The sequence below is a fragment of the Tiliqua scincoides genome, chromosome 5 (assembly GCF_035046505.1).
Source record: "Tiliqua scincoides isolate rTilSci1 chromosome 5, rTilSci1.hap2, whole genome shotgun sequence".
Lineage (NCBI taxonomy): Eukaryota > Metazoa > Chordata > Lepidosauria > Squamata > Scincidae > Tiliqua > Tiliqua scincoides.
In genome coordinates this window covers 97,926,196-97,997,556 of record NC_089825.1, presented here as the reverse complement: position 1 = coordinate 97,997,556, position 71,361 = coordinate 97,926,196, and the positions used below count along the sequence as shown (strand labels likewise).

At 44.1% G+C, this 71,361-nt stretch overlaps 5 protein-coding genes and 2 pseudogenes across 5 annotated transcripts; 1 reads left to right on the top strand and 6 right to left on the bottom strand.

The window, feature by feature from the left end:
- The first annotated feature begins 287 nt into the window (after window positions 1-287).
- LOC136652506 (olfactory receptor 10A4-like) lies at window positions 288-1,271 on the top strand. The gene has a single exon (XM_066629447.1). It carries the CDS (start codon window positions 288-290, stop codon window positions 1,269-1,271), a length of 984 nt encoding a protein of 327 aa, XP_066485544.1.
- A 3,642-nt stretch (window positions 1,272-4,913) lies between these two features.
- LOC136652505 (olfactory receptor 6M1-like) lies at window positions 4,914-5,864 on the bottom strand. The gene has a single exon (XM_066629445.1). It carries the CDS (start codon window positions 5,862-5,864, stop codon window positions 4,914-4,916), a length of 951 nt encoding a protein of 316 aa, XP_066485542.1.
- A 3,821-nt stretch (window positions 5,865-9,685) lies between these two features.
- On the bottom strand, window positions 9,686-10,621 carry LOC136652504 (olfactory receptor 10C1-like). The gene has a single exon (XM_066629444.1). It carries the CDS (start codon window positions 10,619-10,621, stop codon window positions 9,686-9,688), a length of 936 nt encoding a protein of 311 aa, XP_066485541.1.
- A 3,226-nt stretch (window positions 10,622-13,847) lies between these two features.
- Window positions 13,848-23,204, bottom strand: LOC136652503 (vomeronasal type-2 receptor 26-like). Its single transcript, XM_066629443.1, has 4 exons — window positions 23,055-23,204; window positions 17,235-17,462; window positions 15,237-15,363; window positions 13,848-14,758 (listed from the first exon to the last, which is right to left on the bottom strand). Exons 1-4 carry the CDS (start codon window positions 23,202-23,204, stop codon window positions 13,848-13,850), a joined length of 1,416 nt encoding a protein of 471 aa, XP_066485540.1.
- Window positions 23,205-27,445: 4,241 nt separating this feature from the next.
- Window positions 27,446-35,188, bottom strand: LOC136652502 (vomeronasal type-2 receptor 26-like; annotated as a pseudogene).
- An 8,554-nt stretch (window positions 35,189-43,742) lies between these two features.
- On the bottom strand, window positions 43,743-68,769 carry LOC136652501 (vomeronasal type-2 receptor 26-like). The gene is made up of 7 exons (XM_066629442.1): window positions 68,656-68,769; window positions 64,608-64,734; window positions 62,761-62,997; window positions 58,050-58,297; window positions 47,804-48,031; window positions 45,690-45,816; window positions 43,743-44,653 (listed from the first exon to the last, which is right to left on the bottom strand). Exons 1-7 carry the CDS (start codon window positions 68,767-68,769, stop codon window positions 43,743-43,745), a joined length of 1,992 nt encoding a protein of 663 aa, XP_066485539.1.
- LOC136654868 (U2 spliceosomal RNA) lies at window positions 54,856-55,081 on the bottom strand (annotated as a pseudogene).
- Window positions 68,770-71,361: the final 2,592 nt, after the last annotated feature.

Below are 71,361 nucleotides of genomic sequence, written 5' to 3'. Positions count from 1 at the left end.
GGTAAGCGTGCATAGAATTGCAGCCTGAGAAATACACACACACAGAGAGGAGAGAGAGAGAGAGAGAGAGAGAGAGAGAGAGAGAGAGAGAGAGAGAGGTAAATATTCATGGGAAGAATAAAGGTCCTCTACCCAATTTTCTGTAGTTGAAATCATCACTTGTTGCTTCCTATAACATTTACTATCAGAAAGAGAGCAGTTCAATGGCTAGGGAGTAGTACAGTCACAGCCTCTGTTAAATTGCTTGACAAAGAAAGCACCTGCAGCTTGACAACCTGCCAGACACAATGAAACAGACTGAGAAAAAATTAATAACCAGTGAGAATCAGACCAGTGTCACAGAATTCATCCTTATTGGTTTCTCCAATCACCCTGAGCTTCAGATTCCCCTCTTTATCATCTTCCTCACTGTCTACACCATAACCGTGAGCGGAAATGTCCTCATCATTATTGTCACAACGATGGATCCTGCCCTTCAAAGTCCAATGTACTACTTTCTCCGGAACTTGTCTTCCTTGGAAATCTGTTTCAATCTGGTCATTGTTCCAAAGATGCTGTCCAACTTCCTGAAAGAGAACACAACTATCTCCTACGCTGGCTGTGCTACACAAATGTATTTTTTCTTCTTTTTTGGTGCGGCTGAGTGCTGCCTTCTCGCTGCCATGGCGTACGACCGTTACATCGCCATTTGTAACCCCTTGCGCTATCCAGACATCATGAACAAGACAGCTTGCTTCCAACTTGCTGGGGCATCCTGGTTCTCAGGGTTCCCTGTCTCCACTGTGCAGACCACTTGGATATTCAGTTTGCCGTTTTGTGGGCCTAACAGAGTCAACCATTTCTTCTGTGACAGTCCCCCAGTGCTAGAATTGGCCTGTGCGGACACCTACATGTTTGAAATTGAAGCCCTGACAGCCACTGTGCTCTTCATCATGTTCCCTTTCCTGTTAATTCTGCTCACGTATGTCCGCATCATCACTACTATTTTGAGAATGCCTTCAGCAGAGGGTAGACATAAAGCCTTCTCCACCTGTTCTTCCCATCTTGTGGTGGTGACTCTGTTTTATGGCACAGCCACATCTACCTACTTCAGACCCAAGTCCGGCTATTCACCTGATACAAAGAAGATCCTCTCTCTCTCTTACACTGTCATCACACCCATGTTAAACCCCATCATTTACAGCCTAAGAAACAAGGAGGTGAAAGGTGCATTGAAGAGAACATTAGGCAGGAGCATATTCTTGCAGAAAGCGAACATCATTCCTGGCTGACCCATTGTCATAGGGATAGTGGGCACCCATTCATCTCTAGAGGACAGCAGCATCAAGTGATGATTGTAGACTGGGCCATGAGAAATATAACATCACAGTCACATTTCCACCTTATCAGATCTCAAACCCAGTAGCTTGGCTCCAGTGATCATGTGTACTGTTTTTACGACAAGATCTTCTTCCTCTTCCTACTTGCTTTAGACCTGTGTGACTTTGAAAGCTTCTCTTGAGGGTTGGAAGAAGTTCTGAATGGTGTGGAATCATATATAACAATGGCCTTGGCCCCTTTATAGTATTTATACCTGGAGTAAGAGGAATCTTTCAAAAAAGTTGTTTGCTTATATTTGATAGAGGGAGATCGACGTTCTCTATTCACCCCAGCACATCATCTTTTCCTATGACCATTTGCTGGTGTCTTAATGTAGGTTGTGAGTCCTCTGGTACGGGCAAGCACTTCAAAATGTATTTTGCTGTGTAAGGGTGCAATTTTAACCAACTTTCCAGCACTGAACTAGCTGCAATGCAGCCCCAAGGTAAGGTAACAAACATGCCCTTACCTTGAGGAGGCCCCCTTGATTGACTGCCCTACCTTCACTGCCTCCCCATTGCAGAATGCAGTGCACACCACATTGGCACACTTACATCAGTGCTGGAAAGTTGGTTAGGATTGTGCCCTAAACCGCTTTTTGAACATTTTGCTGACAACCAGTCAGCAAAAAAAAAAAAAAGAAAAAGCCATCCATACATGTACCGTGTACATCCATACTTAAAAAAAAAGAAAAGCCATCCATACATGTACCGTGGATACCTTTGGCCTCTAATCTGCTAAACGAGGGATCAGGAAACAAAGATGTCCATTCATTCTTGATATTAATGGAATTCCGAACAAGAGTTGCCCATCCAAGTTCCATCTTTTGCCCAGGTTCCCACCACAAAAGACACGAGACCATGTGATCTGGATTAAAATAGGCCAAATTTATTGTTCTAGAATGACTGATGGATTTACAACTGCAATGGATCCTGTCTGCTCATACTTCTCATCCTTAAAGTGCAGGAACTACTTTTGCCAATGACAGCTAAACTGTCCTGCCCCCTCCCCCCAGGGGAAATGACCTTGACTTCAACCTTTGGTTGCTTTTTGGCAACCACAGCTTTTCAAAGCCAATTGGCCACTATTTTTTTTGTTTGTTACTGATTTATTGGGTGAGCTGTACTGTTGTATAAATAAATAAATGGGGGGGGGGGTCACACCAACCCTAGTGATTTCATTGCATTTAGGTTGTGTGCCTGATATTGGTCCATCATGGGGGTTGCACAATGAGTGCCCGCACTGGGTGACGCCCCTGCCTATGCTGTCAAAAAAGAACCCACTAGAGCATTACCATTCCAGAAATCCACTTCTGAATAGAGGTACAATCCCTGCATGCCTGTGACCTCAAAGATGGAGCACTCTGGCATAGATCATTCTGGTGAACTACATGGACCTGGGGAGGAAGATCTTGCTGAAGAGACTCCCAAACCATGAGTTACAGGTGGTGGGTGAGGTTACACTTCTGGTAGTCCTTCTGGCACTCCAGCTGACACTGGCCATGGCTCTAAGGATCAGCTCATAGTTGAAGCTGCAGGAGTTTGGCCTCTTGCAGGCCCAGAGAGACTGGGGCACTTAACTTGGGGGATGACTAACAAAGATAACATCCCTCTCAGTTTATCTACTCTAACTAGTGGGGTAGAAAAAGCCTAATGTTGTCAGTGAATGTATCAAAATTTGGAAAAAGGTTGGACAGACATGAGAAGGAATTTTTTTTTACTTACTTCCTGCAGGTGGAAGCGGTGTCCGATACCCTCCACCACCTTAGAATGCAATACTGGCACAACTTCATGCTATAGGGTGGAAGGGGATAGAATAACACTCCAATCCTAACCCACACTGGAACAGGAAGGCCAGTTGGCCTGCCCCAGATCCAGCACAATTCAGCCCGGGGAAGGGTAATTAATTCCCCTTACCCAAGATAATGTGGCAGCAGCCCCAATGGGTCTACTCAAATATGCGCCACATAAAGAGGTAGGGGAGCTGTGTTGCCAGAGCTGTGCTGTGTTGCTTGGGAGTGGGGTCAGGATCCAGCACAAGGACCGGATCTTGGCTCCACCTCCTGCTCAGTCCCAGGTCACCCATGAGTCCACCTGCTGCCTGCCCTCTCCCTGCCCCGAATTGCCCCGTCCTGCCATTCCCCCATCTTCTCCAAGCCAGCACATCAGCCTGACTCAGCTGGTGTAAACTTACTGGTGCGCACACTCTGTGGGGCCCACAGACATGTGCCAGCCTACCTCCTCTCCCAGTGGTGCGAAAATGCTTCACAGCACTTTCACAACAAATACAGACCACCACATGTGACTTGCACCAGCCTAAGGGCTGTTAGGATTGGGACATTAGGCTATTAGCCAATAATTTGCCAAAAATATAGCTTAAAAGATATTTGTTTGCTTGTTTGAAGAATTTCCATACTGCTTTCAGTCTAGATGTTCTCAACATTCCTGGAACTGTACACTGCAGGGTGTGGGGAAACTGGTAGTGGTGGACAAGCTGTTTTCAGGAAAGCTTGGCACCGCTTACTCTTCTTCATGCTGGGAAACATCAGGTAAAATTATGAGGAACCCCAATGTTCCTTGGAACCCACAAAATTGAAAATAGCAGGTGAATTGTTCTTTATGTTAACTCGGTCAGCAAGGTGATGTAAAAGGATGCAAGAAAGAAAACAGTCCCATTAGACCTTCACCCTCATTTTTCACACTTCTGTAGTCTTGGGGAAAAAAAATAAAATAAAATAAAAACATTGAAGGGAGTAAGTTACACTCAGGCTGCAATCCTAACCACACTTTCCTGAGAGTAAGTCCCATTGAACAAAATAAGACTTACATCTGAGTAGATCTGGTTAGGATTGTGCCCTTAGTGTTGTAACTCAAGGAAAGAGTTGAAAGAATGTAGATATGATGACCAACAGGTGCCTTTTTAAGGCCAAATCCAATTTTCCAGTGCTGGTGTAGCTGTGCCAATGGGGTGTGCACTGCATCCTGTGGTGGGGGAGCAGTCACAGAGACCTCTTCCAGGTATGGGAACATTTATTCCCTTACTTCGGGGCTGCATTGTGGCTGCACCAGTGCTGGAAAGTTGGATAGGATTGGGCCCTTAATCATCACTATTACACTGATGGGCCAATCCTCGGCCAGCCTGCAGGGTACAGCAGTGCTGATGCAGTGCCCGCTGTATCCAGTGGGGCAGTTGAGGACCAGGAAATGGAAGACAGGCAAGTAAAGGAAATCTTTATTTACCTACTCTGCCGCTCCCTGCTCCCTACTGGGCCTACTCAGATCTATGCCAGCTCTTTTGCTGGTGTAAATCCAGTAGGTCCAAGAAGGGGTGTCAGATATGGGCTGGGACAAAGGATCTCAGCATGCATGGCTGCTGCTGAGATCCTCCCCTGCTACGACAGAGGACTGTGAGATGCAGTGATGATTGTCATCACTGTGATGCAGTGAGATTCGCCATCACCTCCTGTCCATTGAATTGGGCCATGAATGAGAAAAAGACGCAAATCCGTCTACAAAGGGGCATGTTGCTCCTTCTTTCTCACAAAGATGGTTTCATCACAGATGAAATTCCTTGGACAGTTCAAATTCTTTTCTCCTCATTTTCATTTTGTGGATAACTTTGTTCAGCCCTCTTTTCATATCCTGGTTCCTGAGGGTATAGATCATTGGGTTGAGCATTGGAGTGACCACACTGTACACTACAGCTATCATTTTATTCAGGTCAAAGGATGAGCGGGTGGTTGGGCTCACATACATGAAAATCACAGTCCCATAGTACAGAGAGACAACAGTCAGGTGGGAGGCGCAAGTGGAGAAAGCCTTGCGACGCCCCTGAGAGGAAGGGATTCTCAATATGGTTACACTAATGTAGATGTAGGAGACCACAGTGGCCAGGAATGTACCCAGAATCACCATTGCTGAAAGCAGGAATACAACCTTCTGTGTGAGACTGGTGTCTACGCAAGCCAGCTTCAGTAGTGGTGGAATATCGCAAAAGAAATGGTTGATGATGTTGGGCCCACAGAAAGGTAAATTCACCACTATAATGGCTGCTACCATTGGGGCCAGGAAGCCCCCTGCCCAGCAACCCAGTACAAAAGAAACACAGACTCTTTTATTCATGATTGTTGAATATCTGAGAGGGTAGCATATGGCCACATACCGATCATAAGCCATGACTGCAAGGAGGAAGCACTCAGCTGTCCCAAGGAAGAAAAAGAAATAGGACTGTAGCAAGCAGCCAACAAAGCTAATGGTGTGAACCTCCATCAACAAGATGGACAACAGTTTGGGGACAGTTGAAGAGGTATAACCCATGTCTAAGAAGGAGAGGTTCCCTAAGAAGAAGTACATGGGGGTTTGAAGGTGACTATGCATCTTAATTGTTACGATGATGACAATGTTGCCAGTCATGGTCAGGAGATACATCGCAAGGAAGAGAAAGAAGAGTGAAAGTTCTATCTTCCTGGTATTTGGGAAGCCCAAAATGAAGAACGCTGTCACCATGGTGTGATTCAGAGGTTCTGTGAACCACCCTTCTGGCATCTATAAGACACAGAAAACAGAACAGTGTGGTTGTTCATTAGCCCAGTAAGTAAATGGAAAAAATGTAATTAAAACCTGGTACAAAACTTTATTGTTTGTTTCTTCATCCTCTGCTCTCACAGAATGGAAAATCAAAAAACTTGCAAACATGGAATTGTATTTAGAGAAACTCCTCTTTATCCAACACTCTGTATACATCTTTGTGGTATTGGCAGTGGCATTGCTAGGAAGGTGCAGGGGGGGTGCAGCCACCCACATTTTAAATCTTTTTTTAAAATCTTGGTATTTTTTAATAATACCATCATATTATATATAAAGTGGTGTGTAGTTTCATGCAGAATGCAATGAATCAAACCACACTGAAATATCTCTATTCTATCAAAAGTTATAGCCAAAAAACCAGAGGGGGCAGGGCAATGGTATATCACCATGCCCACAATCCAGGGTGTTGCCCTGCCCATTGCATGGGAGGATGACCATCATAGGGGTGATACACTGGCCTCCTGCACTGGGTGACGTAAACCCCAGTGACACCACTGGGTATCGAAATACTACTGCTGCCCATATTTAGCGATATGCCAAACAAAAATTGTTTTGGATTTTGTTTCATTTGGTGACTAGGGTTGCAATCTCATGTACACTTTCCTGGGATCAGGCCCAATTAAACTTAATTGTGAGCCAACGCACATAGGCTTGTGCTGTTGGGCTACACTTCTATGCACATTTACATGGGAGTAAGTCTGATATAATGCAATGGGGCTCACTTCAGGGTAGACATGGAAAAGATTGCACTTTGGATTCATTGCAGCAGTTCGTTTCAACTGTTTGTTGCCCAAGTTCGTGTCCAAATGAAGAGGGTTGCTTCAATTCCATTTGGATATTTTTTAAAAAAACATTTCCCACTTTATTTCAATTAGCAACATTCAATTCTTTCATATTTTTTTTCAAAATTGGATGGAACTTACAGAGATGGAAGCCACCCCAAAAGTGCACAAAGCTAGTCAAATTGCATCCAAATAGTGCTGGCATGTTCATTCTAGGGGTAATTGAAGATCAATAATGTTAAAAGTTATATCTATCTTGTTCCATGTTGTTGTGGGCAGTTTGGACCCGTTTGTGCCAAAGTCACAGGAAATGCTGAACTGATCTTAGGAGAGTTACCTGAAACAGTTCAGAAAAAAATAGATCGAACCCTTCTAATGAATTGTAATATTTATTTTTTGCAAGGAACTCAGAGTTTTTCAGAGATAACTCAAAGATATTCATGATTTCTTTCCCTTTTTTGTCCTCCCAACAACCCTGTGAGATAGGTGCGGCTCCGTGATAGACCCAAGGTAACACTGTAAAGCTTTGTATCTAAGCAGAAATTTGAACCTGAACCTTCCACTTCCAAGCCCAGCACTGGAAACACCCCGTCATCCTGGCCTGTAATACTTCTGCATAATTGTAATGTGGGGCGTCAAAACAAAACTCATATGGACAACAAAGGAGAAGGATCTTCACTTGGAATTAAAGCAGCAACAATGACAACAAAATGTCTTATTAACTGCTAAATAAGAACAAAAAACCCCAAATCTAATAGACTTACTTGGAGGCCCAAAACAAAAGGGAGACGTAGTTGCCTTGACTTTTATCTTTTGTGTATGCTGTAAAGCTCCAAATCCATAAGGAAAGCAGCCGACAAGCTTGAGTGATTATGGTCAAATAAACATATCTATTTATATTAAAACTATAGAAGATTGTCTTATATTATCTTACAAGACACAATGACTATAACAGGGTATTTTTTTCCTCACCTTGGACAATATCTGTTAATTTCCCAAAGAAAGCAAGCACTAGCTCTGATATTGTTTGCAATTGGCAGTAGAATCTCTGGGACTATTGCATGTCTCTTGAGTTTTGACTGATTTAAGCCCTAGTGGCTATGAGATATGCTAGGATAAAAAATGCTGAGAACTTAATAGTTTGGTAAGTAGATGAAGTAATCTCAGCTCTGATGATGTAGGGTTGGTTCCTGAGGGCGATAAGTTGGAGCATTTAATAAGGCCTCCTGAGTACTGAAGAGTCCATGGCCTCAACTATGCCATTTTTTACAATGCACCAAACATATAAGAAATTCAATTACAGCAGAAGATAATGTTCCATTTCTGTGATCTGCATCTTCCATCTTCAGGGCCCACCAGGTCTGGGGCCTTCCCAATATTCCCCAATATCTTGGCACTGAAACTTTTGTGCTGACATAGAACAGAAATATTCACTATGTGATCCCTGATTGAGGAGATCTAGGAAGGAGAAGGACGCTGATAAGAATGAAAAATGAAAAAAAAGAAGTCCAATAGCAACTAGGCAAAACAGAGGAATTGAACAGGATTTTAAAAGAGGAATATTTTCAAAAGAAATGTGGGGTTTGATTAGGGATTTCTCCACTACACTGAAATAGCTATTTTTGATTTGAAAATCAAAATTGGGGAAGACTGAATGCCGCTCTAGTCCATTGAAACCACAGCTTGCATTAAAACCAGATTGTAAGGCTGCAAACCTATACAAATGCACCTGGGAAAATGACCTACTGAATTGACTAGGGCTTACTTCTGAGATGACAGGTTTAGGATTGCCCAGCAACTCAATTAACAGTACAGTCCTATCCTCATCCAGCCCAGAGTACAGTCTTGTATGTAGCCTTGACTGCATGCTATGGGCCAGCTGGGGACCAGATAGCAAAGGAGAGGTGATTTATTTGTGTAGTGGTTTTGTGTTCTACCTTTCCAGCTGAAAACCATACAAGGTGGCATACAATAAAATCAACATAGTATCGTTGAAAAATCAAAACACAGAAAATAAAATAGGCAATAAAATAGCAGCAATTTTCAGAAGTATGGTGCCACCACAGTAAAGACATTTACCCGGATGAAACATTTTTACTTACCTGCTCTGCTACAACATGGTCCCAATGGGCCAACACAGATCTACACCAGCTTTTTGGGTAGTGCAAATCCCAGTCAGTCCAGGGGAGTTGTCAAAGCTAGACTGGGTACATAGAATATCAGTGATGCTGCTATTTGCTCCTAGGCTGCCTTGGATTTGCCTCCCTGGACCCGCTTGGATTTACAAGTTTCTGAAACATCTTCAAGGGCAGCCCCACATAAAGTGTGTTGCAGTAGTCTAATCTTGATGTTACCATGACATGGATTGCCATGTCCAGGTCCAAATGATCCAGGCATGGTTGCAGGTGGCGAACCAGCCAAAGCTGGACAAAGCCCTCCCCCCTCTAGTCACAGGTGCCTTTTTGTGGTGCCATAAGAGGACTGAATTACAGTGGATCATGGGATCCAGTGCCTAAGCCCTCCATAGGACCAGGTCATTCTTCCTTTGCAAATACATTTTATGCTATACTCATAAATGTAACATTAAAAGGACAAAGAAAGGAAGACGTTCAGAAACAAAAACACCACCTACACAATTTATACTTTTTATTTTAACAAATACATACAAAGAAAAACCAGTTTCTCCTCCAGCGGTGGGCAAAGAATGACATCTAACTCAGGGGGAGGGGCTGGGGAGTCCACCACTGCTTATGGGTAACAATGAAAAGAGCAAGAGGAAACTTTTCTCATTATTTTTATGCAATTGTTTCAAAATCCAAACAAATCTGAAATCCAGACCCATTCCTGTCCCAAGCAGTCCAGATAAGGGATACTCAACCTGTAAAACAAAAAAGTCTTTAATTTATAAGAACCATGACAGTATTTCACAGAGATCTCCAGATTTTAAAGCAACTGCTTTTAGCATTTTGAAGGAAGGAGCTTTAGCACTGTTTTTCTAAGAGCTCCCTTTACTTCCTTGTTCCTCAGACTGTAGATAATGGGGTTCAGGATTGGTGTTATTACAGAGTAGAAGAGAGAGAGGAGCTTGTCTACATTCAAAGAGTAGCTGGATTTGGGGCGGATGTATATAAAAATGGCTGTTCCATAGAATAAGGACACAACTACGAGGTGCGAAGAGCAGGTGGAGAAAGCCTTTTGCCGGCTCTTGGCTGACTGCATCCTTAAGATGGTTGAGATGATCTGAAAATAAGACAGGAGGATCAGCATGAAGGGCATCAAGATGACAAAGGCTGCAGCTCCAATAATTTGGATTTCGTTCCAGTAGGTATTCCCGCACACCAGCTTCAGCACCGGTTGGATCTCACAGAAGAAATGGTTGATGACATTGGAATCACAGAAGGGAAGGTGGAAAATGAAGGTGGTATGACCCATAGCCACCAGGCAGCCACAGACCCAAGAAACAGCCGCCAACTGAATACACACTCTCTTTCTCATGATGATTGGGTAGCGCAGTGGGTTGCATATGGCTACATAGCGATCATAGGCCATGAAGGCCAGGAGGCAACATTCTGTGGCACCAAACAGAAGAAAGAAATACATCTGAGCAGCACAGGCACCCAAAGAGATGCTTTTGTCCAGAGCCAGGATGTTCTCAAGCATCTTGGGGATGGTGACGGAGGTGTAGCAGATCTCCAGGAAAGACAGGTTCCTGAGGAAGAAGTACATAGGGGTGTGGAGGGCAGAGTCCACATTAATGATGACAAGAATGATGGAGTTGCCAAGTACTGTGGCAATGTAAATGGAGAGGAACAGTACGAAGAAAAGGAGTTGAAAACCCGGAGCATTAGAGAAGCCCAATAAAATGAATTTATTCACTGTGGTGACATTTCCCATTGTGCCTTCTTTGATGTATTTTGTCCATGTGAGTTGGAGGAGCAAGATAAAACAATCATGTGTGGACAGATAGGAAAATGAAATTATTTGCATTTTTTTAAAAAAGTAAAATACAGGAGCTGAACCTATTAAACAGGATTTTACATACCTCTGAAAGAAACAAGGGGTTCTTTTGCTCCTTCACAAATGAGCCTGCCAGGGCTAGAAGTACAATAACAACAGCTCAGCTACCGCAGGGGCTAAGTCCTTTGGGTACTCCATTGTCTTCTAGCTCTAAGGGACCTGGCTTACCTGCAAGTTACATCAGGGGCAAATCGAAGACTGTTTTTTAGCAAGTGATGTTTGTCTCACGGATGCTTCAGTTCAAACTATGGCGACATTATCTTTTTTAACCTTTCTGTCCGATGGGTATCACTCTTTACAGAACATGATCCATATGGTGCATTGCAATTTAATTCATGCTACTGTTTTATAACTGCAAGATTCAGAGCATCCACAAGCATGAAAAAATGCAAATACATAATTTTTTTGTGGGGGGTGGATGGGTGTGCACAAGAGACCATCGTGTAAGGAAGCATCCCTGGCACTAGTTACGGTATGAGGCATGTGAGTGTTGGATGCTCAAGGATCATTTCAAAGATTCACAGTGGAACAGCCATGGGTGGTTGGCCTGGCAGTCATGAGCAAACTCATGGTGGGTGGCAGGAATGGAAGAATCCAAGTATTCTGACCCAAGCTTAGGAGACTTTCCCCATTGTTATTTATTGAGTAACCTTTATGTCATATGTCATAAAACGCATGGTGATGTCATACATCTGGTCAAAGGAAATGAGCTCCAGTTCTTCCTACAATGAAAACAATAATGGTGAGCGGGTTGAGCGGATGGTGGCATCTCAACTCCAGAGGGTCTTGGATGAAGCGGATTATCTGGATCCTTTCCAATCTGGTTTCAGGCTGGGCTTTGGGACGGAAACCGCCTTGGTCGCCTTGGTGGATGACCTACGCTGGGGACTGGACAGGGGGAGTGCGTCCCTGTTGGTCCTGCTGGACCTCTCAGCAGCTTTCGATACCATCGACCATGGTATCCTTCTGGGCTGATTGGCCGAGTTGGGAGTTGGAGGCACTGTTTTGTGGTGGTTCTGCTCCTACTTGGAGTGTTGGTCCCAGATGGTGGTGCTGGGTGATGCCTGCTTCACACCCTGACCTTTGAGGTGCAGGGTGCCACAGGGTTCAATTCTGTCCCCCATGCTATTTAACATCTACATGAAACCGCTGGGAGAGGTCATCCTGGGGTTTGGAGTGAGGTGCCATCAATATGCTGATGACACCCAGCTCTATCCTTTCCTCCAGACTCCAGAGTGGCAGTTGAGGTCCTGGAGCGCTGTCTGGAGGCAGTGAGGATCTGGATGGGGGCTAACAAGCTGAAATTAAATCTGGATAAGACAGAGGCTCTCCTGGTTCGGAAACCCTCGATGCAGGTACTGGAGTATCGTCTTGCACTGAATGGGGATGCACTCCCCCTGAAGGAGCAGGTCTGCAGCTTGGGGGTTCACCTGGACTCGCAGCTGCTCCTGGATTCCCAGGTGGCAGCTGTGGCCGGGGGGGGGCCTTTGCTCAACTTCGGCTGGTGTGCCAGCTGCGGCCGTACTTGGATCGTGCAGACCTGGCCATGGTGATCCATGCCATGGTGACATCAAGGCTAGATTATTGTAATGCAATCTATGTGGGGCTGCCCTTGAAGATGGTTCGCAAACTGCAACTAGTGCAGAATGTGGAGGACTGCGTAGTTACTGGAGGTAGGCGGTTTGACTCTGTCAGTCTGCTTCTCCAGCGACTGCACTGGCTGCCCATTCATTTCCAGGCCCAATTCAAGGTGCTGGTTTTGACCTTTAAAGCCCTATACTGCTCTGGACCAGGGTATCTTAGAGATCGCCTACTCCTGTACAAATTGGCTCATCCTCTTAGGTCATCAGAGAAGGCCTTTGTACAAGTGCCACTGCCTAGGGAGGTGCGCGGGGGGCGGCAAGAAACAGGGCCTTCTCAGTAGTGGCACCAACGCTATGGAATTCCCTTCCCCTTGACTTAAGAACTGCTTCCTCTCTTGTAACTTTCCGGCAAGGCCTGAAGACCCTTCTGTTTAGACAAGCCTTCTGAGTTCCTGGCCTTTTTAACATCTTTTAACATCTCTTAACATTTTTTAACATCTGTTCACAGGCCTGATCCTTTTCTAATTTGCTGCCCTATGCTCTTATCTGACTAGTTTTTATCTGACTACTGTTTTTATGATATGTTATGTTTTTATCTGCTTTTAAATTATGTTTTTAACTGTTTTAACCTTGTTTTGTAAGCCTCCTTGAGTCCCTTCGGGAAGAAAGGCAGGGTAAAAATAAAGTATATTAATAATAATAATAATAATAATAATAATAATAATAATAATAATAATAATAATAATAATAATAATAATAATACCCTTGCCCATATTCTGGTTGGTTGGCAACCTTCAGTCTCGAAGGACTATGGTATAAGCCTACAGCACCCGGTATTCCCAGGCAATCTCCCATCCAAGTACTAACCAGGCCTAACTCTGCTTAGCTTCCAAGATCAGATGAGATCTGGTATATGCAGGGTAACAGTTGCTACTGCCCATATTCTAGTTTTTATTTATTTCCTTACTCACAAGACCATCTTTTGAATAACTCTGCCACCTGCCCATTCCTTTTTTCCAATTTCCTGTCCAGGGGCATCACTAGGAGATGCAGGGGGGGGGTGCAGGCCACACGGGGTGACACATATGGGGGGTGACACCACTACTGCCAAAAAAATTTAAATTTTGGTATTTTTTAATAATACCATCATGATATACATCATTTGATGCATAATTTAATGCACAATGCAACAAAAGAAACCATGTTTAAATATTTCTATTCTATCAAATATTATAACACCAAAAAAAAAAAACACCCAACAGAGGTGGAGCGATAGTGCATCACCATGCCCACCACCGCCTGGGGCATTGCCCTGCCCGCTGTGTGGGAGGAGGTCCATCATGGGTGTGAAGCACTGTCCTCCCGTGCCGGGTGATGCAAACCATAGTGACATCACTGTTCGTGCCATTAAGCACCTCGGTGCCCCAACACTTTCCCTCCTGTTTATTTCTTTGAGTATTGATAACAAAGCAGAGGTCAAACAAGACACAGAATAAAGTTGTAATGTGTGTTACTGTGAACTATTTTCTAGATTTCCTTTTCTTAAAAAAGTGGTCTCTTGTGTTGACTTTTGGCTTCAGCAAAATAATATACATTTTAGGGGCAAAAATGCAGCTCAGCAATGCAGCACTGGAGACCAAAATGGAGAAGATCTCCACAGCCACCATGTACTTTCCCTTGGTGCTCAGATAGGTTGGAACAAAAGAGACCCAGACACTGCAAAATATCAACATGCTGAAGGTGATGAACTTGGCTTCATTGAAAGTGTCGGGCAGTTTCCTGGCTAGAAAAGCCACAATGAAACTGACAATGGCCTGAAAACCCATGTAACCCAGGACAATGTAAAACATGGTGCCTGAGCCTTCATTACATTCCAGTATGATCTGCTCAGGGTGGGGAAGCATGTTAAGATCTGGAAATGGGGGAGAAGTGCAAAGCCAGATAGTACAGGTGCCAAGTTGAACGATACAGCAAAGAAGAATGATGTAGTTGGCCAGTCGCTTGCCCACCCATTTCCTCATCTTGTTTCCTGGATTTGTGGCAGTGAATGCCAGGACCACAGTGATGGTTTTGGCCAACACACAAGCAAGAGCCAGAGAAAAGATGTTGCCAAAAGTGACTTGTCGAAGGAGGCAGGTGATCTTGCTGGGTTGTCCAATAAACATCAAGGAGCAAAGGAAACAGAGCAAGAGGGAGATAAGCAGGAGGTAGGTCAGATCTCGATTGTTGGCTCTGACGATGGGAGTGTCCCGATGCTTAACAAAGATTGCAAGCACAAAGGCTGTGAGGAGAGAAAGAGAAAGTGTAGCAGAAACCAAACCGGCCCCCAACACTTCCTCATAGGCTAAAAAAGTTATGCTTTTGGGGATACACTGGTTTTGATGCTTGCTTGGATGCTCTTCTTCTGGGCATATTTCACAGTGATTCATGTCTGAAAGAAGCAGAGAGGGTGTCTGTTTGACAGGTCTCTGAGACTTGGAGCACTCTGAGGATGCAATCCTATGCACCTTTCCCTGAGAGTAAGCTCTCTTCAACATATTGGAATTTACTTCTTAGTAGACATGCAAAGGCTTGTGCTGTGAATCAAATACAGCCCTTCAGGTTTATGTGGAAGATAGATACTGTTTGGACTGTGTGTTTTAATGGCAAAAGCAATTGAATTGAGGTTGCCAAATATGTAGCATATACAAATCATGAATAGAGTTAAGAAAATGTAGAGTCACTGAAAATATAGATATGTATAGAATGGTGTTTTAAATGAATGTCGGCTTCACTACTAAAAATAAATGAAAAGAACAAAATAAAAAATCAAATTAGAAAACAAAAATAAGAAGAGAATCTTTTTTTAAAAAAAAATCAAAAATGGAAGGTGTCAGGAAAAGAATAGATATGTGTCTGGGATCACCTACCGGACTGATTGGAAATTGTCCCTTCTGGGCACTGGAAACAGTCATAGCAGCAAAATGGTTCTCCCTCACGCATTTTTTTCTGATATCCAGGGAGGCATCCCTCAGTGCATATAGAACGGGGCAAAGTCTAAATATAATCACAAGGGAATCCAGTTTCATCTATTGAATTTAATGTATTGAATCATTTCACTTATTCTAGACCAGAGCTTGGTAATGTTATCGTAACTGGTGTAAAGAAGACACAAAATACATTAATTAAAGTATCCACTGCTTTATGCTTTTGGCATTGCATCCATAAAATGTTGATAACCTGCTCAGAAAACATGAGTAGTTAGATTGCTAAGATGTGTGTTTCATAGTTCTACAGAGACAGTACCTGACTCAATGCCCTTGCTGTCCAATGCACTGTGTATAAGGCATTGGTAATGGCATTTCTAATCCCATTCATTTTATTCCTACAGTATTCTTAGTCATTGGTTCTCAAACTTTTAGCACCAGGACCCACTTTTGAGAATGAGAATCTGTCAGGACCCACCAGAAGTGATGTCGTGACTGGAAGTGACATCATCAAGCACAGTTGCGTACCTCCCATAGACTTTCCTGGGGCAAATGTCCTAGGCACCGGCTGCTAGGGCCCTGCGGAAGCCTCTCTGAGGCTCCCGACAGGGGCGAAAACTGTTTATAGTATTTAAACAGTTTATAGCACAGTTTATAACTTTGGGGAAACCTAAGAGAGGTTTCCCCGACGTGGGAGAAGATTGCGCGAGGTTCCATGAGCCTCTGGTGAGTAGGGGGGAGCAATAGCCCATGGGGGGTGCCATCGTGGAGCTTTGCCCTGGGCGCGGGGCTGCAGAGATCTGATCAAACAGAAAATTTTTTAACAATCCTAGGCTGCAATCCTTCCCACACTGACCCAGGTGTAACTCCCACTTACTATCATTGTTAAAAGCATATATAGCCTGTTAAAAGTACAGATCTGTAACATTTCCCAAAATACAGTCACATACCAGGGAAGCATCAAGTCTAACATATTAAAAATAAAATATTGAAATGAACGGGGACGCACCTAAAATTGTCTTGTGACCCACCTAGTGGGTCCAGACCCACAGTTTGAGAAGCACTGTTCTTAGTAGTAGAGATCTAATGTTAGATCACCCATAGGCAACTCAGGCCCTGACCAAACACACAGTACTTATGCAGGAAATCATATCCATGATTCACAGTGATCACTGTCAACCCACAGTGATCACTGTGTGGATTTGGAATCACACTTCTACTAGACAAAGGGTATATCTATGGAAAAAGACACACTAATTCCTCATGTCAATCATCCTTTGGATGTATCTGCATGTATCCCATGCCCATCAAAACTGTTTCACCCAAATTTTTGAGCTACTGTAAAAGCATACAACATGAACAAGCCAAAATCTAGCTAAGTTTCCTGTTTCCCACAGTGTCCTACCCCTGGGAAGCCCACAAATAGGAGAGAAAGCCATATGTCTCTCCCACCATTATTAGTATGCAAATGGTAATTTTGTTAGGTTAATAAATTTAATGCCCCTATCCAATCATCCAAATGTCTTGACTGTTTATTCTGGGATTACAAGCCATGAAGTGTGTAAACATCAGCTTGATTTTAGAAGAAGGCTACCTCAGAATGCCAGATGCAAGGGCATGGCAACAGGATGCAGGTATCTTGTTGTGTTGTGGGATCTCTGAGGTTAGATAGAGGAAACTGAGCTAGATGGGCCTTAAGCTTGATCCAGCAGGGATCTTCTTGTGGAATGGGGAAGGGCAACATTTGCACATGACAAACTCAGCTAGATTATCATATCTACTCTACCTGAGATTGTGAGGTAACCAATTTTCAGGGGGATAGAAAAATAGCAATTGCACTCAGATCCCTCGTGTGCTAAAAATGATCAGTAATCTTTACTCTAAATTCATCGCTTCAATTGAGAGGATCATTGGCAAGGGAACAGCATCTGGAATACCCACCTGGTTGAATTTGCTGGGCCATGTTATGGCATCTTCCTTAATAGTAATCCTTTGGTTTGAGGAAATCTGGGGATCCATTGTTCCAATTCTCACTTGGGAGAAAGAGTAATTAGGGAAAATGACCCAGTTGACTATGTCATACCCACTGGACAACTCCATGTTTTCATTGAAAAAGACCTCATCCCCAGCACTGTTGTTGAAACGGACTGTTCTCAAAAATGGATGAATCTGTACAGGAATACAAATAATTTAGAAAACAGGGCCAAAGTTTGCAAGTCGTGTAAAGATTTTCACATGCCGTGAATCCCACTGCTTTTGCATTGGCGGTCTCTAAATGCAAGTAGGTTGAACTCTTCTTTCATAAAGGCCACTCTATTTTTAGTGTCACCAGTGCTTTTTTGTAAAATAAAAGGTGCAGGAACTCACAACTTGTTAATCTTTTATTTATTTATTTATTTATTTATTTATTTATTTATTGGAGAAATAAAATATTTTTTATGTGCTTCCCCCCTAAAGATGAACTTACTTCTGAATAGACATGCATAGGATTGGGCTGTCAATCTCCACATCCCCTTCCCCCTAGCTACTTTTTCTACACAAAGGGAAAAACACTGTACAGGTGCACTTGTAGCATGTAGCATGTAGTGTGGTACTACTTCGAGGAGAGGAAGCAGTGAATGGATTCTGAAAAATGGCTTACATGAGTTCCATGTAGTAAAATTACTCTAAGCAACTGTGGGAGTAAGACCAAAAAAGGAATTCTTAGACAAGAGGGGTCCCTAGGTGCACATAGAAACAGCTACATTTGCAAACAAGCGATTAAATATGGTTTAATTCAGGTATCAGAATACTCTGTGTCTTTGGGAAGGTGCTTGGCATGCAATTGTATGTTCTCTGCTGCCCTGAGCAGCTGCTATGCATTGCTGGAGAGGAGCTGCAAACTCTGGCTGGCGGAGGGCATGCTTGTGGGGGAAGGATGAGGAGGCTCTCGGGCAAGGCTGGACAGCATGTCGTACACACACAGAATCCCTTTTCACCTACCCTTAGCAGGTGAAAACAGGTGCAGATATATATCTCTGCCAGGATTAAGAGCCCAGTCCTAGGTATGTCTACTCTGAAGTAAGTCTCATTCTAGTCAATGGAGCTTACTCCCAGGAAAGTGCCTAAGAGCCCAATCCTATGCATGTCTACTCAGAAGTCCACTTTAGTGAATGGGGCTTACTGTGGATAGGATGGCAGCCTTAGAGTCCAATCCTGTGCCTGTCTACTCAGAAGTAAGTTCCATTATAGTGAATGGGGCTTACTGTGGATAGGATGGCAGCCTCAGGGCCCAATCCTGTGCCTGTCAACTCAGAAGTCAGTCCCAGTAGAGGCAGTGGGGCTCACTTCCAGGAAGGTGTGGAGGGGACTGCAGCCTCAGAGCCCTTCCTCTGCCTGTCTACTCAGGCTGCAACACTTTTCCGGGAGTAAGCCCCATTGAACACAATGGAACTTACTTCTGAGTAGACAAGCATAGGCTTGGGCTCTCAGGCTGCAAGGCTATGCACCCTTTCCCAGGAGCAAGCCCCATTGAGCACGCCTAGGCTTGTGCTGCAGATTGGCATGGGGCTGCACCAGCCAGCTTCCTTCCCCTCCTCCTCCACCAAGCCAGTACCTGGGCGTTCCGTGGGTGCCACAGCCCGTCTCCCTGGCTGGCTGTCCATCCTCCTCCTCGGCGTTGGCGCATGTCCCCCACGCCCTCCACTGGCTTGGAAGCTGTGCGGGGAAGCAGAGAGTGGGGGGAGGGGAGGCGGGCTGGGCTGGGTTCAGGCGAGAGCTTGGAGATGGGGGCAGGAGGGGGTTGTTGTGTGGTCAGGCAGGGGCCAGGCGCCCGCCCACCCACCCTGCACCCCCTAGCACCCACCCAGCGAATGCCTCTGTTTTGCTCCCCCCCTCCTGGAATGCCTCCAAAGGGGAGGGGCCCCTGCAAAAAGGTGCCAGAACTCCGTCCCCCCGCATTCCATTAGAAAAAAAGCCCTGAGTGCCACCAAATAATCAGTTCATGTTATGATGCCCAATCCTATGGGCAGTTTGCAACAGCAGGAGGCACATCCTGTTATCACAAAAGGCCTAGGGATGGCACATGGAGAGCACTGCTGCCGTACCAGTTTGAGCCACTGCTGCAAAGTAGAGGCAGACTCGGAGCCCTGCTGCTGCAGACCCCAGCTGTGTCAGTCACGGTAAGTCAGTGGTGGGGCCATGTTGTGGGCAAGGGGAAGGGCAGGGGGAGTTTCATGGAAGATCAGGGTGGGCACAGGGTTTTCTGTGGGAGAGAGGAGGTGGACCTCAGAGGCAGTGACATGCCAGGATTCTATTTCCAAAACTCCACCTTGGACAGGGTGACCAGATGCAAAGTGGGACAGAGTGCCTATATTAGAGGGAATTTTAGCAGGTCCAGCTCAACATGGAAGGGTTTAAAAGCTGCACTTGCCCCAATTCCCTCTGTATACAATGGATAAAGGTATAGACACTCTTTCCTCCATTGTATCTGGTCACCTTAACCTCAGAACATCACCTTGGACTTACACCAGCAAAATGGCTGCCATGAGTCTGAGAAAACCCATAGGTGGCCTGTAGGTTTACATGTTGAGATAAATGAAAAAGTTTTTTTATAGATCTCCAGTTTGTCCGGGGACAGAGAGCAGGCTTTGGGTGCTCTCTGTCCCCAATCCACCCCCATTTATGACTTATTGGTGTTCTGTGGCCTGCTGCTGCCAGTGCAGGGTTTACCAGCTCACTTTATTGGTTCCAAGTAGCAGCATGGCACGGTGTTTTCATCAGGGGAACTCTAACCTTACCTTGATGGACCGTGAGATCTGCCAGTGTAAGGTCTGGGAAAGGATTGGGCCATCAGTGCCTGGTAAATTTGCATGGGACTGTAACCCTGATGTAACGTCAGCTACATTCATTTGCTCAAGCAGCCCTTGGTAAATACTGAGGCTAAGACATGCCCACTTTTGATTCTTTGCCCTTGAGCGATCATTTAGCACTGAATAAAAAGTGAAAACACTGGCTGATCTAAAACTTGGGAGCAATTTAGAAAACCATAAACAAGCACTCAACCTCTGTGAAAACCCAATCAAGGCCAACACTGTCTCAGTAACCAAAGGAGAATTGTTTGTGACTGATTTCTTATTTCTCCTTTTTTATATGCAGCAAGTAACACAGGCCTACAAAATTAAGGGTCAGAAAAGTTTTTCCCAAACTTTATGGTGGTTTGATAGGAATTTGGGGTGCTGATTCCAAAATTGGCATCCGTTTTGCCCTATCGTGTATAGTTTTGGAGATACAGTATAGCCTCATTAGTGAATGGTTCATGCAGCTTCCTCATAAGGAAGCCATGGTGTAGGCTTCCTCATGAGGAAGCTGCTTGAACCATTCACTAAAGAGGCTATACCGTGTCTCCAAAACTAGACATGATAGGGCAAAACAGATGCCATTTTTGGAATCAGCACCCCAAATATACCCAGGAATTGGTGTAACGTTTAGAGGAGCAAAATGTGTGTGGCCTGTGTAATCAGCATTTCACACACACTACCAAGAGAATGTATCAAGCATGGCCAGCCCTTTGAAATAGGACTGAAACAAAGCATTACCTCCCATGACTGTACTGTCTGATGGTCTAGTCGTGTCATCATTGCCTTTTTCCTGGATGAGTCAACAGCATGTAAAGCATGGGCCAAAGCATAGACTGCATTGTAGATACTGTAGCTCTCATCAGACATGCTCATTTCAAAGACAGTCCCAGGAAGGCTCTCCAGTTTTTCCTCCCCTGAACAGTTTATGGCCGGTTGTCTAACCACCAAAGGATTTGGTTTGAGTACACACCCAAATGCAATGTGCCAAAATACGTTAAGAAAAGAATCATTCAGGCGCTCATAAGGATTAAATGTCCGGAGAAAGGCTGAAAATCCTGGCACTTCTTTTTTGGAGATTGCTATAGATAATGAACCATGGAAGTGCCTGATATATGATGCATTCAGTAACCTTGTCGAAGTAAAGTCCCACTGACCAATTGTGATCCAAATGTTTCCCTTAGGTGCCTTGGTCAATGGTTCATATTGCGTTAACAGCAATTTGAAAAGGTGCATGGAGTACATGTCCCCATATGCGATAGTCACATTGGCCTTAGTTCTGTTAAGAGTTGCCAGAATGTCCTCCTTAGCAGAAATATTTTGCCCATATATGTTGAAATGTATTATTGGCACTCTTTCTGTGAAGGCGATACAGATGCCATTCCTGCTGAACATTGATTTTAGAGTTTTTTCAAACTGCTCACCGCTGGAAACAATGAGACCAATCCACGTCCACCTAAAATACTTTATCAAATTCACCAGCCCTTCATACTTAGAATCTTCATTTAGAACCATTTGGTAGAGAAAAGGGAAGTGAGATTTTTCATTCAGTGTTGGTTGAACTGATCCATAACTGAGCTGAGAAGGAAGAGTATTTACTTATTTTATTTATTTTCCACATTTTTTGTACTGCCCTTCCTCCAAGGAGCTCAAGGAGTACATGGTTTCTTCCCTTCTTTTGTCTTCACAACAACCCTGTGAGAGAGGCTGGTCTAAGGTGGTGATAGGATGGGTTGGCAGATCATGCCTGGGAGTGGGGACTGGATCTCATGCCACATCCTGTCCCTCTTCCCAGGCCCAATTTGCCAACATGGGTCAATGCAGACTTGTACCAGCAATCAGACCTAGCACAGTTCCAAGTAGACCCAATGCACAAGTTGGGGTTTTCCCTGGGGCAAGGGGACAAATGTCCCTTACCTTGAAGAGGATTTTTCTGTCTACTAAATTCCCCCCGCAGGATGCAGTACAAGCAGTGCTGGTGGCACAGGGGAATTTGCACTGAATTGAGCTGTGAGTCATATACAAGACGGTAACAATCTGCAGTGCAGTTTATGAGAGCCAATAATATACCTAGGATGAGTTCAGTATTCGGTGAATGAAAAATTTGTGTTGGTACACACAGATCATACCCCAGTCTAGCTGTTATGCAACAGAGACCTCAGTCCTATCCAAATCCATTTGCATGTATTACATCCTATGGTAGGGAGGGACAGTTGCAAAGGACTCCTCAGGGTAAGGGAACTTTTGTTCCACTACCCAGGGGAAAGGACACCTCAGTTCTGCGCCAACTGTTTTGATGGCACAGAACTGAGGAGAGTGAGGGAGAGGGAAAAGGGATAGAACATGGTGGCATGCAAGTGCCACAGGTCTCACCCTTTCCTGCCCCTGTTTTGCCTCCTTCCCTGCCCCCTCATCACTCAAAAGTGTCTCTTTTCCTCCTACTCTCTCCCACATGCCTTCTACCACCCCCTACTACTTTCTCCACTACCACCCCACCACCACTTAAGCCAGCTACCTGTGAGTAAATGAGGCAACCAGCAGCCTTGTGGGTGGCCTGGTAGCATTGGCAAGCATGATGATATCACATTATGTGCTCCAGATTTCACCTGGATCCTGATACTTTCACGGGGGGACATTTTTCAGATAGGATTGGACCATGAGGCTAGCATTGAGGAGTAACTTGAGACACAACCTAATTATATTAGGAACCTAAAGTTCCTAATAGAGGAACTTTAACCACAATTCCCTTGTTACACCTCCCTACCTGTGGAATCTTGTAAAGACCTAAGATGGTGGCTATCTCGATGGAAAAAACAGAGGTCAGCCCTCCAACCACTCCTGATATCTTGTATTGATTTCGACACTTGAAATTAACAAATCTTTGTTTTCCTTCAGACAAAAGGGACAGGATGATATCGTAGTTTACCCCTTCCATGAACATGTTATCGTAGAGGCGGAAGCCCAGGGTGACATTGGGTAAGAGGTTTTGATCCTTGTTGATCTCATTCACTGCAAAAGTGAAGGCTAGCGTATGCTGGTAGTTCTTTTTCATGAAACTACAATGAAGATAATGCATTTCAACTTAAAATGTATTCATTTACATTCATACTCTTTCCTCCATTCAGAAGGCTTGGGGTTGGCAACATGATTCAGATGTTCTAGGAAATATAAGGCAAAATGGATAGCAAAATTCTATAATCAGTATGAACAGTACTGGTTTATGACTTGCTAGCTTGAGGTACTCAGCATAATATCTCAACAGTTCTAGGGATTTTCCTTATGTTGTCTGCAACTCACGTATAGCAAATACTTGTGTCCAATTACGGCAGGATCTCTGATATCTTACGGAAAGTCTCTCTCTGTAAGGAGTCCTAATGTTCTCTATCCCTCCCGCCCTCCCGCCCTTCCTCTCTCTCTCTCTCTCTCTCTCTCTCTCTCTCTCTCTCTCTCAATCAATCAATCAATCAATCAATCAATCAATCAATCAATCAATCAATCAATCAATCAAAAATATAGGTGCATGATTTTACCAGAGTGAAAGCTATGTTAAAATTCTGTTTTACTTCGAGAATATAGCATGGGGAGAAAAGGTTAAATTCCCTCTTTGTTAGCACCCCATTCCCAGTGTGATCTGGGGGCTTTTAAACATAAGCATTTAAAAATAAAAGTAAAGAAATGGAAAATCTGGTTATGAAAATCCTTCTTGTTTACTTTAATCCTAACTACAGGTTATCAAGAACATGCAGGATGGGAAAACTGCAAAAGAGCCTTCAAAAATTAACCGTCAAGCTTGATAACCGCAAGGGCCCAATTTACTCAACCTTTTAGTGCTACCACATTAGAGCAAGGTGTGTACACTGAACCCATCTACTGTGAAGCATTCCTCAAATTGCCTTGAAGAGTGGCCAGATGAAAATACGCTATGGAGTCCCCACACACTGTGCAACGGTCAGACATGGGCTCATTGACAATTAAGTGGTTCTCAGACATTTAGCACCAGAACCCACTTTTTAGAATGAGAATCTGCCAGGGCCCACCAGAAGTGATGTCATGACTGGAAGTGACATTATCAAGCACGAAAATTTTTAACAATGCTAGGCTGCTATCCTACTTTCCCAGAAGTTAGTCCCATTGACTATCATTGTTAAAAAATATATACATAGTAGCTTGTTAAAAGTACAGGTCTGTAATATTTCCCCAAATGCAGTCACATACCATGGTAGCATCAGATCTAATATATTAAAAATAAAATAGTGAAATGAATGGGGACCTACCTGAAATTGGCTCGTAACCCACCTAGTGGGTCCCGACCTACAGTTTGAGAAACACTGATGTGATTGATATGTGCTGAATAGTACTATGGACATGTGTTAAAACCATCTATAGTGTGTGCAATATCCTGTGCATGCTTTTACCCTTCCACTGTCAACAGTTTCATCAACTAGTTTCAATACAGTTTGGGTTTCTTTTCAGGCTATGACACAACACAGAATCAAAACTGTGTTCCTTTTCCAGAACTTACTTGATACACATAGCACAGAAAGTGCAACACATGTGTCAAATGTAAAGTTGAACTTTGCTATGAAATAAATCAGACGTCCACAGATTTAATAAATATCACACCCAAATTAAAGATCTGTGTTGATGTGATGGACAATGTAATCATTGCTTAGAGCATATCAGAAACAAACACAAATCATCTACTAATAATGAGTCTGACTGTGTTTGTCCATCAGACACAAGTATTTGCTCAGTAAACGTCTCCATCTCATTCTCTTGTGGACCATTGGGGAAGCATTAGAAAAGTATTCATCTTCCATTTAGGAGCAATTTCTGAATGAACTTTAATTTTTTTTAATTAAAAGGACCCATTCTTTGCAAGATAAGTATCTCATGCTGCACTTTGTCCTACTGCCCTGTATTTAAACTACGTGCGCACGTACTCAAACATAACTTTATTGAGATTCCGAGAGAAGGTGATAAAGGGTTCTTGTAGAAATACACCAACACCCAGAGATAAAACTCCACCAATGACATGGGTCCCTGTCTTAGAATAGTCATATACATATCTAGCAGTTGTTGATCTGCAGAGTCCTTCCGAGGTCTTGCTGACAGCCTGGGGTAAGAACAGAAACAGGAGGAAGAGCAGCAGCATTGTGGATGACTCCATTTATCCCATTTCAACTGTGGAATCTGCATTCATGCCGACAACATTTATAGCTAACAACATGACACTTCATTTGTCACACTGAATGTTATAAACATGTTTATCCCAGCTTTGAAACACTATTCATGCCTGTACAGAAGGAGATGTGCTCTCTCCTGACTCAGAACAGTTTTTTGGGTTTTTTTTTGTCACACAGACAGCTTTTATTGCAGGTATTATGGCTTTTGCCATAATATCCTAGTCTTGCATATCCAAGTCTTGCATAAACCAAGTCTTGCAATCCACTGATTTTTTTTTTTCTTTCCTGTTGTTTATGATTTTAAAAATTACTTCAGAAAATCCTTTGGGGCTTCCTCACATAGAAGATACAATCACAGTATAATTACATGGGAGTATATCACATTATAATCACAGTATAATATATCACAGTACAATCACAGTATAATTACATGGGAGATAATGACCATTCCAAGGTCAGCAGCTGCCTCAAAGATTCTCTGTACCAGTGGTTCTCAAACTTTTAGCACCAGGACCCACTTTTTAGAATTGAGAATCTGTCAGAACCCACCAGAAGCGATGTCATAACCAGAAGCGAAATCATGAAGCAGCAAATTTTTTTAACAATCCTAGGCTGCAATTCTACCCACACTGACCCAGGAGTAAGTCCCATTAACTATCACTGTTTAAAGACTGTACATAGCAGCTTGTTAAAAGTACAGGGAAAAGTACATTTCCCCAAATGCAGTCACATACCATGGTAGCATCAAGTCTGATATATTAAAAATAAAACATTGAAATGAATGGGGACCCACCTGGAATTGGCTTGCGACCCACCTAGTGGGTCCCGATCCACAGTTTGAGAAACACTGCTCTGTTCTATACAACATTTGATGACAGTGTTTGCACATAACTCACTCCAGGCACTTTCTGCTATTCACTGGGTCAGCAGGCTAGCTCAGAGTCTTATTCCCCTTCTCAGACCACACAAAGTAAACTACAGCCCAATCCTAACCAAATCCCCCTCCTGCCCCGATACAGCCAGGTCACACGAGCCTTCACTGCATCCTACAGGTTGGGGGAGGGGGGGTCCTGGAAATTTCCTCTGGATAAGGGAACATGTGTTCACTTGTTTGGGGGCAAGCCTCTGCTGCCTTTGCTGGTGCAAGTCTCAGTGGACCCAGGAAGGTGGATTGAGGCTGGGGATAGGCTATTGGGGGCACCAATATCACCCCTTCTGGTCTCAATCTGCCCCCTAACCACTACGGTCTCTGCCCCATTCCCCAGCACCCTGCCTCACCACTGATTTCCTGGCTCTTGTGGGGGCAGGGGGATCTGGAGGCGGTAGCACAGCTGCCTCTTGAGATGGTGCTTGCAAAATAATGTCAACGGCATGCTGCATGTGCCCTTGGCAGGCATTGTAAAAAAATTTGTTTAAAAAACCTGTACACTGGCCCAGTCTTAGTTCGGATTGGGCCACTAGCCTTGTTAATTATGGTACAACTAAGAGATTCTTAATTTTTTCTTTCAAAATTCTTATGACCATTGTAACAATTACTATTAGTAGTATATGTCCCCCCCCATAACCATGGTTTCACTTACCCGTGATTCTCAACCCACCCCCCACTAATAACACTTTCTTCCTTTTGCTTTGGAACAGGAAGAAAACAGTGAGAACCTAGAATTGTACAGTGCCTGGACTCAATTGCTACAGGGGGTGATTGTGAAAATGCTAACAGGAAGATCTCTGCAGTGCACCTCCTATCAGTGTTTTCACAATATCCTCCTGCGTGCTTGCATTCTCTCTCTCTCTCTCTCTCTCTCTCTCTCTCTCTCACACACACACACACACACACACACACACACACACACACACACCACTCTTGCCATATAGGCTTCTGCCCATCTACCCATTTTAAAAGGCCACAGTTTTTCTCAGTGTTACCAGTAAAACATAACATCAATGATAATGTGTGAATCATAAACATTATCCTTTGTTTCTCCTCAGATAGACACACCTTAGTTACCCCAGAGATACTGGGATTTTCTAAATATAGCTGATAATATGGATCATATACTGGAAGAACATGACTCACTACCTTGTACATACTAGCAAGAAAGAAACATACACAGTTTGAAAATATCCATGAATATTAGTGCATATAATTCTTTTTCTTCAAGAAGTGAACCCTGGTGTTTATTTCTGGCCTCAAAAAAATAAGGTACACTTTAGGGGCAAAAATGCAACCCAGCAACCCAGCAGTGGAAGCCAAAATGGAGAAAATCTCCACAGCTACCATGTACTTCCCCTTGGTGCTCAGGTAGGTTGGAACAAAGGAGACCCAGACACTGCCAAAGACCAACATGCTGAAGGTGATAAACTTGGCCTCATTGAAAGTGTCAGGCAGATCCTGGCCAGGAAGGCCACAGTGAAGCTGATGATGGTCTGAAAGCCCATGTAGCCCAAGACAAGGTAAAACATGGTGTCTGAACCCTCATTACATTCCATTATGATTTGTTCAGGTAGTGATAACATGTCAAGGTCTGGGAATGGAGGAGAAGTACAGAGCCAGCTGCCACATATTCCAACTTGAATTAGAGAGCAAAAAAGGATAACTACATTGGACAGTCTCTTCCCCACCCATTTTCTCATCTTGCTTCCTGGATTTGTGACCATGAAGGCCAAAACCACAGTGATAGTTTTGGCCAACACACAAGACAGTGCAAGAGAAAAGGCATTGCCGAAAGCGGCTTGTCGAAGGAGGCAGGTCATCCTGTTGGGTTGTCCAATGAACATCAAGGAGCAAAGGAAACAGAGCAAGAGGGAGATCAGGAGAAGGTAGGTCAGATCCCGATTGTTGGCTCTGACTATGGGAGTGTCTTGATATTTAATGAAGATTCCAAGCACCAAAACTGTGAGCAGAGAAAAGCAAAGTACAGAGGAAGCCAAACCGATGCCCAGAGTTTCATCATAGGCTAGAAAAGTGATGTCTTTAGGGATGCATTGGTTTTGATGTTGGTTTGGATGTTGGTCCTCTGGGCATTCTTCACACTGATCCATATCTGGAAGAAGGAGAGGCTCACTGTATGGCAGGACTGTGGTATATCTAAACCTCTAAATGTCATGCATCTATGGCATGGTATGATTGGTACTTACTTAGGTTGACAGTAAGGTCAATAAATGAAAATAAGGTAGTGGCAGACGAAGAATCACTTTTAATTTCCCCACAGAGTCCTGCTTTGAAAAGATTCAGTACAATTTGTAGGATCACCTACCAGTCTGGTTCAAAATAGTCCCCTCTGAGCACTGGAAACAATCATAGCAGCAGGATGCTTCCCTTTCAAGAACTTTCTTATTGTATCCAGGCTGGCATCTTGCAGTACAGAGAGAATGGGGCAATGTCTACCCATAGGTAACAGAAAATGAAGGTTATATTATTGTGATTTAATTGATTAGTTCATTTTTTTACTAATGCCTACACGCCTCTTCACTCACAACAGGAGAGGAAACTGAACGCTTTCCACATGCGCTGCCTCCGACGCATCCTCGGCATCACCTGGCAGGACAAAGTTCCAAACAACACAGTCCTGGAATGTGCTGGAATCCCTAGCATGTATGCACTGCTGAAACAGAGACGCCTGCGTTGGCTCGGTCATGTCGTGAGAATGGATGATGGCCGGATTCCAAAGGATCTCCTCTATGGAGAACTCGTGCAAGGAAAGCGCCCTGCAGGTAGACCACAGCTGCGATACAAGGACATCTGCAAGAGGGATCTGAAGGCCTTAGGAGTGGACCTCAACAAGTGGGAAACCCTGGCCTCTGAGCAGCCCGCTTGGAGGCAGGCTGTGCAGCATGGCCTTTCCCAGTTTGAAGAGACACTTTGCCAACAGTCTGAGGCTAAGAGGCAAAGAAGGAAGGCCCATAGCCAGGGAGACAGACCAGGGACAGACTGCACTTGCTCCCAGTGTGGAAGGGATTGTCACTCCCGAATTGACCTTTTCAGCCACACTAGACGCTGTTCCAGAACCACCTTTCAGAACGCGATACCATAGTCTTTCAAGACTGAAGGTTGCCAACATGGTTGCCAACAACACAGAGGGCTGTTTAACAGCCCAATCCTGTCCTCCCTCTCCTGCCAATATAGCTATGCCAAGGACACTTGTGCGCCATCCAGCAGGGAGCAGATCAGGAAGCTTGAAAGTCTCCTAAAAGTCTCCCACTCACTAATTAGTCTCCTCAGATCTGCACCAGCTCTTTAGTTGGCATAAGCGCAAGGAGAGAAAGGGGCATTTGGCTGCTATCGGATAGCACCCGTAGCAAGTTTTCTGTTTTGGGTGCCACCTCCTCCCGCCTCCATCATGTCCCCTGTCCTCCCTTTTTTCTGCCCCATGTTCCACCTTCCGCACATTCGCAACACTACTGGGCCAGCACAGGGGGCCTGAGCCATCACAACAAGAGCTTTGGATTGTGCTCTTAATTCTAAAGGTTGCCATAATTGCTCTAAATATATTAGATGTAAAATATCATCATAGGTTGAGATGGAAAGAAAACAACCAAGTCTTAAACTCAAATGTCTGTAAAACCAACCTGGTTGTATTTGCTGGGCCATGTAATATCGTCTTCTTTAATGGCAAATCTTAGGCCTGAGGAAGCCTGCGAATTCATCATTCCTATTCTTCTTTGGATGAATGATTCATTTGGGAAAACCAACCAGTTCACGATGTCATATCCACTGGAGAGTTCCATGTGTTTGTTGAAGAAGATCTCATCCCCAGCACTGTTGATGAATCAGAGTTTTCTCAAAAAAGGATGAAGCTGTTGAGGAAGAGAAGACCTCAGGGTTGACAAAATAGGACACAGATCTGCAGGAATGTACGAAGGTTGCCCAGAAAGTAATGCACCACATTTTTTTTCTTCAACAATTATTTATTGAACACAATGAAACTTACACACAAGAAAGAATGATGTTTCTTCTACACTCCCTATTTTTCCACGTAATCTCCGTCCAGTTCTATGGCCTTCCTCCAGCGAGACACAAGGGCATGTATGCCCTGTCGCTACCACTCCTTGTTCTGGTCACGAAGCCATTTCTGCACTGTGCGAATCACCTCTTCGTCATCCTCAAAATGTCTTCCGCGAATGGCATCCTTTAATGGCCCAAACAAGTGGAAGTCTGAGGGAGCTAGGTCAGGGCTGTAGGGTGGATGGGGTAACACAGTCCAAACCTGTTTAGTGATGTGTTCCGAAGTCCTCAAACTTAAGAACATAAGAACAGCCCCACTGGATCAGGCTATAGGCCCATCTAGTCCAGCTTCCTGTATCTCACAGCGGCCCACCAAATGCCCCAGGGAGCACACCAGATAACAAGAGACCTCATCCTGGTGCCCTCCCTTGCATCTGGCATTCTGACATAACCCATTTCTAAAATCAGGAGGTTGTGCATACACATCATGGCTTGTACCCCATAATGGATTTTTCCTCCAGAAACTCGTCCAATCCCCTTTTAAAGGCATCTAGGCTAGACGCCATCACCACATCCTGTGGCAAGGAGTTCCACAGACTGACCACACGCTGAGTAAAGAAATATTTTCTTTTGTCTGTCCTAACCCGCCCAACACTCAATTTTAGTGGATGTCCCCTGGTTCTGGTATTATGTGAGAGTGTAAAGAGCATCTCCCTATCCATTCTGTCCATCCCCTGCATAATTTTGTATGTCTCAATCATGTCCCCCCTCAGGCGTCTCTTTTCTAGGCTGAAGAGGCCCAAACGCCGTAGCCTTTCCTCATAAGTAAGGTGCCCCAGCCCCGTAATCAACTTAGTCGCTCTCTTTTGCACCTTTTCCATTTCCACTATGTTTTTTTTGAGATGCGGCGACCAGAACTGGACACAATACTCCAGGTGTGACCTTACCATAGATTTGTACAACGGCATTATAATACTAGCCGTTTTGTTCTCAATACCCTTCCTAATGATCCCAAGCATAGAATTGGCCTTCTTCACTGCCGCCGCACATTGGGTCGACACTTTCATCGACCTGTCCACCACCACCCCAAGATCTCTCTCCTGATCTGTCACAGACAGCTCAGAACCCATCAGCCTATATCTAAAGTTTTGATTTTTTGCCCCAGTGTGCATGACTTTACACTTACTGACATTGAAGCGCATCTGCCATTTTGCTGCCCATTCTGCCAATCTGGAGAGATCCTTCTGGAGCTCCTCACAATCACTTCTGGTCTTCACCACTTGGAAAAGTTTGGTGTCATCTGCAAACTTAGCCACCTCACTGCTCAACCCTGTCTCCAGGTCATTTATGAAGAGGTTGAAAAGCACCGGTCCCAGGACAGATCCTTGGGGCACACCGCTTTTCACCTCTCTCCATTGTGAAAATTGCCCATTGACACCCACTCTCTGCTTCCTGGCCTCCAACCAGTTCTCAATCCATGAGAGGACCTGTCCTCTAATTCCCTGACTGTGGAGTCTTTTCAGTAGCCTTTGGTGAGGGACTGTGTCAAACGCCTTCTGAAAGTCCAGATATATAATGTCCATGGGTTCTCCCACATCCACATGCCTGTTGACCTTTTCAAAGAATTCTATAAGGTTTGTGAGGCAAGACTTACCCTTACAGAAGCCATGCTGACTCTCCCTCAGCAAGGTCTGTTCGTCTATGTGTTTCGAGATCCTATCTTTGATGAGGCATTCCACCATCTTACCCAGTATGGATGTTAGGCTGACCGGCCTATAGTTTCCCGGGTCCCCCCTCTTTCCCTTTTTAAAAATAGGCGTGACATTTGCTATCCTCCAATCTTCTGGCACCATGGCTGTTTTGAGGGACAAGTTGCATACCTTAGTCAAGAGGTCTGCAACTTCATTCTTCAATTCCTTAATAACTCTTGGGTGGATGCCATCAGGGCCCGGTGACTTATTGATCTTTAATTTATCAATGAGGTCTGAAACATCTTCTCTTTTAACCTCTATCTGACTTAACTCCTCGGTCAGGAGGGGCCGTTCGGGCAGCGGTATCTGCCTGAGGTCTTCTGCCGTGAAGACATATGCAAAGAACTCATTTAATTTCTCTGCCATCTCTAAGTCTCCTTTTATCTCCCCTTTCCCTCCCTCACCATCCAGAGGGCCAACTTGTGTGAGGTCGAGCGTTATCATGTTGAATCAAACATTCACCTGGGTTGTTATGGCGCTGAAGTCGCTGGAAGCACTTCTTAAGTTTGGTTAATGTCTTCACATAAGCTTCAGAATTAATGGTGCTGCCTCTTGGCATCACATCAATGAGTATGACGCCCTCACAGTCCCAAAACACAGTGATCCTGACCTTACCAGCGGAAGCAGTTGCTTTGAATTTTTTCTTCTGTGGAGATTGAGGATGATGCCATTCCATCAACTGTCGTTTTGTTTCGGGCTCAAAATGGTGAACCCAGGTTTCATCACCTGTCACAATTCTGGACAAGAACGCTTCCCCCTCATCTTCAAAACGTTTCAGCAACTCAGAAGAAATGTTTTTTCTGAGAGATTTGTGGTCCACCGTAAGACAGTGCGGAACCCATCGTGCACACACTTTTGAGTAATCAAGAGCATGGATGATTGCATCCACACTTCCTTTGCTGATTGACAGCTTCAGCGCCAACTGCCTAGTCGTTATGCATCAGTCCTTGCGAATGAACACATCAGCAAGCTGCGTCTTGTCAGGTGTGACAGCCATGGATGGCCGCCCTGAATCCTGCAAATCTTGGAGCTCTGCCGAACCGCCTACTAATGGCCTCACCCTCTGTGCCCAGTGACTAACCGTACTTCTGTCGACTGCAGATTCTCCATAAACTGTACACAAACGTTTGTGAATGTTCCCAACAGTTTCTTTCTCTGCAGTGAGAAATTCAATGACAACACGCTGCTTGTATCGTACATCACTTACAGACGCCATTTCGAAACACTGCTGCAGCTACGCTATCTGTCTGAAGAAACCAAAAATTTGTGTGTGCACTCCTGAAAATTCAAATAATGTATATCTAAAGTTTTGCATTCGTACCATTACTGTAAGCTGAGAAAGAAAATGTGGTGCATTACTTTCTGGGTGACCCTCGTACAATCCAATCCATCGTATATCCCCATTTGGTGATGCTGCAGCACTGGCAAGAGCTCTGCTGCAAACTGTGGGAGATATTTGGCTGCTGGAGGTCTCCTCAGGGTAAGGGACATTTGTCCCTTTGCCCCTGGGGAAGCCCCAATAGCCACAACTCAAACCTGCACCAGCGATACCATTGACACAGCTCCGTGTTGATTTGCCTTAGTGAATCAGGCCCCAAAAGGGGGCTTGGATCTGGCACCTGCTGGCACTGCCAATCCCTTCCCTTCCTGGGCCCAATCCACCTGACCCCGCTCCATTGCCATCGTGTTCTACACTGCCTCCTGTCCTTGTACTGGATTAACCTGCTGTGGTGGGCCTCAGGCCCTCGTTAGGATTGGGCTGTTAAATTCATCAGTACTGAATTTGCTGACTAAAATCCACACAGACATGCAGTGTGGGAGAAGCAGGTGAGACCGAGCCAGCCCCCTAGAGTCCTTCAAAAAGCACTGCCTTGTGAGGTGCACACAGTCAAAACCCTTCTGCTCTGGTGGGGTGTCTCTGACTTATCTGCTGCCCTCACATCGCATGTCCCTGCACCAGATGAGCATCACTGTTTGAAATTCAAAAGACATCTTACATTTTAAATTGATGCTACTCATACTTTGCTCAGCACCCAAATGTGTCCTCTGGAATGGTGTTCTGCTCCTATAGATTTAAACTGAAACTAAACATCAGCCATCTTGCAATGTCCCTCAGCCAAGCAAAAGAGTTTCTAATTGACTTTTGTTACTTGGCATTCTCTTGAATAATTGGAATGTGATGAAAGGGACATAGACCGGGTGACTTAAAATTCACAATTCATGAAAAAAAAGTCTAAGCCTATCCACAATTTGGGGGGGGGGGGGAAATGAATCCATGACATTCATTATATCCGGGCTCTCCAAACTTTTCAGTACAAGGGTAGCATTGTATATTTTGCAAATTTTCGCTAGCCAAAAAAAGAAGAAGAAAAGATCAGTTTTATGAATGAATGAAATTTGAATGAATATGGTCTAATTCAGGGGTGCTCACACTTTTTTGGCTCGAGGGCTACTTTGAAACCCAGCAAGGCCTGGAGATCTACCAGGGGGGAAGGAATATTTTAATATTCATGATACACACACACACACACACACACACACACACACACACACACACACACACACACACACAATGTATATGTAATATTCTATCTATATCTATCTATCAAATCTCTTATATATAGTATATATTAAATATATTAATAAATATTAATATATATTTTTATAAACACACATTATATATGTGTATATATATGTATATGTGTATGTATGTATATATATGTGTATATATGTGTGTGTGTGTATATATGTGTGTATGTATATATGTGTGTGTATATGTGTGTGTGTGTGTGTGTGTATATATATATATGTATGTATGTATGTGTATGAGTCCCCTTTGGTGTGGGAGAAAGGCAGGATAAAAATCATATATACTGCTGAGTCAGCAGTCATTCCCATTACAGTCAATGGGGCTTACTCCCGGGTAAGTGTGGACAGAGCTGCAGCTGCGTGTCGGCAGGGCTCACTCCCAGGCAAGCGTGGCCGGTACTGCAACCTTCCAGCCCCGCCGCGCATCTGCTCAGCAGCCAGTTCCCCTGCGGCCAGGGGCCACTCCCGTGAGCATGGCGGGACCGCAGCCTTACTTGTAGGTGAGGCCGTCCCCGCAGTTGAGCATCTGCTGGGCGGTGAGGCCGTCGTGGGGCACATAGCCGGTGCCGCCGCTGATCAGGTAATCGGCCATGCTGGGTGCCCGGGTGGACCGCGCAGAGAGAGGGAGAGGGAAAGCGAGAGCAGAGCACGTGCCAACCTCCCTCCGCCGCGTGGGTGCTCCCTCCCCTGCGCGCACACAGACGGGACTCCTACTGCTGGGCGGCACGTGCACATGCTGATGAGATCAGCCGCGTGCTCCAAAAGACACTCGAGCCTGGTGTGTGATAAACCTCACCCCTTCTATGGTGCTCTCTCCAATCTAAAATAACCCAGAGTTGCACCCTGTGCATGTGCGGGTGTGACTCTAGCAATGAAGTCTATAGCGGCTATATAGACTATTGCTAGAGTCACACCCGCACATGCACAGGGTGCAACTCTAGGTTATTTTAGATTGGAGAGACAGGGCTCCGCAATCGACTCATTTTGCCTGGCGAGCTACCAGTCGATCACGAACGACGTACTGAGTACCCCTGGTCTAACTGGATTTTTTTTTTTTTTTGTAATCAGCTTGATATGATTCAGAACAAAAGGGGAATGTGATCATTCCAAAGAAACAATAAAAAAAGTTGCTGCAGGCTAAAAGAAATTTTTTGGTGGGCTGGATATGGCCCCCAGTCTGTAGTTTGAAGACCCCTGCATTAAATGGATAATTTGAAGTGATGCATGGTGTTCAAGAAAGAAATACACTATCACTATATAGATAAGCTGAGGAGACACCCTAATTTTTTGAGAAGGAAAGGGAATGAAACCTGCAGAAAAGAATCAGAATATTTTGCTTCATGCAGAGTACCTACCAGCTGTAGCCATCCCATTGCAATAGCAATGAATGAGTCTTACATTACCTCCCAGGGCCACTGCATCTGAGGCCCCTGCTTGAGTCTTTGAATCCACATTATTTGCCTGGATGAGTAAACGGCATGTAAAGCATGTGCCAAGGCATAGACTGCATTGTAGATATTGTAACTCTCAGAAGACATGTTCATTTCAAACTCAAGTGCCGAAAGACTCTCCAGTTTTTCTTCCCCAGTACAGTTTTTGAGATTCAGCCTAGCTATAGAGGGATTTGGGGTTGTTGTTAAGCATCCAAATGAAACATACCAGAATATTTGGAGAAAATTGAAATTTTTGTGGTGATAAGGGTTAAACGTCTGGAGAAAGGTGGAAAATCCGGGCACCTCATTTTTGTGGGCTGTGATGGATAAGGAGCCATGGAAATGTCTGACATATGTATCTCGTGAAAGTGTTGATGTAAAGTCCCAGTGGCCTGCTGTGATCCAAACCTTCTCTATGGATTTGGCTGTCGGTGGTTCGTATACATTTAGCAGCATTTTTAGACATTGCATGGAGACCATGTCCCCATAGGTAACAATCACATTGGCTTTTGTTGCAGTAAGAGTGTCCAGAATGTTTTGTGTAGAGAATACAAAATCTGTGGTTTTATTACTATAAAAAGTAACAAATGGCACGTTTTCTGCAAGGGCAATACAAATCCCCTTCTGACTGAACATGGTTCCTAATCGTTTTTCAAAATCTTCAGTACCAGCATCATCTGAAACAATGAGGCCAATCCAAGTCCACCTGAAGTACTTGATCAAATGCACAATCTCTTCATACTTAGAGGCTTCATTTGGAACCATTTGGTATAAAGATGCGAATCGAGTTATATCATTCACTTCTGGGTAAACAGGTCCATAACAGAGCTGAGGAGCAAGAACAGGGAGATTTTATAAACCAGATGGAAGTCTGGCCAGTGGCGTAGGTAGCAGGGGGTGGGGGGTCCGCCTTGGATACCATCCTTGAGGGGGTGACACTACAAATGCCCCAACATCGCAGACATCGTGGAGATTAGGGATAACCCCATTATGCCATATACTGTTGGATGCAGAATTTCCAGCAGAATGCAATGCAAAAAATGGATTGAAATATCTCCTTTCCATCAAAAGTTATGGCCAAAAAAACAGAAATAAAAAAATGCATGGAACCCTGTGGAAAATGAAACTGAGCCATATTGCATGTTTACTCATGAGTAGGCAAACTTGCCATAGTTCATCAGAAAGGGCAGGCTGAGAGGAATCCAATGACACCAGAATGGTTCCTATCCAATGAAAGTAGCCCCCCAAAAACACCCTCCAAGAAGATGAATGTATTGAGCCCTATTGAAAGCAAAAGTAAGCCACAGGGTCACATTTACTTGCGAGTAAGCAAATGTGCCTTGGCTTCTGGTCAAGTCAGGCAAAGAGGAACACAAGGCTAGCTGCATGGTCCCCATCTAATGAAAGTGGAGCTCAACAAATGCTCCAGAAGGCAGCCCCACCCCAAAGAATAAACTAGAGGCTTGAGCTGGTAAAGTGGGCACTGGGGAGGACTGAAAATCTCACTGATTTATTTGTGGGGGGGGGATGTTATTGCAGGCAGGCCCCAGACAACAAGGCTGATTTCTCCTTATTTATCTGTTTTTCTTTAATTTAATTATTTATAATTTTATTTTGCTTCATGATGTCACTTCCAGCCATGACATCACTTCCTGGGTTCTGGACAGATTGTCATTCTAAAAAGTGGGTCCCAGTGTTCAAAGTTTGAGAACCACTGCCTTAACTCAAAACAGGCAAATGAGACAACCGGGGGGGGGGGTGACACCCTAGTGACCAAAATTCTGAAAATCATGGCTTTTAGGAATAATACCATCATGTTATATACCTTTTGATGCAGAATTTCATCCATTGCTTGTGGGGAAATATTCACTGCCTTTATTTTTCTGGCCATTATTATTATTCATTCCATGTCATGAGTATTACTATCTCTGTCTCACCTACCTCACATGGTTGTTGTGAGGACAAATAAGGGGAGGAAACATGTACACCACCCTGAGCTGCTTAGAAGAAGGGTGGTATAAAAATGTGAAGCAATTTAGCAATCAATATAATTAATAATTGATTAATCAAATTATTAATTATTAATAGTTAATTAATTAATTATGTCGTATGGGGTGACAAAATTTTATGAGCCCCAGGTGTCAAATGACCTAGCTACACCTCTGAGTCTGGCTACCTTATCCATTCATCATGTGAAAGCACTTAGAGCTTCGTTTAAACCAGAGGTGGGCAAACATTTTGGCAGGAAGGCCATATCACCTCTCTGCCACTGTGCTGGGGACCAGGAAAAAAAGATAATTTTAATTTGCATTTCTTATTTGAATACATTTACATAAATTTACATAAATGAATACATTTGAGACAGAATTTATATGAATGAATGAATTTTACTGAGCTTATTTATAATACATATGAGAACTGCAATACAGGGCACAATCCTATCCTGCGCTGGAACAGGCAAACCAAGAGTCTTGCGCTGTATCCAGCACAGGATAGAGGCCATAAGCGTCTCAACCAGAGGCAAGGGGAAACATTTCCCCTTACCTCTGGGTAAGGGCCACTGGCCCCTATGGGTCTCCTTGGACTTGTGCCACATCTTCAGGTGATGGATCCCAGCCCTGTCACCTGTTCCCCACATGCCTGCCCCCTCCCCCCACCCAAGACCACCTTCCTTCCGCCTCCTCCCCGCCTCCCCTCTACTTACCTTTGCTCCTTGCGTCGGCCCAGGTAGGCTGGCGCAACCTGTGCAGAGGAAGCCGGCGCGGAGGTTTGCATTGGCCTCCTTAGGCTGGCGCTTCCCTGAGCACCAGCCTGGCTTCCTCCTGAGGAGGTGCAAATGTGCCTTACAGCACGTTTGCACCCCTTCTGGGCTGGCACAAGGGACTTATAACAGCCCAATTTAAGGGCTGGATTGTGCCCACAGGCATGTAGAACTACATGATAACTATGCATTGTTTGCCACACACGTCTTGCACAGTGAAAACATACAAACCCAGTCAGACCAGGCCAGAAACACAGGGAGACAGAGGCATGGGTGGTGGTGGTGGTAAAATAATGCCCAGGGAAAAGCAGAAAACACAAGGCGACTATAAAAGGCCTGACTCTCGCTTGGTCTACTGCTCGTGTCTGGTGGTCGCAAACAGCAGTCAAGAACCAACACAGGCTACAACAGTCTCCAATGGACCAGAGGTTCATTGGAAAGCGGGGGCTCCCTGTGGGCCAGATTGTGGTACCCCAAGGGCCACAAATGGCCCCTGGGCTGGGGTTTGCCCACTCCTGGTTTAGACAATTCTGAATTCTCCTCTGGAGACAGAAACAGGAAATGTGAAGCGAAATGGCACCTTCAGTGTTCCTTTTTATTAGTTCTTCCCTTCTTGTTGAATAACTCATAACTGTCTTTATTGGTTTGGACAGGGCCTATGAGAGGAATTTTATTGGGGGGTACAAAGTTTCTTTTGGGCCCCTTCCCAAAGGGGGAAGGGGCAATGGAGGCAGGCGGAACGGAGGGGGCAAAATAGGGCAGGGGGAGGGTGCTAACAGCCACAATAGTCTTTGGAGCCCAGGTCTACTAGGCTTCTTGATGCAGAGCCCAGGTCTACCCAACCATGCAGCATTGGCAGTTAGATAAAGTAATATGGAAAATGAAACACACTCCTAAGTCTCTCTAAAATCTTGAAATATATAAAATCCATTGCAGAAAATTAGAATCATCATATTTAGGCTCACACTAGAATGGACCAAACTGAACTTCTGCAGCAGCTGTAGTCCCTGAGCTCCTATATACTCCGTTATGGTTATGGGATCCACAAGCCAAAGAGCTATTGAGCTATTGAGGCAGGCTAGTTTCCTCCCAGCTTTGACACTTTGTTAAGGAGGGGCATGGATGCATTCCTGAGCCCGATGTGTATGTGCATTCAGGTATGATACAGCAGGGAGACCTTGTCTTTGGCACAGAACATTTGTAAAAGAGATTTCCCAATTCCCCTTTAAAACCAGTCTACCTGAGGGAACTTGTAGAGACCTAAGATAGTGGCTATTTGTATGGAAAACTGAGAGCTCACACCTCCAACAACTGCAGCCATCTTGTATTGATGTCCACACCAGTAATTAGGGAAGCTTTGGTTTTTTTCAGACAGTAGGGAAAGGGTAATATCATACACTATATTTTGGAAGAGGTTATCAAAGATCCAGAAGCCCAGAGTGACATTGGGTAACAGGTTTGGGTTCTTGTTGATCTCATCAATAGCAAAAATGAAGGCCAGGAAATGCTGGTAGTTCTTTTCCATGAAACTAAAATGAAAATATTGTATTTTGTTATTTTATGTATTAATTTATATTAACCATATTTTATGCATTCATATTATATATAATATTTATATATTATTTATATTAATGGCACTCCAGCCTTGGGGTTAGCAACATGTTTCAATTCTTCTAAAACATATAAAGCATGATCATAATAACCACTTCTGCAGTCAGTACATAAAAAAGGTATTAAGTTTTCTCCTGTTATGCACAGGTATTCAATGGACGATCTCTCTCTCTCTCTCTCTCTCTCTCTCTCTCTCTCTCTCTCTCAGTCCAACAGTTTTATTATTTCAATGAAATAAAAACTTTACAAGAACCACACCAACGTTTTTGTCCAAAGAAACCCAGAAAATCTGAGTTGATCTTAGGATTTCAGCGTAAAAGAAGAATTGTTCCTCTCAGAAACATACCAGATTTGAAAGAATTTGCACCCACACTTACTTGATTGTGAAATCAATGACATTCTGGGGAAACACTCTGGAAGGACTCTTCTATAAACACACCCACATTCAGAGATAGTATTCCACCAGTCACATGGCTTCCTGGCCTGAAATAATCAAATCCATATTTGAGAGTCGTTGCTCTGCAGAGTCCTTCCAATGTCTTGCTGACAGCCTGAGTCAAGAACAGAAGCAGGAAGATGAGGAACTGCATCTTTGAGGAGACCATCACGTTCCTTTAAAATTTTGGAATCTTCATTGATGCCCGACGAGATATGCAGCTAACAACATACAATGCAGTTTATTAAACTCCTGTGTTGTAACTGTGCTTATTTCAGCCCTAATTTTTGAACTGAGATATTATTCCTCATCTGACTGAAGAAGCTCTGCTGTCTCCTGAGGGCACACAACTTTCAGGTAACAAAAACACCTTTTTATAGCAGACTTCATGGCGTATGCAATTGCTGGACATTATCTATAATCCACTGTTTTTCTTCCTTGTTTTCCCTTTTCTGTTGTTTGTAATATTGAAAACTACTTCTTCAAATCTCCTGGGGCTTCCTTGCGGAGAACTCTCAATCATGGTATAATTACAGGAGAGATAATGATCATTCCAAACTCAGGGGCTCCCACTCAGGCTGACATTATGGTTGGGTAGATGGAGACAATGCTTATGGCTAGAATCACCAGAGGTACATTCAACTTTGATAGGTCAACAAGTATTCAATACAAAATTAAATACAAGGACATAGTACCCAAGGGAAATGAAATAAACTAATTCTGGGGGGGGGGGGAGAACCATGTGTAATGATGAAGCTTTGGTTCACAGTGCTAATTGAGCTGTGCAGGTAAGGTGCAGCTGCTCATGTCATTTTCAGGGAAATGAAAATCAGGTAAAGTTTTCTCAAGCCAGCCAGATAGAGAGAGGAGTGGGTGATTGATCTGACACATTCAACGTGTGGTCTTCCTCATGGCCTGTGGGATCTGAGACCTCTTACTACCAGTTCTGCTCCAATGTATGGTATTGTTCTGTGTCGTGCTCACCTGGCAGGCACCCAGTACCTCATAGATCCTTTACAAATGAGGGCACATTTGGGGACATCTATGGGCATTGAATTTCTATGTACAGGCAGCAATAATAAGCATGTCTTAAATGAATGTTTCAAATACACCTACATGGATAAACCTACTGCCATCCTGTTTTTGGTGTACATGCATCATTTCTCAATGTACAGGACCTCAAAAGTGTGAGCAGAGTGTTATTTGGCAAAGCAGATCCCCAAATTTGGGATTCTCTTCCATTAAAGATTAAAATTGTTTTGCTTAAACTTTAGGGTGTGTTCAGATCACAACAAGCATTAGGTAGCACTGTTCCAACACATGGCAATAATAATTTCATTCACACATATATGGTGATAAATTGCCAATGATTCCTCCTGCTCAACTCAAAGTATTTCTTTTCACTTTCCTAGTACTGGATTATATCTTTTTTGTTGTTTGGGCTCAATCTCATTGGTAGAGATGTTTCTTTCCAGTGAGTAAAATAGGATTACAGCCTAAGTTTTACTGAACACATGGGCTTACTTCTGAGTAAGGTAAATAACATTTTCAAATACCTTCACTGGTGTATCACATCCCAAAACTATCCCCAGATATGCCATAGCACAAGGGTTCTCAAACCTTTTAGCACCGGAACCCACTTTTTAAAATGGGACCCACTCATTTTATCAGGACCCATCTAGCTTTACAAGACTTTAAAAAGTGATCCTGAAAGAAATAATATTTGTATTCATTTGTTTACAGGTAATATTTTATTTCTTTATATGCAAAGACTTGATCCATTTCTGGAAATGAGGCAGCCCTCATGAATAGTCCCACAGTTTGAGGGGCTTAGTTATGTGAACAAGCCTTCACCTGTTCCCACTACCAGTCATTGATGAACTTGGGAAAAAAACACAACAGAAAAAGACACTCAGACATTGGTCTCCCTATATTTATACAAGCTTGCAAACTGCAGGAACTCAGCTGTTTCCAAGGCATTTGAATCACCTCAGGGCTGGAGGCAATTAATAATAATAATAATAATAATAATAATAATAATAATAATAATAATAATAATAATAATAATAATAATAATAATAACAACAACAACAACAACAACAACAACAACAACAACAACAACAACAACAACAACAACAACAACAGGTATTTATATACCGCCTTTCTTGGTCTTTATTCAAGACTTTATTCAAGGCGGTTTACATAGGCAGGCTTATCCAAATCCCTTATTAAATAGGGATTTTTACAATTGAAAGAAGGTTCTCTCTTTCAAGAACCACTACATTCAGGTGTTTCATTCCGATCTGACTTCACATTCTGGCCTCCATCCTCCCACACTCAGAGCAGATGGAATAGCTCGGCTTCAGCTTGTCAGCTGCTTCAAGGTCGCACGGTGCCGGTGGCCTCAAACTGGCGACCTTGTGGATGTTATCTTCAGGCAGACGCTCTACCCTCTAGACCAGACCTCCTTCCAATTAGTTATCTGATCAACCAGGTCTTCATTGGAGATTCTGCAGGACCCACCAGATCTCAGGTTAGGACACACCAAGTGGGTTCCCACCCACAGTTTGAGAAACACTGCCATAGCATTTAGCTGAGCATGGATGCTATGGTGGAGGGGAGCAATTGGGAGGCCTGGGAGAGCTAAGGAAAAAAAAATTCCTAAAGTCATCATATGCGTCTTGTTGGCCTGTGGTACACCAGAGACATCTTTCTGCTTCCTCAAGTACATCTATGCAATAGGTATGGTACCTAGAATTGTATTTTTTTAGCTTATGTTAGAAGTACCTTCAAGATTTGCTTTGCATTGATCCCACCCCTTAACCCACACTCTCGGTTCTTGACTCCTTTCCTTGCACTTCACAACACGGAAGACATATACATAGTAACAAAATATCAATGATCTTTAGCATGTAGAATTTTTCTTCTTCAAAAAAATGTTCTTGGTGTTTATTTCAGGCCGCAACAAAATAATGAATAATTTAGGGGAAAAAATGCAGCCCAACAACCCAGCACTAGAGGCCAAAATGGAGAAGATCTCCACAGCCTCCATGTACTTGCCCATGTTGTTCATGTAGGTTGGAACAAAGGAGACCCAGACACTGCAAAAGACCAACATGCCAAAGGTGATGAACTTGGCCTCATTAAAAGTGTCAGGTAGATTCCTGGCCAGGAAAGCCACAGTGAGGCTGACAATGGCTTGGAAGCCCATGTAACCCAGGACAATGTAAAACATGGTGTCTGAACCTTCATTACATTCCACTATGATTTGCCCAGGTAGTGAGAACACATCGAGATCTGGGAATGGAGGAGAAGTAGTGAGCCAGCTGGAACATATTCCAACTTGAAACAGGGAGCAAAAAAGGATGACACAATGAGACAGCCTTTTCCCCACCCATTTCCTCATCTTGCTTCCTGGGTTTATGGCCATGAATGCTAGAACCACAGTGATGGTTTTGCCCAAGACACAAGAAAGTGCAAGAGAAAAGGCATTGCCAAAAGCAGCTTGTCGAAGGAGGCAGGTCATCCTGCTGGGACGTCCAATGAACATCAAGGAGCAAAGGAAACAGAACAAGAGGGAGATCAGGAGAAGGTAGGTCAGATCCTGATTGTTGGCTCTGACGATGGGAGTGTCTTGATATTTCATAAAGATTCCAAGCACCAAAGCTGTGAGCAGAGAAAAAGAAAGTGCAACAGAAGCCAATACAATCCCCAAAGATTCATCATAGGCTAGAAAAGTGATGTCTTTTGGGATGCATTGATTTTGATGTTGGTTTGGATGCTGGTCCTCTGGGCATTCTTCACACTGATCCATATCTGGAAGAAGGGGAAAGGTTCAGTGCACTGCAAGAGTGTGGAATATCTAACCCTCTAGCAGACTAATTCTATTAATAATGTTCACTGGCGAAGCTTTTGTTCTGCTGCAGAATCCACCTAAATCTGCTGGCACATGGCAGGCATGCGGAACGAAGCTGCCAGCACAGTTGCTGGTGGCAAAGACATGACCTGCTGGCACCAGACAAGGCTGTGCAGGGAGAGAGGTGTTATCTTCTATGGAATTGAAGGAGCTATTTGTTGCATCTGCCATGCTGGCTGCCATTTGATTCCCAGATAGCCTGAGAGCCATGGTGGTTTTGGAGGAGCTGATATCTTCCTTCAACAGTACCCTGGGAAAGCATGTCATCCAGGATACAGTGGGATATTAGAAATGGCAATCACAAGGCAGTTTTGCAGAGAGAAAAGAACACAAAATGACAAATAGGGAGTCATGAAAAGAACGGAGAGAAATGGAAAAATAACTAAATGTGTGGAGGCTTATGGCCCACCCTATCTAGGGATCTTGCACTGGATGAAGGGCTGCTGGCACGCTGGCAGTGGCACCCAATGCACCATCCTGGGGTGGGGGGAGGCCAAGCAAGACTGGTGGGAAGGTAAAATACTTAGCAGGTTGTTGCCCACCACATGATCCCTGGTGGGACTATTTAGATCTGCACCGACTCTACTGGTGGCATCGATATAGGGAAACTGTTGTGTGTGTGTCCACTGCAACTCAACCCATCCTACCCCAATGTCTACCTTTCTGTCTCAATCTTGCCAACAGCCAGTCTGTACCACCCTCCTAATGGTCTGCGGCTTTCTCCCTGCTGCACAAGCATCTATGCTGCAGCCACCGGCAGAAGGGTTCCGGATGTTAGGAATGGGCTGCTAATTAATGAAAACAAATGGAGAAAGCATAATATGCACCTCACATGAAACAGAAGAAGGCTGGAATAGGCAAAAGGCAAACATTTTTATTTTTCCCCACATAGTCCATCTTTGAGAACACTTGGATAGCATCTGTGGAATCACATACCTGTTTGATTAGAAATGGTCCCCTCTGGGCACTGAAAACAATCATAGCAGCAAGACGGGTCCCCTTCACGAACCTTTTTGCGATAGCCAGGCTGGCATCTCTCAGTGCAGACAGAATGGGGCAACATCTACCCAGAGATAACAGAGAATAAGGTTTAAATGACTGTGATTTTTTAATGTACAGATTTTTTATTTTTATTTTTTTGCTACCTGTACAGAAGACTGATATTTTATTTTAACATTTGCACATCATGCACAGGACATGAAATACAATAAAGTCAAATATTTACTAGTTTTCCCCTTGGAAACAACCTTCCATCCTATCACAGTGTGAATAACATGACCATTCCATATACTATTACTATGTTAATTCCATAAGGCTGCGGTTTTCAAACTCTCCAAGAGTTTGAAACCTGCAGTAAGTCTTTGCGGGGGCGGGGGGGAGGCAGCAGGGGCAGGGGGATGGCAGTGACGCAATCCCCCGGATGGTGTGGCTCAGGGGGCTGCAGGGATGCACTCACCAGTCCCTGCAGCAGCCATCCCTGTGTGCGGGGAAAGGGAGAGTGGAGTGATCTGCTCTGCCTCCGCGAAAGCTCGCACAGGGCTCCCCACACACAGGGACAGCTGCTACAGGGACTGGAGGGTGCACCCCTGTCCCTGCAGCCCCATCAGAAGGGAAAGCAGAGTGATCATGCTCAGCTTCCGGTTTTGTGGAGTGGGGCACAATCGCTCCGCTTTCACTTTTCCTGACCTGGGGAGCCCAGCCGAAGGTTGCACAGGGCTCTCCGCACCCCTGGGAGGCTGCAGGAGGCTCAGGCAAGTGCACCCAAGCCCCTGCAGCCCCCCTGAGCCACGTCATCCTGGGGATCGCGCCGCTGCCTTCCCCCGTCTCCTGGCTGCCCCAGCCCCTGAAGGGGGCAGAGGCCAGGACCCAAAGGCTGGGGCATCGCGACGCCCAAGTTTGAATACCACTGCCATAAGGAATAAATCATTGCGGATTTCAGGATCTGATACTACACAGCTACTGGCTTCCAGGCAGAACCTAGAATTTTCGCATCACGGTGTGTTCCTTAGTTTATCTGTTTTCTTTTTTTTCCTTTGAGAAATCTGCAAGATATCCAGTGAATTCCTGAAACCGCCTCAACTACTAATGGAATTTCATTTCAATATTCTTTCCCTGCAAATAGGTGGAGGTGCATTCTTGCTACCAGCTGAGCAAAGGCAAGATGACAAACTTCTAGGCTGAATCATAATGAGGGATTCAATTGGGATGCACAGATACTCTCACAATAGTGCATCACCTCAGTGCTCAGCAGGAGGATTTCCATGGGTATCAGAATCCCAGAATCACTCAATGCTGACATTCTTTACTTGAAAGCAGTGTCCATTCTCAGGAAAACAAAGGGGTAGTGAATCACCTATTGGATTCTAGTCAAATTTTTTTCTTTGAAGGATCTTATTTTTTTCCAGGATTGCGGGGGTGGGGGGAGAGGCTACACCTGCCTAGCTGAAGGAGAAACAAATGAAAGTTCATTGTTGGTCAACTGGCCACAAACAATGAGGGGCATAAGTTAAGTGAACAATCAGGCACCCTGGGGTATCAGTTAGTAGAGAAATATGTTTCTCAAAGGAAAACTTCTTCAATTCAGTGGGATAGGCCTAGGCCAGAAACCTTTGGAGAGTCTTGTACTCTTCAGCACCAAAGACACTCAGGACCTCTGCTGATTTGCTCCAACACCAGGATAGGTGGGATGATGAGAGCAAATCCGAATTGCTGTCACTGAGCCTTGTGGAGCTCAGCCTCAACTTGAGTGGTGTAGTTGGCAGGAAGACAGTCTGCGTCTCAGGAAACCCAAAAATATTCCTGCAGGAAGTATAGGAGTTTGTATTATTTTAGCTAATTATGGGCACAATCCTGCCCTTCACTTGGACCAGTGCAAGTCCCTTGTGCTGTCTCAGGAGGGTCACAAAGTGCCATAATGCATGTTTGCACCTCATCAAGAGCAGTTGTCATAACTGCTCTAAATATGTACGATACATATTCATAGGTTTAATTGCAAAAGGAGTTAGAAATGAAACAGCATAGTCCTGAACTTGAACATCTGGAAAGCCAACCTGATTGTATTTGCTGGGCCATGTAATGTCATCTTCTTTAATAGTAAATTTTTGACCTGAAGAAGCCTGTGAACCCATCGTTCCAACTCTTCTGTGGACGAACGATTTATTTGGGAAAACCACCCAGTTCACAATGTCGTATCCGTTGGAGAATTCCATGTGTTCGTTGAAGAAGACCTCGTCCCCAGCACTGTTGTTGAACCGGAGTTTTCTCAAAAATGGATGGAGCTGTAGAGGAAGAGAAAACCTCAAGATTGAGAAAACAGGACACAGGTTTGCTGGAATATAGGGATATTCACGTAGAAAACTGTAACTCCCCCTTCCCCTTCTCACATTATGAAAGGCACAACTATAGGAATTGGAAATCTTTGAATATTGTTTGAGGAAAGCATTTGTTTCTTCTGACAAATGTTCTTTTTGGGAAGAGTAATGCAGCAGAGTTCTGGGAGGATTGATAGTGTAACTTGCTAATATGATCATGGAGAATATTTAACCATGGAGAGTGATAATAGAAAAATATGGTGTCTTTCACTTAATTTGCAGCCCAATCCAACATAAATCTCTGCACAGTGATTTGTGGCTGCTGGAGGTCTCCTTAGTGTAAGGGAACATTTGTCCCTTCATCTTTGGGTAAGCCCCAGTTGCCACAATGGTCAATTTGGACCTGCACCAGCTATGTGGCTGGTTCCATTCCACACTGATCTGTGCAAATGGATCAGGCCCCAAAAGTGGGTTTCGATCCAGTGCACACACTCTGGGTTCCAATCAGTTCAACCTCTGCCCCATCTCTGTCCCAGTCTGCCCTACGCCCCCCACTCATGTGCTGGACTTATCTGCTCCTGTGGGCCTTTTAAGGACCAGCAGCAGCAGGGGAGGCTCTGGTCCTTTTCAGGATTGGGTCATTACATTGCTTAGTATTGAATTTGCAGACTTAACAAGGGTGAATGTTCACAACTCTGAAGGTTTTGAATTCTAATTTTATCCCACTACTTTCTTTCCTAGCACGCAAATGTATCTTGTGGAATGGTGCTCTGCTTCTGTATATTTAAACTGAAAAAGCTAGCACCAGCCTTCTTGAAATGTCCCTCAGCCTATCAAAAAAGTTTCTCATTGACATTTTTGTTACTTGGCACTCTTTGAATACTTGGAATGGGATAAAAGGGCAATTACTTGGTGACCTGAAACTAACGATTCATTAAAGTCCCAATCCTATCCAACTTTTCAGGACTGTTGCATTCACAAGATACCTCTGAAGTAAAGGAACAAACTTTCCCATACCTTGAGGAGACTTCCGTTCCCCACCACCACAGGATGCCATGCATGCCCCATTGACATGGCTGTATCTCCATTGGAAAGCTGGATAGGATAGGGCCCTAAGAGAAGTCTAAGCATATCTTCCATTAGGGAAAAAAATCAATCCATTGCATCATGATATGAAGAACCTGAAGGAACTTCCTGGTGTTTGAAACCTTCAGAAAAGAGCCAGCATGTTTTGCTTCATGTCAGGTTCCTATCAACAGTAGCCATCCCATTGCAATAGTGGTGCAAGAGTCTTACATTACCTCCCAGGACTGTATCATCTGATGTCCCCAATTCAGTCTTTGCGCCTGCATTATTTGTCTGGATGAGTAAACAGCATGTAAAGCATGAGCCAAGGCATAGACTGCATTGTAGATACTGTAGCTCTCAGCAGATATCCTCATTTCAAACTCAGTCCCTGGAAGACTCTCCAGTTTCTCTTCCCCTGTACAGATTTTGAGATCCCGCCTAGCCTCATGGAGATTTTGAATTGCTGCTAAGCATCCAAATCCCTTAGACCAGAATTGTTGGAGAAAAATAAAATTTTGGTGGTGGTAAGGGTTAAATGTCTGGAGAAAGGTGGAAAATCCGGGCACCTCATGTTTGTGGACTGCAATGTTTAAGGAACCATGGAAGTGTCTCATGTAGGAAGCATTCTGAGGAGGTGTTGAAGTAAAGTCCCAGTGGCCTGCTGTGATCCAAACCTTCCCCATGGATGTGGTTGTCGATTGTCTGTATACACTTAGCAGCATTTTCAGACATTGCATGGAGAGCATGTCCCCATATGTAACAATCACATTGGCTTTTGTTGCACTTAGAGTGGACAGAATGCTTTGTGTAGGTAATTCAATATTCTTGGTGTTATCTAATCGAACAGAAACAGATGGCATCCTTTCTCCAAAGGCAATACAAACCCCATTCTTACTTAACATGGTTGTTAAATTTTTTTCAAAATGCTCACCACTGTCGTCACTTGAAACAACGAGGCCAACCCAAGTCCACCTGAAATACTTGATCAAATGCACAATCATTTCATATTTAGAGGCATCATTTGGAACCATTTGGTATAAAGAGTTTTCATCCTTCAGTCCTGGGTGAAGAGGTCCATAACTGAGCTGGGGAGCAAGAACAGGGAGATTTTAAAAACCAGGTTAAATGAAAATCTGGATCCCTTCTCTATTCACCATGTGAAAGCGCTTAGAGCGAAGTGTGGATTCTGAATAATTCAGAATTATTTTCTGCAGACAGAAGTTTGAAAGATTGTAGAGAAATTGAAAGGGAAATGGCAACTGCAGAATTCCTTTTCATTATCTCCCCATACCTATTTGCTTAGCTTCTAATTTTCTGTTTTGGTCCGGTGAAAGAGGACCAGGAAGACCAAAGAAGAGTTAAAGAGATGACAGAGGGATGTAGCTGGCAATTTTCTGCTACCCCTCCTCCTATACCTCAAAAAGTTCAGTGTAGCATGTAGGGCAGCTACATCCTATATCTTGTTCTCATAATAATCCTGTGAGGAGGGTGAGTGCCAGTGTTACCCCTTTATCAGAGAGTGACTTACAGCGCAATCCAAACATGAATTTGATCTGGTGCAGGCTTGAGGGAGCTGGGATAGCAGCGGTAGTGCATGCCGTATTCTAAGCCTCGTTCCTGGGCTGGCAGCCCTATTCGGGCTTCTCTAATGTACGCCAGTAAAATGGCAAAGATTTGTGTAGCACAATAGGGCAGACTGGAACTCAGCACAGGGTATGGGAAAATATATACCCCCAACCCTGAGGCAACCTCCAGCCCACTCCTACCTTGCATTAAATATAGTGGAGGCCATGTGGCCTGGCTGTGCTGGCGGAGGGTAAGGATTTCTCTGTCGATGGGAATTTAAGCTCAGCGGGAATTTAAGCAACAGCTTAGTCCTAAAACAAAACAAAACACCAATCCTATAAAAAATACACTTAGAAAAAAACTTTATTGGAATGCACAAATGAAACAAGCTGTGGTGGATTTTGTTTGAGTTGATGATGTACTTAGTAGGCATTTAATATGTAACAAGATACAAGTTTACAGTGGTTCAGATACACCTACAGTGTACTTCACTTTAGATTTGACCCTATTCTGAATGACTATGAGAAATAATCGAAGTTACAACCTCTGAGCTCTTCCAATAATACCTTTCAAGTGGTCATTGAACCCCAGTGGAAAAGTGGTTCCCACCCACACTCCATTTAATACGATCATATCCCTTTGGTTGGCCCAGTGCATTCAGGTGTGATACAATAGGGAGAGCTTGTCTTTTCCATTTGGAAAGGAGATTTCCAATACACCACTCTACCTGCGGGATCTTGTAGAGACCTAAGATGGTTCTTATTCGGAAAGAAGTTTCAGAGATCAACCCTCCAACAACTGCAGCCATCTTGTATTGACTTCCACAACAGAAATTAGGGAAGCTTTGATTGCGTTCAGACAATAGGGAAAGGGTGATATCAGATACTATACTTTGGAAGAGGTCATTGTAGATCTGGAAGCCCAGGGTGACATTTGGTAATAGGTTTGGGTTCTTGTTGATCTCATCAATAGCAAAAATGAAGGCCAAGGGATGCTGGTAGTTCTTTGTCATGAAACTTCAATGAAAATATTATATTTTTATTTTATGTGTATTCAATTATATATTTTGTGCTCCAGCCTTATATACAGCAAAATCATAATAATCTACAGTCAGTATGTTAAAAAAATACTGACTTTTCTCCTGCTATCCACCGGTGTTCCAAGTAAGATCTTTGGAGATTTCTCTCTTGGATCTCAGTCTTATTTCCTCAATGAATTAACAACCTTACCAGAATCATGCCAATGTTTTTGTCCTAAGAAACCCCAGAAAGTTTGAGCTGATTGCAGGACAAAAGAATCGATGCTCAACTCAGGTCGCAATCCTAACCAACCTTCCAGCACTGACCTAATCTCAGTGCAGCCCCCAAGGTAAGGTAACAAACATGCCCTTACCTTGAGGAGGTCCCCTTGACTTCTCCCAAACTCCAGAATGCAGTACACACCACATTGGCACAGCTACGTCAGTGCTAGGTTAGGATTGCGCCCTCAGAAATGTACCAGATTTTCAACGAATTACTAATCTTGTCAAAATCAAAACAGACCTTTTCGAAGAAGAATCACTAATAGGTGTAAAAAATATAAAGCCTCTATCTGTAAACAAATCAAATTGTGTTTGTCCATCAAAGGTATGTAAGTTCTTAATTCATTAGTCCATTTGGATTACATCCCATTTTCTTGTGAACTAATGAATAGGCTAAAGAGATTATTACACTTAAATTTCTGAATGATTTTTAAAAATAATTTATTAAATGATAATTCTTTGCAGGAACAATGTCCAAAACTCTCGCTCTATTGCACCCCATAAAACTGTCCTGAATTTCAACCCCCTCCCACACGTACTCGAATGCAAAATTACTGAAATTCTGTGGGACAGTCTTGAAGGACTCTTGTGGAAACAGACCCACGTTAAGAGACAGTATTCCTCCAATTACATGGTTTCCTGGCCTGAAATAATCAAGCCCATATCTGGCAGTTGTTGCTCTGCAGAGTCCTTCCAACTTCTTGCTGACAGCCTGAGGCAGGAACAGAAGGAGGAGGAGGAGGAACAGGATCTTTGAGGAGACCATCACATTCCTTTTCAATCTTGCAATCTTCATTGATGCCCAAGAACATATACAGCTAACAACACAATGCAGTTTATTCAGCTCAGTATTGTAACTCTACTTATTTTAGCCCTGGCTTTTGAACTGAGACATTATTCTTCATCTGACTGAAGGGGCTCTGCTGTCTCCTGAGTGTGCACAGCTTTCAGGTAGCAAAAACACCTTTTTATAGCAGGCTTTGTGGCTTATGCAAGTTTTGGACAATGTCTGCAATCCACTGCTTTTTTCTTCCTTGTTTTCCCTTTTCTGTTGTTTCTGTTATTGAAAGTTGCTTCTGAAAATTCCCTGGGGCTTCCTTGCTTGTAAGGAAGGCTTCCATCACAGGATAATTACAAGGGAGATAATGATTATTCCATTTTCAGGGGCTCCAGTTGATATACAGTTGAATATCTAGAACCAATGTTTCCAATGTTTCCACATAGAGTCACCAGAGGCACATTCTACTCTTTGATGGGTCAAGAAGTTGGTTCAAAGAAGCCTTTGTTTTCTTGAACTAGGCACATATTCCCCTTTTGTGTAACTTTCTGCAGTGCACCAACCATTCTCCTGTTAATGTCCTCAGCTATGAAAAACAAAACAGAGCTGAAAGAAAATCACACACACACACACACACACACACACACAGAGAGAGAGAGAGAGAGAGAGAGAGAGAGAGAGAGAGAGAGAGAGATCACCATATACTTTTAATTTTTCTTCTTCTTAAAAACAGGGCCCTGATTCTCATTCATGGCCAGATCTGAGAATGGGAGGGGGGTAGATGTCACGGGCCCAAGCTTTCAGAGGAGTGGGCCATTACAAAACAAGCTATACAGAACAAAATAAATTTATGACAAGATAAATTTGGGTACTTCAATGCCAGCCTATCCAGGCCTGTGTTTTCACTTCAGCTTTAATCCACTTTCAAGGCACTTCTATTCCCCCAATGCTTTCTAGAGACCAGTAGTGGACCTAGCACTGTGCAAATGGGGCAAATGCCCTGGGCGCTAGGTCTGCATACCTCTAGGACTGCATGGGAAGCCTCACTGAGGCTCCTGACGAGGTTGGAGACTGCACTTCTAGTTTCCCAGAAGTACAGTTTAAGACTGCGGGGAAGCCTGAGAAGGCTTCCCCAGTCAGTCCTACAATTGTGCAAAGCTCTGTCACGGTCCAAATGTCGGGGGATGGCTTCATGCATGGGGTATGGCATCTCGCTGGTGGGGGCAGCTTCATGGACCTTTGCCCCAGGAATGAGGAGGGCTGGGTCTGCCACTGCTGGAGACTGTAGTTTGTTATGCATAGTTCTAACAGCTCTCAGATTCTGAACAGACCCCCCAGAATGCATTGGGGGAATAGACGTGCATTTAAATTGGATTAAAGCTGTAGTGGAAATACAGCCACATAGTGCTTCTCCATAAGCATCAACACATATTAGTTTCCAATCCTATCCAATATTCTAATGTCAATAATGCCATGACAATGAGGTGTGCATTGCATCCTGCAGTGGAAGGTCAGTCATGGAGGCCTCCTCAAGGTTAGGGAACATTGTTCCCTTCCTCAGAGTTGCACTAAAGTTGCATTGGCACTGGAAAGTTGGAAAGGATTGGGCCCTCAATACAATTCAGACATGGGAAAGTGAAACTTACACCTTCAAACCAGTACTACTAGGATCCAGTAGTAGGTCACCTCATTCAATTCAGAGAATTGAGGCCCCAATGATCTATTCCACCCCTTCTTCTAGTTTAGGGTGTTTCTGGAATACATGTCCTTGGCTCAAATCAATGTGTTTGGGCATTATTTGAAGGTGAAATTAACACAGAGTACAGAAGAGAAAATTATTTTTTTAAAAAAAGGTTTTATTTTATGTTATTTTTTAAAGTCCAGACAAGTTTGTTTCACTTGGAATTTGTTTCAAAATCATCACACAGTAACGAGAGAAAATACTGAAAGCCAACCTTTGGATGCCTGTGCATTGTTAGAAGAAGAAAAAGCAAATGAGGAGGACTTTTCTGAGATAGAAGAGAAAAAAATGCAGTAGCACAACTCAAAGTAAGGAAATTATCCTGTTGCCTGCTACCATAAGGATAGCCAGGCCAGACAGTGGTTTGATTTCCCGGTGCATTATGGAACCAATTGACAACACCAAGGGGGAGAACAAAGGACAAATTTTATCTGAGATCTCAAATAGCTCTTCGGAGACGGAGCCTCAGATCAGACAGGAGCCTCAATATCTGGGGCAGGAAAGCTTTTAAACTGATAAGAACAGATACTACACTTGATCTTAGCCAAAGGGCCAAGAAGCAATACCTTTCTCGACTGCCCGTTACATGATGCTTTACGCAAGAAATATCTAGGCCCATTGTTGGCTAGGATGCAGGGCTGGGAGGATTCAATCATGCTCCAGTTTCTCCTTCCCACATTAGATTCAAATGTGGAATCCCTGGATAAGGATAAGTCCCTGGATAAGGTCACTTCCTTTTTATCCAGGGTAATAGCCAGGCAGAACTCTGGGATTCTGGGCAGTGTGTGAGGAAAGGACTGAGGTTTATGTTGTGTTGTCTTTGTATATTGGTGTTTTGTTTTGTTTTGTTTCTTTCTCTGTATTTTATGCCAATAAAGGTCTTACTGAAAATGAAATGAAAACTTTAATACTGTTTACACAGAGGAGAACAACATAACACTTAAAAGCACAAGGTATCACCCCTTTACCAAAGCAGCACTCTTCACTCAGTATTTATCCCTCATGTTCTCTGCATGAGCTGGTCACGCAGGAGGCTCGTGAATCTTCCTCCCAGCCATCCTGTTGGTCAAGCAGCATTGTAACTTCACGTAGAAAGTGCACAAATTGCAAGAGGCGCCATGTCGTTTCACTCTTTATCTCACTTTCTCAGCCACGTGGGACCTTGAGTCGCTTATCTGCAAGAGGAATTTCATTTTATTCCACCTATTGAGGCCTAGCAAGGCCTATTAACTCTTTGGCTCCCAACAAATCCCATTCAGATAAATGTTTTCATTTAGTTTCAAACTTGCTCAGGTGAAGGTAAAAGGATCCATTAGAAACTTGTTTAAAAAACTGTAGTAACATCAGGTTGTAGGAAAATTTAGGAAGGGGGAAGGGCAGTCAAGCATCTTGTCTCGGGTCCAATGCCACCTCACAGCAGCTTTGGTTAAGGCCTAATATACACTATAAGGGCCAAAAAGGAACTTAAGGACAATCCAGGCATGGAAAGTCAAGACCAAACTCTCCATAGTCACTGTTTATTTGCCCTTCGTGCTTGATTGGTTCAAACAAAGGCAATACAGGCATTGGAGAAAAGAACAAAAAAGGTTTGGGAACTATTGACAGTGACCAAGACCAGGATCGAAAGTTCTGCCATTAGGCAGAACTGATCCTTCATCACTAGTCACTAATCACGAGAGATTGATGCTAATCAGAGGTTTATGCTTCTCAACATCACTCAAGTCCATTGAAAAATACAGTATACCACCTTCAGATCTACTTTGAAAGGAGGAACAATATGTTTGAGTGGAAGGAGAAAACATTTAAAGCACAATTATTATCTCCTGAGTTTGATGTGGGTGGAGCGCTTTCCAAATCTAGAAGGTTCAAGCGCCATGGAGACCCTGACTTGAAACAAGCGGAGGTTGTTGCACCAGTTTAGACTAACAGATTTCTGGGTCCACATACTCCAGTTTTTAAAGGGTTTTTGGCCTGCTGACTCTGTGCAACCCTGAGGATAGGCAGTTAGCAATGCCTTCAATCCAAACATTGGGGTTCTGAACACTGAGGTCCTTAGGATTAGGCTGTCAGTTTCAATTTGAGACATACCTTCTGTTTTGAAAAGGACAAGAATTTGGTCCTTCTACTACCCAACTATATATCTATGAGATGGGTATGGCTGTATTAGAGTGCCCATTAGTAGTTACTTCACAGGAAGATTCTGTGCATTTCATCAATTGTTTTAGCTTCCGCTGCAAGAAGATTTGTGGTCTGAATTATATACCCCACAATTGGCACAAGGCTCACCCATTGGTTGGTAGATGTAAACATGCAGGACACGTATGTTCCAGTTCTGAGCACATTAGAAAGCATGATATAGTGAATGACAAATACATACATACACAAAACTCTCTCTCCCCCCATAGGCTGCCTGTGTCTCTATCCTTTTATCTGTATTATCAATAAACTGTAACATCAGTGATAATGCATTCTCATATATGCAAGTTATACTTGAAAGACAGAATGCACCTGTTGTAAAAAAAAACACCCCTCAAAGGTTTAGAGACAGGCTGCCTGGTATATAAGTACCAGTTGCTGTTATTATTATTACTTCATTGGTTTTTCTCAGATAGTCAACTGAATTGCAGAAGACATAAAACAGATATGTAATTATACAGGATGATATAGAACACTGGATGCACTTGGTCTGAACCACATGATCCCAGTAATGGAATTAAAGGCATTGAAAACTGCCTATCCCCAGAGCTACACAGAGACAGAAGGTCAAAAACCCCTTAATTCTGCAGCATTTGGACCAGCAACTTGTTGTGCTAATGTGAAGCAACAAACCCTGTGTGTGTTGTGTCAACCTAGCATCTCCAAGGTGCTCAAAATTCTGGATCTGTGGAAGGCTCGCCAAACACATTATAATTTTATAATGTTAAAAAAAACATTATAGAAGCGATAATTTTTATATAATTTATTCTACCCCCTGCTAAATGGGTAAGAGGCACTTTTTCTAGTGGGTGCTCCTTTTTTTAGCAGGGGGAGAGTAACTGGCCCATCTCACCCCAGCAGTGTCTGTTCTGGTGGCTGTCTGCTGGTATTCTTTTGCATCTTTTTAGATTGTGAGCCCTTTTGGGACAGGGAGCCATTAAGTTACTTGATTTTTCTCTGTAAACCGCTTTGTGAGCTTTTAGTTGAGAAGCGGTATATAAATACTGTTAATAATAATAATAATAATAATTGCTTTTCTTCAGTTGGACAGGGTGGTTGCATAGTGATAATGGGAACCTAAAATATATGCAATAATATGGGTCACGTTCTCAATACTGGACTCCTTTCCTTGTAAGTCATAACAAGGAAATATATACATAGTTACAAAATATCCACGATCTTTAGCATGAAACATTCTGGAAGAATTCTTTTTCTTCAAGAAGACATTCTTGGTGTTCATTTCAGGTCGCAACAGAATAATGAATAATTTAGGGGGGGAAATGCAACCCAGTAACCCATGAGTGGAGGCTAAAATAGAGAAGATCTCCACAGCCACCATGTACTTGCCCTTGGTGCTCAGATAGGTTGGAACAAAGGAAACCCAGACACTGCCAAAGACCAACATGCTGAAGGTGATAAACTTGGCTTCATTGAAAGTATCAGGCAGCTTCCTGGCCAGGAAAGCCACAGTGAAGCTGACATTGGGCTGAAAGCCCATGTAGCCCAGAACAATGTAAAACATGGTGTCTGAACCCTCATTACATTCCACTATGATCTGCCCAGGTAGTGAGAACACATTGAGATCTGGGAATGGAGGAGAAGTAGTGAGCCAGCTGGTATATATTCCAAGTTGAATTAAGGAGCAAAAAAAGATAACACAATGTGACAGTCTTTTCCCCACCCATTTCCTCATCTTGTTCCTTGGGTTGGTGGCCATGAATGCCAGAACCACAGTAAACGTTTTGGCCAAGACTTGACTTGGTGACTTAATACTCATATACCTGGTGACTTAAAACTCATGATTAATTTTGAAAAAAAAAAAATCGAAGCCTATCCACAACTTGGGGGAAAAAATCAATCTGTGACATCCATTATATGGATAACTTGAAGAGACTGCCTGGAGTTGAGAAAGAAAGTGGATGCAGCCTTCTTCCCATGTCTGTCAGCCCAGAAAAATTTCTCACTGACACTTCTGTTGCTTGGCACTCCATTAAACAATTGGAATGGAATAAAAGGACATTTACTTTCTTCTCAGAGAAATCTGTTTGTGACAGTATTGGGGGAGGTGCAGTGATCTGCAATCAAGCTGCTGGCTCTGTGCTGAGATGCCATATGGAGGGGGGGAAAAGCTTGAAGTGTAAAGTTTAAGCTGGGAATTTAAGATAAGTAAGTGTTAATATTGTCCCCGGCTCTGATTGACTGATTTGGCTAAAAGCCCTGGATATATTGGAGGCATTAATGAGAGACTTTTTAAGGAGGTTGAAAGTGCTCTTTTTCTCTATCGAGGAATAAATTGGTTGTGGATTATAATTACAACTATAACTTGGGTGTGAACTAAAATCCAGAATTATTCTTGGACGTAATTGGAGATAAATATAATTCTCATTAGATTTGAAAGAGCCTTGTTTTCTCTGCACCAGAGATGGTGAGACTGTTTTCTTTCGTTTTGTTTCTCCGTTAACTGCACAGGACTGTTATCTGCAAGAGGTATGTAAGGAATGTGAATGACAGAGTAGCAATGACCTGGTGAACGTAAGGAGAATAATACGTTGTGGACATCTAGTGGACTAGAGAGAAATTGCAGAATGGATTCTGTTCCAGAAATGTGCATACAGAACATAAGAACATAAGAACAGCCCCACTGGATCAGGCCATAGGCCCATCTAGTCCAGCTTCCTGTATCTCACAGCAGCCCACCAAATGCCCCAGGGAGCACATCAGATAACAAGAGACCTCATCCTGGTGCCCTCCCTTGCATCTGGCATTCTGACATAACCCATTTCTAAAATCAGGAGGTTGCGCATACACATCATGGCTTGTACCCCGTAATGGATTTTTCCTCCAGAAACTTGTCCAGTCCCCTTTTAAAGGCGTCTAGGCTAGACGCCAGCACCACATCCTGTGGTAAGGAGTTCCACAGACCGACTACACGCTGAGTAAAGAAATATTTTCTTTTGTCTGTCCTAACCCGCCCAACACTCAATTTTAGTGGATGTCCATGTCCCCTGGTTCTGGTATTATGTGAGAGTGTAAAGAGCATCTCCCTATCCACTCTGTCCATCCCCTGCATAATTTTGTATGTCTCAATCATGTCTCCCCTCAGGCGTCTCTTTTCTAGGCTGAAGAGGCCCAAATGCTGTAGCCTTTCCTCATAAGGAAGGTGCCCCAGCCCTGTAATCATCTTAGTCGCTCTCTTTTGCACCTTTTCCATTTCCACTATGTCTTTTTTGAGATGCGGCGACCAGAACTGGAAACAATACTCCAGGTGTGGCCTTACCATAGATTTGTACAACAGCATTATAATACTAGCCGTTTTGTTCTCAATACCCTTCCTAATGATCCCAAGCATAGAATTGGCCTTCTTCACTGCCGCCGCACATTGTGTCGACACTTTCATCGACCTGTCCACCACCACCCCAAGATCTCTCTCCTGATCTGTCACAGACAGCTCAGAACCCATCAGCCTATATCTAAAGTTTTGATTTTTTGCCCCAATGTGCATGACTTTACACTTACTGACATTGAAGCGCATCTGCCATTTTGCTGCCCATTCTGCCAATCTGGAGAGATCCTTCTGGAGCTCCTCACAATCACTTCTGGTCTTCACCACTCGGAAAAGTTTGGTGTCGTCTGCAAACTTAGCCACTTCACTGCTCAACCCTGTCTCCAGGTCATTTATGAAGAGGTTGAAAAGCACTGTTCCCAGGACAGATCCTTGGGGCACACCGCTTTTCACCTCTCTCCATTGTGAAAATTGCCCATTGACACCCACTCTCTGCTTCCTGGCCTCCAACCAGTTCTCAATCCATGAGAGGAACTGTCCTCTAATTCCCTGACTGTGGAGTTTTTTCAGTAGCCTTTCAATCAGAAAATCATGATTAATATGGAGAGATTGCTTGTTATGGAGCGACAACAGCTGAGTTGGTCCTCGCAGATTGAAGCCAGTCTGGAGACTCTTTCCCAACAGATAGATGTGTGTAAGGAACAATTGGAAGATGTGAAGAAACAAGCAGAAGATAAACAAGGGAGTGAAAAAGCAGACAAGGAGGAAAATCAACAGGATGATCAACAGGATGAAGAAGGGGGCTGATGGAGATCAAGAAAGATAAGATGGACAGGAGTGCACAAATCACAAAATTTGTTGGAACAAGAAGGAGAAAATATATCCCAGTTAAGTGGAAGAATGAACACACCCTATATTAGAAAGTGTGGATCTATCAGATTCTGTTATAGAGATAAATTATTAAAGATATTACAGGAGAAAAAATGGAAAGTAAGAAAGAAAAAGAACCCTGAGGGGTAATCTGAGGGTTAAAAAAAATTGGAGAATTTATTCAGCTAATAACAATGGCCCAAATTTATTTGAAGGAAAAAAAAATACATATGTAATTGATAAATATGAATCAGAATGTATTAAAAAAATATAGCTGGAAATGTAAATGTGTGGAAGAATTGTTTTTTATGTGGTTATTATGTCAAAGAAAAAAGTGTAAGATTGGAGAATTAGATTGGAGTTGATATAGCTGAGGTGATAATTTTGGTAATTAGATTATTTTGTTTAAATATTAATGAGCAATTGAAGTTGGTTTATGCTTGGTAGAAAGTGAATTTTTAGAAAATATAGTATAGGGCACTAGGGAAAATTTATTGTATATTATATAAATAAATGGATAAATCAATAAGAGGTAGAAATAGATGAGTAAATAGATTAGGAGATATAGTAAGATTAATTAGTAATGGTAATAGGTATTTAGCACTCCTAAATGTATGTTATATGCTTGCATGTCTGTGTGTGGTAACAAACAAACAAACAAACAAACAAACAAACAAACAAACAAACAAACAAATAAATAAATAAATAAAAGACCTAAGAACATAAGAACATAAGAACAGTCCCACTGGATCAGGCAATAGACCCATCTAGTCCAGCTTCCTGTATCTCACAGTGGCCCACCAAATGCCCCAAGAAGCACACCAGATAACAAGAGAAGTCATCCTGGTGCCCTCCCTTGCATCTGGCATTCTGACATAACCCATTTCTAAAATCAGGAGGTTGCACATACACATCATGGCTTGTAACCCGTAATGGATTTTTCCTCCAGAAACATATCTAATCCCATTTTAAAGGCATCCAGGCCAGATGCCATCACCACATCCTGTGGCAAGGAGTTCCACAGACCAATCACATGCTGAGTAAAGAAATATTTTCTTTTGTCTGTTCTAACTCTCCCAACACTCAACTTTAGTGGATGTCCCCTGGTTCTGGTGTTATGTGAGAGTGTAAAGAGCATCTCTCTATCTACTTTGTCCATCCCCTGCATAACCTAGACCTGCATAACCTAGATCTGGAAGATCTAGGCTCAAATCCCTGCTCAGCCATAAAGCTTCCTTGGTGACCTTGGGCCAGTCACTACCTCTCAACTTCATCTACCTCAGAGGGTTGTTAGGAGGACAAAAGAAAGAACTAAATATGCCACCATGAGGTCCTTGGAGGAAGGGCAGTATAAATATGTGAAAAATAATTAATAATACATATCTATCCCTCCGGCTACACAGCAGCAGTAGGCCAAAAAACCCTTAAACTGGGGGATATTTTGATCAGCAACCTGTTACTTGAATCTGAAGCAACAATTCCTGTCTGCATTGTGTCAAGCTAAGGTCTCTACGGTACATAATTTCTGGATCTTTGGAAGGCTCCCAAATCACATTCTAGCTGGGTAGCTATATGGTTATCAAATAATTTGTTCTACATTGCTTCTCCTCAGTTGTACAGCTTGCTTGCCATAGTGATAATGAGGAAATAAAACATGTCTCACACTGTCAGTCCTTGACTCCCTTCCTTGCAATTCACAACAAGGAAGACATATGCATAGTAACAAAATATCAATGATCTTTAGCATGTAGAATTTTCTTCTTCAAAACAACATTTTTTATGTTCATTTCGGGCCGCAATAAAATAATGAACAATTTAGGGGAAAAAATGCAACCCAGTAACCCAGCAGAGGAGGCCAAAATGGAGAAAATCTCCACAGCCACCATGTACTTGCCCTTGGTGCTCAGATAGGTTGGAACAAAGGAGACCCAGACACTGCCAAAGACCAACATGCTGAAGGTGATAAACTTGGCCTCATTGAAAGTGTCAGGCAGCTTCCTGGCCAGGAAAGCCACAGTGAAGCTGACACTGGCCTGAAAGCCCATGTAGCCCAGGACAAGGTAAAACATAGCACCTGAACCCTCATTACATTCCACTATGATCTGCCCAGGTAGTGAGAACATGTCAAGATCTGGGAAAGGAGGAGAAGTAGTGAGCCAGCTAGTACATATTCCAAGTTGAATTAAGGAGCAAAAAAAGATAACACAATGCGACAGTCTTTTCCCCACCCATTTCCTCATCTTGTTCCTTGGGTTGGTGGCCATGAATGCCAGAACCACAGTGATGGTTTTGGCCAAAACACAAGACAGTGCAAGAGAAAAGGTATTTCCAAAAGCAGCTTGTCGGAGGAGGCAGGTCATCCTGCCGGGTCGTCCGACGAACATGAAGGAGTAAAGGAAACAGAGCAAGAGGGAGATCAGGAGAAGGTAGGTCAGATCCCGATTGTTGGCCCTGACGATGGGAGTGTCTTGATATTTCATAAAGATTCCAAGCACCAAAGCAGTGAGCAGAGAAAAAGAAACTGTGGTGGAAACCAAACTTATGCCCAAAGTTTCATTATAGGCTAGAAAAGTGATGTCTTTTGGGGTGCATTGAGTTTGATGCTGGTTTGGATGCTGGTCCTCTGGGCATTCTTCACACTGATCCATATCTGGAAGAAGGAGAAATGTTCAGTGCACTGAAAGAGTGTGGAACATCTAATCTTTTAGCAGTCGAATGCTATTAAAAATGCTCACTGGCAGAGCTTATGTTCTGCTGGTAGAGGTTGCAGAATCCATGCAAGAGTGCTGGCACATGGCAGGCATGCGGAACGAGGCTGACAGAACAGTTGCTGGTGGCAAAGACACGATCTGCTGGCACCAAGCAAGGCTGTGCAGAGAGAGAAGTGTTATCTTCTCTGGAACCGAAGGTGTTATTTGTTGCAGCTGCCATGCCATTTGATATTTTTTTTAAGATACCCAGATACACTGAGAGCCATCGTGGTTTTGGAAGAGCTGATATCTTCCTCCAACAGTACCCTGGGAAAGCATGTCATCCAGGATATAGTGGGATATTAAAAAAGGCAATCACAAGGCAGTTTTGCAGAGAGCAAAGAACACAAAATGATGAATAGGAAGTCATGAAAAGAACGGAGAGAAATGGAAAAATAACTAAATGTGTGGAGGCTTATGGCCCACCCTATCTAGGGATCTTGCACAGGATGAAGGGCTGCTGGCACGCTGGCGGCTGCACCCAATGCACCATCCTGGGGTGGGGGGAGGCCAAGCAAGACTGGTGGGAAGGTAAAATACTTAGCAGTTGTTGCCCACCACATGATCCTTGGTGGGACTTCTCAGATCTGTGCCAGCCTTGTTGGTGGCATAAATAGGAAACTGTTGCATAGGGAAACTGTTGGGTGTGTGTCCACTGCGACTCACTGCATCCTACCCCAATATCTACCCTTCTGTCACAATCCTGTCAACAGCCAGTCTGTACCACCCTGCTAATGGTCTGCGGCTTTCCCCCTGCTGCACAAGCATCTATGCTGCAGCCACCGGCAGAAGGGCTGCCAGGATGGCAGGGCTGACATGGTTCTGGAGGTTAGGAATGGGCTGTAAATTAATGAAAACAAATGCAGAAAGCGTAATATGCACCTCATGTGAAACACAAAAAGGCTGGAATAGGCAAAAGGGAAACATTTTTATTTTTCCCTACATAGTCCATCTTTGAGAACGCTTGGATAGCATCTGTGGAATCACATACCTGTTTGATTAGAAATGGTCCCCTCTGGGCACCGAAAACAATCATAGCAGCAAGACGGGTCCCCTTCACGAACCTTTTTGTGATAGCCAGGCTGGCATCTCTCAGTGCAGATAGAATGGGGCAACGTCTACCCAGAGATAACAGAGTAGGAGATTTAAATGGCTGTGATTTAGGCCCCACTCCTAACCAACTTTCCAGCACTGGCATCGCTGCGCCAATGGGGCATGTGCTGCATCCTGCAGTTGGGTGGCACTCATGGAGGTCTCCTCAAAGTAAGGGAAAACTTGTTCCTTTACCTCGGAGCTGCATTTCCCTTACCTAAGTGCTGGAAAATGGGATTGCGCCCTAATGTATTGATTCTTTTTTTTTGCTACCTGTAATTTTATTCATATTTTATTTTATTCTAACCTTTGCACAGTATTGGCAACCTTCAGTCTCGAAAGACTATGGTATCGCGCTCTGAAAGGTGGTTCTGGCACAGCGTCTAGTGTGGCTGAAAAGGCCAATCCGGGAGTGACAATCCCTTCCACACCGGGAGCAAGTGCAGTCTGTCCCTGGTCTGTCTCCCTGGCTATGGGCCTTCCTTCTTTGCCTCTTAGCCTCAGACTGTTGGCAAAGTGTCTCTTCAATCTGGGAAAGGCCATGCTGCACAGCCTGCCTCCAAGCGGGCCGCTCAGAGGCCAGGGTTTCCCACTTGTTGAGGTCCATCCCTAAGGCCTTCAGATCCCTCTTGCAGATGTCCTTGTATCGCAGCTGTGGTCTACCTGTAGGGCGCTTTCCTTGCACGAGTTCTCCATAGAGGAGATCCTTTGGGATCCGGCCATCATCCATTCTCACGACATGACCAAGCCAACGCAGGCGTCTCTGTTTCAGCAGTGAATACATGCTAGGGATTCCAGCACGTTCCAGGACTGTGTTGTTTGGAACTTTGTCCTGCCAGGTGATGCCGAGGATGCGTCGGAGGCAGCGCATGTGGAAAGCGCTCAGTTTCCTCTCCTGTTGTGAGCGAAGAGTCCATGACTCGCTGCAGTACAGAAGTGTACTCAGGACGCAAGCTCTGTAGACCTGGATCTTGGTTTGTTCCGTCAGCTTCTTGTTGGACCAGACTCTCTTTGTGAGTCTGGAAAACGTGGTAGCTGCTTTACCGATGCGCTTGTTTAGCTCGGTATCGAGAGAATGAGTGTCGGAGATCGTTGAGCCAAGGTACACAAAGTCATGGACAACCTCCAGTTCATGCTCAGAAATTGTAATGCAGGGAGGTGAGTCCACATCCTGAACCATGACCTGTGTTTTCTTCAGGCTGATTGTCAGTCCAAAATCTTGGCAGGCCTTGCTAAAACGATCCATGAGCTGCTGGAGATCTTTGGCAGAGTGGGTAGTGACAGCTGCATCGTCGGCAAAGAGGAAGTCACGCAGACATTTCAGCTGGACTTTGGATTTTGCTCTCAGTCTGGAGAGGTTGAAGAGCTTTCCGTCTGATCTGGTCCGGAGATAGATGCCTTCTGTTGCAGTTCCAAAGGCCTGCTTCAGCAGGACAGCGAAGAAAATCCCAAACAAGGTTGGTGCAAGAACACAGCCCTGCTTCACTCCGCTTCGGATGTCAAAAGGGTCTGATGTGGAGCCATCGAAGACAACAGTGCCCTTCATGTCCTTGTGGAAAGATCTGATGATGCTGAGGAGCCTGGGTGGACATCCAATCTTGGGGAGAATCTTGAAGAGGCCGTCTCTGCTGACCAGGTCGAAAGCCTTTGTGAGATCTATGAAGGCTATAAAGAGTGGCTGTCGTTGTTCCCTGCATTTCTCCTGCAGTTGTCTAAGGGAGAATACCATATCAGTGGTGGACCTGTTGGCTCGGAATCCACACTGCGATTCTGGATAGACGCTCTCTGCAAGTACCTGGAGCCTCTTTAGTACAACTCGGGCAAACAGCTTTCCTACAACGCTAAGGAGAGAGATGCCGCGGTAGTTGTTGCAGTCACCCCTGTCACCTTTGTTCTTGTACAGCGTGATGATGTTTGCATCCCTCATGTCTTGAGGTACTCCACCTTCTCTCCAGCAGAGACAGAGGATTTCATGCAGCTCAGTGACGATGATCTCTTTGCAGCATTTTAGGACTTCAGCAGGGATGCTGTCTTTTCCAGGTGCCTTGCCAAAGGCAAGGGAGTCCAGGGCCACGTGAAGTTCTTCTAGGTTTGGTTCACTGTCAAGCTCCTCCAGTACAGGCAGGCACTCAATGTTGTTCAGTGCTTCTTCGGTGACTACATTTTCTCTGGAATATAGCTCAGAGTAGTGCTGCACCCAGCGTTCCATCTGCTGCGCCCGATCCTGGATGACCTCGCCTGTGGCAGACTTCAGAGGGGCAATTTTCTTCTGTGTTGGACCTAGGGCCTGCTTGATACCATCATACATCCCCTTGATGTTGCCCGTGTCAGCTGCTATCTGTATCTCGGAACAGAGCTGGAGCCAGTAGTCGTTAGCACATCTCCTGGCAGTCTGTTGGACTTTGCTGCGAGCAGTTCGGAGGACCTGCAGGTTGCGCTCACTGGGACAGGCCTTGTATGCTGCTTGAGCTCTCCTCTTTTCCTCACTGGGACAGGCCTTGTATGCTGCTTGAGCTCTCCTCTTTTCCTCTTTTCCTCAATGACTGGTGTCAACTCCTCAGAGTGGGCTTCAAACCAGTCTGCCGCCTTGTTGGTCTTCTTGCCGAATATGGACAAGGCGGTGTTGTAAACGGTATTCTTGATATGTTCCCATCTGTTGGATGCGTTTGCGTCGGCCGGGCCTGGAAGAGATTCCTCAAGCGCTTGTGCAAATTCCTCCACTTTTCTCTGATCCTGGGTCTTGCTGGTATCAATGCGAGGTCTTCCTTCCTTTTTCGTGTGATACAGTCGCTTTGTTTGCAGTTTCACTCTGCTGCACACCAGGGAGTGGTCAGTGTCACAGGCAGCACCATGATAACTGCGTGTGATCTTGATGCTGGGAAGGCTGGAGCGTCTGGTGAGGATCAGGTCGAGCTGGTGCCAGTGCTTTGATCTTGGATGTCTCCAAGAGACTCTATGTTGGGGCTTTGTGTTGAAGAACGTGTTGCTGACACAGAGACCGTGATGACAGCAAAACTCTAGCAGGCGTTGGCCATTTTCGTTCATCCTCCCAGTGCCAAACTGACCTAAGCAAGTGGGCCATGAACTGTTATCAGCACCAACTCTAGCATTGAAATCGCCGAGGATGAACAATGGCTCTTTTATAGGGATTTTCTTGACAGTGGTGGCCAGGTCATCATAGAATTTGTCTTTGGCTTCTGCTGGAGACGACAGAGTCGGTGCATAAGCACTGATGAGAGTGATAGGTCCTGCTGATGACTGGAGCTGCAGGGACAAAATTCTTTCACTTCCCACAGTAGGTGGGATGATGGATTTCAGCAGGGTATTTCTGACCGCAAAGCCAACGCCATGTTCCCTGGTTTCGTTTGGTGGTTTTCCCTGCCAGAAAAATGAGAAATTTCTCTCCTTGACAGATCCGGAATCTGGCAGCCTAGTCTCTTGAAGGGTGACGATGTCCATCTGCAGTCTGCTCAGCTCCATGTCGATGACAGCTGTTTTGCGTGCGTCGTCTATTTCTTGCAGGTCATCAGAGAAGCCAGGTGTCATTGTCCTAACGTTCCAGGTGCCCAGCTTTAGGGCAGTAGTTTTCTGTTTTCTGTTGCATGGTGCAGAGTTGTCGATCCGCTTGTCGGTTTTCACCCTAAACCCCACGCACCCCATGAGGTTAACGGACCGTGGCGAGGCAACACCTTACTGGCTGGGGACTGCCCAGCTTAAGGCAGGCGGTAGCTGCCCAATGAGATGCAATGATCTCTCCCACCGTCGGAAGCAGCCCCTGGCGTCATGCTCTACGCCAATCGAGCAAAGACTTATAACCGGTAAACTGCTGCTTCCCGTGTTGTGCCGACGCCGTATGGCGAAGTTGGAGTCAAGCAGCGCCACAGCTGCGCACGGGTCAGTCTCGGTGCATGCTGCGCGCGCCGCCCTCAGCTCCCCTCAGGCCAGGCCGCCCTCCGCCTCAGCAGCAGCGCCGCCGCCTCGCCCCCGCGGCCCAGCCCTTGATGTGGGTCGCGGCCCGGTGGGGAGAAGATGCCGCCCTCCAAGTCCCGCAAGATCGCCATCCTGGGATACAGGAGCGTCGGGAAATCCTCGTTGACTATTCAGTTTGTGGAAGGCCAGTTTGTTGATTCATATGATCCCACCATAGAGAACACATTTACAAAACTGATTACTGTAAATGGGCAAGAATATCATCTTCAGGTAGTCGACACAGCTGGCCAAGATGAATATTCCATATTTCCTCAGACGTACTCCATAGATATCAATGGCTACATTCTGTTTACTCAGTCACATCAATAAAAAGTTTTGAAGTGATTAAAGTTATCCATGGCAAGTTATTGGATATGGTGGGAAAAGTCCAGATCCCCATCATGTTGGTTGGAAATAAAAAAGACCTGCACATGGAACGGTATGGAATATTTCTCTTAAGATGGTTGCAACTCAGTTAAGATGAAAAGGAGAGTGATTCAAAAATATCTGCAGATTACTAGTACAGTCACGTCCCATGAAAATTTCTTGTAAAAGGGACAGTTCTTAGATACCTTGGTCCAAGTTCTTGGTCTAAGGTACCAACCTTATTTCTATTCCTAATCCTGGCCCTTTTTCCTCCTATGCTCATAAATAGATTTGGGGTTGGCCAGTTGATTACTGACTGAACAGTCAAGTAGAAAAGAGTGCTACAAATTTATGGTGCCAGTTCCTGTTTTTGACAGAGCTTGGGGTGATTTTGCATGGAATGTCCTATTTCATTCTCCTAAAGGTCCTGTGATGTACATTAGGGTTGCTGATCCATACTATCTCAGGAACTTCTTGGGCAAGTGCAGACCAGCTTTATTGCCCCAGGTATTGTCTGATATTGAAGGCGTCTTGGTTCCAAGTTCTGCAGGAATCAGTGCTCCCACCCCAAATGCACATTTTAATACAAGGAAAGAGAGGAGGGTGTGTGTCCACCTACTATCATAGTAATAAGGATATTTTAAAAATGTGTTTGTTTCATAGTTTGTATTTGTGTTTAATTTCACTTCAAATCATTTTGTAACTAATGGGGTTATCCTTGGATAAAAGCCAAAAACGGTTCAGTGCATTTTGTATTTGCATAACATTGTTACTAAATCCTTCTGTGGTAAACTGATCTTTAATTAGCACAAGTCTTTGTTGCAATTATAGATTTTAAATTGTAGACTGCTAAATAACAATATTTGACCAACCAACCCAGATTCAAATTGTTTCCTCCTCCCTGCCATCTCCAAGTGAATATTACCATTTTCCCTCTGCCTTTATTTGTGTGCTCCTGTCTTTTTAGCATTTGTACCATACAGTATCCCCTGGGGGCTGGTGATAAGAATAGGCCCCCAGTTTGGCTGTACTTGTCGTAAGAGGCGACTAAACAGCCACCGGGTAGATGGGACTCGTCAGCCTAGGAAGGCAGCTCATCTAAGAGAAGGAAACTCTGACCTCAAACCTCCACTGCCTTGTGGCTACATCCAGTTCTGGAAAAGGCTTCAGGAGTCAACCTCGAGGCAAAATCAGGAGCCGGAGTCCCTTAGGCAGTTCATGGCTGAACACAGTCACGTTCTGGCAACTCCTGCGACGCCGCTGGAACCAACCGTATTGGCTTCTGCCTTTCCATTGGACCATTTCAGCGACGTGGAGAGGGGGGATTTGCTGCATGGGTAACAGCCTATCCTCCATACCTTCTTTACCCAGGCTTCGCGCACTGGAGAGGACACTCCAACTTCGCCATACGGCGTCGGCACAACACGGGAAGTTTATGCACTTTTTAAATGCTGAATATTGTAAGTGTGCTTATTCTTGCCCTGGTGTTGGATCTGAGATACTGTTCCTCTTCACTGTGAAGGAGCTCAGCTGTCTTCTGAATTTGCACAGCTCTCAGTAGCAAAAACATCTTCTTTTATAGCAGGCTTTGTGACTTATGCAAGTTTGACAAAGTCTCCAATCCATTGCTTTCTCTGTCTCCCCCCCCCCTTTTCTGTTGTTTATGAATTTGAAAGTTACTTCTGAACATCTCCTGGGGCTTCCTTGCAGAGAACACTCAATCACAATATAATTATAGATAATGATCATTCCAAACTCACAGGCTCCACGTTAGGTTGTCTGTATGGTTGAGTATCCAGAGCCAATGTTTATGTATAGAGTCCCCAGAGGCACGCTCAACTCTGATGGGTCAACAGGTGAGATCAAAGAGGCCTTTGTCATCTTGGAACATGCGTTTCTGCTATTTATGGTGCAGCTAAGCATTAGACAATTGTGTGTACTTCTCATGTGATCTCACACATCTACCCTTTTGAGTTCTTCCTAGAATTGGAACAATAATAATATTCCACATAGGCCTGTCTTCATTGACCCAGATCCCTATTAACCATTCATGACTTTCCTCATAAACTTTGCCATCCTTCCTTATTCCTAGTTTCCCCTTTCCCACAACCCACTGCAGTGCTCTAACATAGCACAGGTTGGGGTTCTTATGTGTTACTATATTTCTCCTTCTTAAAGAACAGGTCCTTGGTGCTCACTTGTGACCTTATGTAGAAAGTAGGGGCAAAAATGCAATGTGAAGTGCAATCCTGAGCTGCACATGGGCTGGCGCAAGTCCCTTATGTCGGCCCAGGAGGTTGCAAATGTGCCATAAGAGA

What these genes read in the sequence shown, in the direction of transcription:
- LOC136652506 (XM_066629447.1), top strand. Translation starts at nt 288, where the DNA reads ATGAAACAGACTGAGAAAAAATTAATAACCAGTGAGAATCAGACCAGT.
- LOC136652501 (XM_066629442.1), bottom strand. Translation starts at nt 68,769, where the DNA reads ATGGCGATCTTGCGGGACTTGGAGGGCGGCATCTTCTCCCCACCGGGC. An exon ending in GACCATTTCTAATCAAACAG is followed by an intron (nt 62,998 to 64,607) that starts GTATGTGATTCC and finishes CTCCTTTCCCAG; the next exon opens with ATCTTGACATGTTCTCACTA. An exon ending in GGCCCAGCAAATACAATCAG is followed by an intron (nt 45,817 to 47,803) that starts GTTGGCTTTCCA and finishes ATCTCTGGGTAG; the next exon opens with ATGTTGCCCCATTCTGTCTG.
- LOC136652504 (XM_066629444.1), bottom strand. Translation starts at nt 10,621, where the DNA reads ATGGGAAATGTCACCACAGTGAATAAATTCATTTTATTGGGCTTCTCT.
- LOC136652505 (XM_066629445.1), bottom strand. Translation starts at nt 5,864, where the DNA reads ATGGTGACAGCGTTCTTCATTTTGGGCTTCCCAAATACCAGGAAGATA.
- LOC136652503 (XM_066629443.1), bottom strand. Translation starts at nt 23,204, where the DNA reads ATGCATTATCTTCATTGTAGTTTCATGAAAAAGAACTACCAGCATACG. An exon ending in GGCCCAGCAAATTCAACCAG is followed by an intron (nt 15,364 to 17,234) that starts GTGGGTATTCCA and finishes GATTATATTTAG; the next exon opens with ACTTTGCCCCGTTCTATATG. An exon ending in GACAATTTCCAATCAGTCCG is followed by an intron (nt 14,759 to 15,236) that starts GTAGGTGATCCC and finishes TGCTTCTTTCAG; the next exon opens with ACATGAATCACTGTGAAATA.